Raw genomic sequence first — 72,089 nt, forward strand, 5'->3', positions numbered from 1 at the left:
CTGGTGAGCCAAAGAAAAATATCCACCTTGGTGGACATTAAAGATTTATTCTATTCTATTCTATTCTATTTATTGTGTAGAGGAGACAGTGACTCTTACCTTTGGATCGTTCCCCATGGATAATTGCACTGTGATTAGGGTTCAGGGTTTAGTGGTAAAACATAAAAGTAAGTTCCATTGTACATCAGATAAATTATTAATACATGTTCTCACCATTTCTGGTAAGAACATAAAACATTAATAGAATAGATAAAGCTCACCCTTTTCCTGCAGTTTAGTTTTAAACCTGACATAAAGACTATAAAGCCACACATTCGTGAGGAGACAAAGCATAGATGTGAAAGGACATGGAGAGCTTGGCGCTCTCTTCAACAACATGGATGACATTGGTGTGGTTGGGATTGGATGCAACTTTCCAGGGGGTGAGTAAAACCTCTTTCATGTCTGAGATATATTACTGTATGCTTTGACAACTACAAATAGATTGCAATGAACATTAACCTTGTACAAGAGATGCATAGTGCCAGGTTATAGGAAATATAGCTAATTTCCACCTGTAGTCTCTGGGTATCAAGCCTTGAACTCCATCAGGGGAATTGACACCCAAACTATTTTTCTTTGTGTACTCTATTACTTCTTCATTCAAAGATAGATATAAAACTTAAACTGAATTTAGATAAAGTAAGAAGTGAATACTAAACTACAAATTAAAAAAAAAAAAAAATTGATTATGGTCTTAAAGGTGTTATGCAATTTAGATTGTGACTGAGCTAAGTAACTGTGAAAAGTTATAGTGTGACACCTCAGAGTGTTAGAAAATTAATGTTAATTAATTGTTTTAGGTGAAGGACTTGACCATTTTTGGAAAGTTCTTGTAGAGGGAAAGAATTGTGCCATAGAGATTCCAGATGATAGGTTTGACTGTGCCTCCTGGTATGACTCCGATGACAACAAGCTTGGAAAAATAAGAACTTCAAAAGCTGCTCTTGTTGAGGGGTAAGTCTCATAAGTATGCATTTATGTCCATGTGACAAACAGTTAAACACAATTAAATCGAAAAAAAAAATGTGGCTGTTTTGTTTATTTTGTTTAGGTTAAATGACTTTGACCACAAGTTTTTGGGGATCACCGATGCTGAAGCTTCTCACATGGACCCTAAACAGAAACTCCTGCTGCAGTGTTCCTACAGAGCACTGGAAAATGCTGGGATTCCCATGGAGAAGGCCAGTGGCACCAGAACCGGAGTTTTTGTTGGTGAGACAATGGACTCTCACTCTCCCGCATTTACTGTACTGAACAATATGTGGTAAATATGTGGTAATATGTAAATATATGTTTTGTAGCCTATAATGTCACTCCAATAATGGTGACATAATAGTGCTGTAATTTCAACACCACTGCAAGTGCCAGTGGATGAACCCAGAGATTTATTCCACAATATTAAAGATATACAACTGGTAGGATAACTGTCCTCAATCTTTATGAAAATTTGTTATTTTAGAAGGAACTGAATTCACTGGCTTCACTAACTTACCTACATAGGTTTAAAAAAAAAAAAAACTAGCATCAGTGGGGAGGCACTTGGGACACTACACTATGTTACTTTTGTAGTAAAGTGAATGCGTAAGCATACATCAGAATATCCTCTAGAGGGAGCTAATGTTCTATGGTGATATGCCGGCTAGTAGAGAAACAACTAGCAGAGTGCAACATGCACAGCTCACGCTGATCCTTAAGGCTCATTTCAACCCCAAACCCAGTGAAATTGTGCAAAGTTTTAAATTTAATTCACGCATACGGAAGAGCCTACAGGACGTCTCTCGCGTTTGCAACAGCTCGACGTAATGTAGGCTACTATGCAGGACCTAAGCCAACAACGTGGGCACAGGTTTCCTGTTAAATCCCAAGATGAAAATGCTTATTAACCAACTACTATATTCTTACATCATCAAATATTAACGTAACCTAACATATCTTAGTATCAATCTTACGCTAGCTAGCTAGCATTAACGTCGTCAGTGGTTTTTGCACGGTGATTTGCATGGCAACTCGCCACAGCTGCTTGTCACCTTGTATGTATTCTAAAGTTTTGAATACACCCCTCCATAGCATAATTAAGTCCCTGATAGCTTCTGGAGGAAAGTAAATCCTTTATTAACCAAAACGACCTCAAAGCCTGCTTTCATATACTGTCAGCTGCCATTGTCCACAATGTATTTCTAATCAAGTCTGGTTTGTTTGTCCGAGTTTTCACACAGTAACAATGGGGGGCGGGGCTTAGCGACAGGTCAATTGAAATGGGATGGGCAAGGTTTATCTTATATTAGGTTCATTATGTGTGGCACATTTATTGGGCTTTAGCCTCTTAATTTATTTGATAAGGAGCTGATAAAAACTGAGCAGCAGAAAAGCTGTCAGTGTTTGAATTATACCGTGATTCAGGGGGTACCCAGTGTTCGAATTATACCTTGAGCTTTGGTACCGCTATTGGAAATGCAATGCATACATGGAAACATGGAAATGCATACAGAGCAATAGCAAGGAAATGGCAAACATACTACTTTAAGACCCAGAATTGTTTACAGATGAGCCACAGAAAGTCTCCCATTTAATAGCCAAGTTCACCTAGCCTAATACAAGGCCAGCCTTTGGTTCATTTGATTAGTTTTTCTTGGATAGCCTAAGCCTGCAAAACTTCAAGCAAATAAAAAAAAACGGTTGGAAAACTAATATCTTTGTTGTTTAGCTTAGGCAGGTCCAATTGATTATTATATGTCCACGTAGCGGTTCAAACAAATTGCAGGTAACGTTGCAATTATGGATGTATGGGCATTTGCGTAAAAAAAGGTTGAGAACCACTAATCTACATGCGAAATTCCCTGAGAATTAGTGCAAATTCCCTCTTGTTAAGAATGAAATTGCACAAAATTAAACCTCATTAAACCTCTCAACGTGTCAGTATATCTATGGAACTCCTCCTATGGCATGTGATTGTAGGCCTGATTTTTAAGCTAAGCAGCAGCAATGGACCTGGCCACTGAGTGGAAGGGAGACGTACGGTTAAACCATAGCGATCTTGCTACTCAATGTTTTTGTAAGGTTGGCTATCACTATGTTAGAAAGGCAGTGAAATATTAGACAAATGTATGGCCAGTTGGCCACCGCTTGTTAATCCATTTGTATCAGGCTTTTGCAGCCTACACTGTGCATTTGTTTTAATTCGTTTAACTATTACTTTACTACTATTACTGTTATTACTGTTATTATTATTATGACCGCCAGCTAAGCCCGTCATCATAGGGATATCAAAGTTTTTTTTTTTTTTTTTTTTTTTCCCCGTCATCTACTTCCTGAATTTTTTGGTCAACGATACCGGGACACCGAACCACCGGGGCACATGGAATTTGGTGGGTATGTAGCCCCACTAGACTTTTCACGGAAAAATTTTGTTTTACAGAAAAATTTGTTTCGAACCCCTGAGGATGAAGAATCTTTTATGGGGGCCTGAAGTGATTTGCGGGAAAAGTTTGCACAAAAATGTTCAGAACTGCACGATTTTTTCCCATCCTCACCTGTACCTTGTCATAAAACTTAAATGATCATAGGATGCCTCCTTGCTGCTTTGTCGTCTACATCAGCCTTTCTCAAACTTCTTTGACCTGAGGCCCAGTCAAGGCATACTTTGGGGTCATAGGGCCCACCTACATGAACCCACCCCCCCTCCCACCCCCATTAAATGATCATAATGATATCACAATTATTATTATTATTATTATACTATATTGCTATACATGCACTTCAAAACAGTCAATGTTTAAAGTGCTAAGATTGTTCACAAAAGTTTGTGAAAACATGCAGATTAGAGTACTGCTTTACTAATGTAAAATATAATTAGGCCTACAATAGTTCCATTGTTTTTGCATTGTTGCATGATGCTTGCATGAGAAATACTTCTCAAAACAACAGCAGTTATATGGGTGCCGTTGTTTTGGGATGTTTCCCTCATGCAAGCATCATACACTGATAGAATTATCACTGATCTGGAGATCTTTAACTAAGACTAATTAATAGCTTTTGGCTGACTTTAATACTTAATGCCAAACAGTGTTTTATATAGTCTGTGCTCTGTTTTTTATGGAAGTTGCATAAATCCACGTTGTTCTATTAAATGTCGTTTCATAATTAGCCTTCCAATAGGTTGAAGCTTAGCTTTGCTACCAATGTGCACACGCATACATTGAATAAACGCTCATACCACGACTTAATTCTATGCCTCTATGTTTGATGACACCAAATGAACAAGTATGTCCTACTAATTGCAGAAATGTTTGTTTTCTTTTTCTGTCCGCGGCTCCTTGACCAATTGTGCAGCAAATTATCAGACGATTGCCCGGGAATAATTTCACTCTGCAGACCATTGTCCACATTGCGGACCGCGGCCCATAGTTTGACAAATGGTGACCTGCATGCAAGGCCTTTTTACGGTGTGTTTTAGCCGGGTTTTCGCGTGGAAGGCTCTGTAGAAATCTGCCACCCTATTCAACGAAGTTAAACTGAAAGAGCGTGCCGTTCACAGACACCAGAATGAACGAGTTCACAGTAACGTTCATCAGGCAGTAGTACCCTACACAGTACGTTCAGTTCACGTTCGCTCAAAATACATATGAACGAGTGACTTTCGTTTAATGAACGCGTTCAGGCACAACACTGGGGAGGGGGGTAGCTGAAAGTTGACATCTGCCCTGACTGAATACTGATGAATAAAGAAGCCGAGGTCCACTTGCGGCGCCGCAGTGAGTTCGTGGGCTACCGTTGCATTTTGGGGAATGGAGTATTGATGCGCAAAACAGCAGCCGGCGACTGTTGTCTGCGGGCCGGTTCTAATACTAATCAAATATCATCCCGGGGGCCGTACATAATTGACTTTGACATGTCTGTACTATTGGTATTAGAACGGCCGATACATAATTACAAATTCAGTAGGATTAAAAGAAAGCCAAAATAAATATTCATCATCATCATCATGGCTGCATTTCCAGTATTTGCGATAAGTAGTCGTTTGCCCACTAGATGGCGCATTGTTGCAGTGAGACGTAATTTTGTAGGAAGTTAAAAGTGGGTTGGAAAAACAATGAACGCTTCCTACAAGGACTGTAGTTTACTGCAGAGAACGTCTAATAAGGATAGGATGATGTTCACATGAAATGTAATTCCCATTTCTTCTTGAAGCCGAAATAAATCTGAGGATGTTTATCGGACATGCTTGGTTTTTACTGCAGGTATGTTAATCTTATAATATCAATAAGGACCTAGGTAATGTTACCGTTAGCGTTGGTTGAGTGATGGAGGCCAATTTGATTGATTGCATTTGTAGAAAACTATAAATGCGGTTATACCAAGCAAATTGATAGCAGCACTGTAATTGTATCTTTCGACTGTCATTTGTTGCACGTGCTACAAAAATCATTCTGTGCAATGGAAGATTTACAAACGTTACACCGGTCTGATACAGTTTTGCCTATACATGACAGACTGAGACGCCTGTTTATTTTGTTTTAAGTGCGGGCAGGGCGTGAGAGGGGAATCGATGTGCTTTGATTCCAGCTTGGTAGTTGTAGTCTGTGAAATTAAAAAGCATGCGTGTGTGAAGTATCCAAACAATGACACCTTTATTTCATTATGGCTGCTTTAGCAACACACCTTAAGCTACTGTGTAGTGGGTCCCATTTAGAAGTGGCTACTTCATTCGCGCTTTCCTTGACTCATGGAGCTGCGTGAACTTTTCGCCACGATATGGCAGTTTAAGTCCGCTTGATACTGTAAGGCGTAAGCCATTGGTTTCCAAAGGAGATTTTATTTGTGTTGCCAGCATAGCCTATTGACAATTTATGTTGTAAATAGGCCTACATTATAAGCCTACCTGTAGCTTAGGGAAGCTAACAGCTTTCTATTAGGATCTAGTTTGTTAGTTACAGTTTTGTCATAACTCCCTGATGCATTTTTGCATTTAGAATAGCCAGAGCGTGGATATCTCAATCGGAAAATTAAACAATATCGGGTGCCTATGGACTAGGCTGTGTGAACTCAGCCTGATCTGCCCGCTATTTATTTTTTGATTTCTTAAAAGATTGAGCTTGGTCTGGTGAAAGCCAGACTAGCCATGGACCTCAGTTACACAATGCAAGGGAACATGAATCGGCCTATATTTGCACGAACAATAACGGACAACATTTCTTCAACTTTGGCCCGTTAAAATGTGTATGAACAGTCTAGCGACGCATTTCATCAAGGCCCATTTGGACATGTCAGTTATTTGCACCACTGGTTAGATGTAAAACAGCATTTAGTTTCAGACTACTGTTACTTAATTTGTGCATTAACAATAACGTTTCAGACTGTTTGTTTGTATGTTTTTTTCAGATGTTTTTGTTTAGAAATAAATAAATAAATAAATAAATAACATCATGCTGATACCTTTTGCTTTTCCCAAATACAATGTAGCCTACAGGTGTAAGTGACCTTTCATCAATCCAGTTGCAATGGATGAACTGTGATGAACTGCCCTACTTGTGATTGTTTAGAGATTTAAAGGTTTTATAACAATGCTACATCTTCTTTGGCTATTCTACAATCTATTCACCTTTTCAGCACCAGTAGGCTACTTTCTGTGCAGCCGCACACACACACACTCAGGCATGCCAAACAAGCATACACAAAAAGTTTCAAGAGTGGGGATGGAGTAAAATATGGAGACAAATTGAAGTGTGATTTATTTTCGCGGAACGGATGTACAGGACTGAGCGGCGGTCATATTTTGTACCGCTATGCGGTACATCTAGTTATTATTCGGATGAGCCAGTAATGTAAATCTGAGTCTGAAATCTTGGGTACAAACAGTCTATACTGCTGTAACTGCACTGCTCCTATTATTAATTGTTAACTTCCGGGAACTATTTGAGGCTTCCATTAGCCGCCATTGTTGGAAAAAAATGGAACATTAGCGTCAATGGAGTTGTCGCAACTCTCTATCTATAAGCTGTGGTGCATGCTATATCCACTGGATAATTGTGAAATGGAACCATATGACATGAAAACTAGATGTTTAAATTGTTTAAAGACAATTTAAATTGAAGAGGCAAGAAATTAGTTTTGAAATTACACTGTATACTGTTTTAACAAGTCAATATTATTTTATATGCATCCTCTATTCTCTATTTTCTTTTACCTTTATCATGTCAGCATAAAGTTTTGAAAAATATCAGGTTTTGTTGTCGTTCCATATAAGGGTGCTCTATATGCTCTGATAAGTCAATTGTTCAGCAAATGAATGCTTATTAATTTGTTTGATTTCATTAGGTTTGATGAATCGAGACAATGAACTGTCCAAAGTGAATGCCAGCCCAAACATCATAAACCACTGCACTGGCACTGGAATAGCCATGAGCATCGCTGCCAATCGGATTTCCTACACCTTCAACCTCACCGGGCCCTCCCTGTCCATCGACTGTGCCTGCTCCTCGTCTCTTGTTGCCCTTCACTTTGCATGCCAGGCCATAAAACAAGGTTTATTATCCTCATGCCTTTCCCTAGCGTATAGAGTATGACTCATGTGACCTTCCCTCTTTGCTCAATGAGACTTTACATCTCATTGACATGACACTTGAAGACACAGCAGATAAACTTGAGAAACAGATCATAGCTGATCTTCAAACTTTAGCATACTTTACTCACTTTAAGCTCAGATACAGAAAGGCCTTACTCTCCACCTCACTGACAGATTTAACTGATCAATTTAGATCTGCTCTCAATAAAAAGATCATCCCAACAAGGCCAGATCCCAAATTAGTGATTGGGTTTTGTGGCAATGGTGTAACGTACAGAGGCATGTGCAGACAACTCCTTAGGGAAGAGCCTGTTTTCCGTGAGAAAGTACAGGAGATTGAGACTCTTTTTCCAAAACTACAAAAGCCTAAGCATTATAGAGCATCTAACCACAGAAGCAGATGGTGAAGATGATGACTTCTCAAAGCCTGACGTCATTCAGCCCATCCTGTTTGCCATCCAGGTTGCCATTGCGACTCTCCTAAAACACTGGGGTATAACACCCGATGCTGTCCTTGGGCATTCTGTAGGAGAGGTGGCTGCTGCTCATTGCTCATTGAGGATGCTGTAAAGGTGATTCATTACCGCAGTGCTTTACAAAGCAAGGTCACTGGAGGGAAAATGCTGGTTGTCAGCAATATGGCGGTGTCAGAGGTCTTGAATCTCCTGCCTTTTTACTCAGGAAAGGTTTGTTTGGCAGCCCGCAACAGTCCTCAGTCTTGTACAGTATCAGGAGATGCAGAGGCCATTACCAACTTACACCAACAGTTAAGCTGCAGTGACAAATCCAAAAAGGTTTTTCTTCACATTTTGGATGTTCCTGCTGCCTACCATAGTCACATGATGGATCCAATTCTGCCTGAGATAGAGCATCACATAGGAACCATGCAAGAAAATGCCAAGGAGACAGAACTCTTCTCAACAGTGACAGGCAATGCCATGTCCCTTACTGATTTTGTCAGTGGCAAATACTGGGCCCAGAACATCCGTGAGCCTGTATTGTTTGAACAAGCTGTGAGGGCAGTGACCAAAGACCGCAAGCATGTGGTCTTTGTAGAGATAGGCCCAAGACAAGCTTTGCAGAGGAACATCATTGAGACTCTGGGTAATGATGTTACAGTTTTCGCCTCTGTGCAGCCAGAGAGAGAACACAAGACCATGCTCCTGACAATAGGAAAATTGTTTGAGACTGGGTTCAATGTGGACTGGAATCAGTTTTACATAGGCTTTAGGGCTCAACCAACACCATTTCCAATGTATTAGTTTGACAGTGTTAAAAAGGATGTAATTATTGAGTCAGCACACACTACCAAAGCTAGCAGCCATCCTGTGATATCAAAGTCCAGGACGGACTGTAATACCTTCACATGTGATCTGACATCTGACTCACTGTCTTATTTGTATGATCACAAAAATAACGGTGTTGCAATCATTCCAGGGGCCTTCTATGTTGAGCTAGGCCTTGCTGCATATATGGAGCATGCCAAACCAAAGGTCCCACACAACACTCTGCAGCTCAGTATCAATTTCCAAAGTCCTGAAAAAGAAAAAGTTCTGTTTTCAGCCAGAACACCCCTGACATGAAAGCACAGCTTGAACCAGCAGGCAATCTGACCAATTTCAAAATCTTCTCCCACTCAACCACCTACGCCTCCGGGACTGTGGAGCACAGACAAGGGAGGCTTGTTGAGGAGCAGAGAATATCACTGGACAGCATTCACCAGAGATGCCAGTCAGTTGTCAATGCGGATGAGTTTTACAAGAACCTCTGTCTTGGGGGGTTTGAGTATGGTCCAGTGTTCAGGAACAAAGGAGATGTGCACTACGGAGAGGACCTCAGGAAAGCCTATTCTGTTGTAACCGTACCTGAGGAGCTGCTTGCTCAGCTACATGATTACTTCATTCATCCTGTTGTGTTAGACTATCTAATGCAACTGGTGCCCATCACAGTTGTTCATGAATTCCTTGCCTGGCCTCGGTTTCCCTCAAGGATAGGGACGTTAACCGTCATGGAGCCTCTACAGAGTGAAATGATGGTCTATTTGCGGGCAGTGAACGTGGGAGTGGATGATTTTGAAATCTGTGGGTGTTTCACAGACAAAGAGGGTGTGGTTTTGGTTGAGCTGAAGCATGTGATGGTCAGATGCCTAGGAAGTCGCTCTCGAGTTGTGGAGTTCTTCTACCATAACAACTTCAACCAAATTAATCCAGTCAGTGAAGGCACTGAATTACCAAGAGCACTGGTCTTTGCTGATCAGTCAGGGGTGTCTGAAACCTTAAAAAGTTATTTGAGCCCAGCATCCAGGTTTGTCTCCTTCAAAAGTGCCAAGGCGTTGTTAAATCATGGGTTCCCACCATTACTCTCAGAGCTGAAAATTCCCAACATGAGAAAATCCTTCACAGAGATTCTATTCATGTGGGGTCATGGAGACATTACCAACCACATAGTTGATTACATCCTTGAGAACATGGCTTGTTGCTGTGAAATTCTAAGGCAGATTGTTGCCAACCTTAAAGCTATTCATTTCGCACACTCCATCAGAGTGGTGACTTATCAGTCTACTGGAGATAGAATAGATCACATAAGTCCAGGGTTTGTGCTGACTGGCATGACACGAGCATGTGCAGCAGAGATCTCAAACCTCTCCTTCCAGCTGATTGACATGGGCTCTGTCTTAGCAGAAGATATCAGGCCCCTTTCTCAGGTCCTGACTTCCTACCCCTGCAGCAAATACCCAGAACTGGTGGTGAAGGATGGGCAAGTTCTCCAGCCACAAATTACTCGCACCTCAACAACAGCCTTAGATAGTCCAGAGAGAAAAGTAAATTGTTCACAGGCAGACTGCTTTACTTTGCAGACGGCAGACCCTTATAAGATGACCAGATTGTCAGCCATTCCATTTGAGAGAGAGGCTGGTCAGATGGATGAGCACTATGTTGAGGTTAAACTGAATGAATTGTGTGTGCATTCTTCAGACTACTTCCCAGTCAGTACCTCTGACTTAGATTTTGGCCAGACAATATACTGGAATAAACACACATCTCAAAACCACAAGCTCCTGGCTCTTGACTTCAATGGCACTGTCACGGCTATGGGGAAAGGTGTGAGCAAACTGAGAGTGGGAGACCATGTTGCAGCCTGCTACCCAATCGAAGCAGCTTCAAGAGTCATTATTCCAGCAGGTGTTTGCTACAACACAAACAAACTTCCCATCTTCAAAGAAGCTCCATGTCTGTCACATTTTGCTCTTGCATGGCAGGTCTTGCATTATGCACTACCAAAGGCAAAACAACATAGCCATCTGGGCATTGTCACTACTGCCCCTAACTCTAATCTTGTGAGGGTCTTAATGCTCACAGCCAAAAAATCTGGATGGAATGTCACAGTAGGAGCTGATCCTAGTTCTGGTTTTAACAAAATCCATGCGATTGTTCTACTTCCTCCATTTCATGAATCTATGGTGGAAAAAGTGTGGAAAATTCCAACCTTCACAGAGGCCATTATCATTTGTGACAGCCACACAAACACTTTACTCACTCAAAGGGCTTACAGAGGTGAAAAGGTTTGAACACAGATTATCTGCATGTCCAGCATTATGCAGAAGTTGTCCCTGCAAACACACAAGCCACATATCTACCAATGGCTCAGATTAATGCAGCTGGACAAGAAGTCACTGGCTTTTATGAAGTGTACTTTTCAAAGGAGGAATTCTTGTAGCATAGAATTCCTTCCCACTGAGGAATCAGAATCTTACTTCAGTTGTAAGACGTTGAGGGTGGTGGCGTTGAAAAACACTAATGCCTGATATTCCTTTGCTGCCAAAGCCAAAAACACTGTTCCATAAGAATGCAGTGTACATTGTGGCTGGTGGACTCTCTGGGCTGGGGTTTAAAACAGTGAAGTTCATTGCCCAGAGAGGTGGACACATTGTTGTCTTGTCGAGGAGCATGCCCACCCCTACAAGTCCTGGAGGATTTCAGCAACATCCGAAAGCAATATGCTGCTGTCATTACTAGCCTCAAATGTGATGTGTCCAATTCTGCAAATGTCCAGCAAGTAGTTGCTCAGGTTGGTCAGAGTTTCCCTGCTTGTCCAATCAGAGGAGTCTTTCACAGTGCTGTTGTGCTTCATGATGGTCTCATTGAAAACCTCAACAAGTCCCTCTATGAGAAGGTCATGCAGCCAAAAGTAAATGGTGTTTTAAACCTGCACTATGCCACCAAGCACTGTAAGCTAGACTATTTTGTCTGCTACTCCTCCATCACTGCATTCCTGGGAAATGCTTCTCAGACAAACTATGCTGCTGCAAATACATTTATGGACACATTCTGTCAGTATCGCCGGAACCTTGGACTCCCTGGCCAGTCCATCAACTGGGGGGGTCTGAATCTTGGTCTTCTCCTCAACAAAAAGCATTTTCACAGGTTTCTCGAATCAAAGGGGATTATGATGCTGGACATCACTGAAATTCACAAGAGCCTAGAGCAATGCCTCCTGTTAAACAAACCCCAACAGGCAGTGTGTAAATTCAACTTCAGAAATCTTAGGTACAGTGTGCTCTCTCAGAACACTTCCCTAAACATGCGCATGTCAGCAATAACGGTAGCCTGGCGGGGCCATCCTATATCATTGAGATGTATAGTCTGGCATCGAACCATTCACCTCGCTTACTCCAAGGGGCGGGCAGAGAATTGTCTTTCAAACTGCCCTAGGCATGCAATAGGCCAGCCTTACGACCATATCCGGTATCCGGGTCGGCAAAACGGCAAATACATCCTTCTTCGAAAAGGAATGACTTAAGTGCATTGTGTTGCTCAACTTTCAAAGAAAAGCACAAGTCCAACTCCTCCAAAGTTGACGCCAACACCGATTCAAACAACCGCTCTTAGTTAAAACATAGCCAACTTCCTTGTTGTTCACAGTCGCAGGACTGTCGTTATCCTGTTAAGCCCACCTTTAAGACTCTCTAACAAAATAGAGCTGTGATTGGAGAACATCCACGGTGCTAAGCCAATAGAAATCCCTATGGTTCCATACTAGACGTACAGGCTGAGCAAATTAATTTGCCGCCGCTAGGGTGCGTCTAGATTTCTAGGCTACAATAACGGAGGACAGTCTCCGAGAGCCAAAATGTCTGATCATGAATCAGACCCTGTGTCTTCTATGTCTTCGCCAAGTGAATATGTCCGGTCTGTTCTCAGTGAAACCATCTGTGTTGAGTATGATGATCTAAATGAGGAAACATCCCTCTCCACTCTTGGTATTGACTCCATGTTAGCCATGACACTCCAGAATCTCATCTTCCAGGAGAGAGGTGTAAACATGCCTATTGTGAAATTATTGGATCCTACTACTGTTACTGTTACTGTTGCTACTCTGGCATATTATTTCGCTGCTACAAAACGCTATTTTTATACCTCTTCTACAGTTCCAAACAACATTGCACTTACGTGGTAGTGAGTAGAGGGTCCCCAAGCCAAGTCTTTATGTGGTCAGATAAAGAGTCCAGAATGAATTTCATCAAGCCAGTACCTTTCCGGAAATGTTGCCATCTTTGCTGCCACCTTTAGGGGAAAGTCGGTAGGAGTCAATTGCCAAGTGTGCTCTGGAAATTCACAATTTCGTCGCCGTTTAAAAAAAAAAAAAAACATAGTCCAGTATTTCTTTTGAAATTGAAATGAAGTTGTATGGACTGGACTATGTTTTTTTTAAACGGCGACAAAATTGTGAATTTCCAGAGCACACTTGGCAAATTGAGATGGCAACATTTCGAAAGGTACTGGGCTTGATGAAATTCATTCTGGACTCTCTATCCCACCACATAAAAGACCTTGGGATACTTCAGTTTGGCTTTTAGGGACCCTCTACTCACTACCACGTAAGTGCAATGTTGTTTGGAACTGTAGAAGAGGTATAAAAATAGCGCTTTTGTAAAGGCCAAATAATATGCCCTTCTCACTTCCACGCCAACAAGCTTTGACTAAAAAACGGTAACATCGAACTTTCTCAAAACACATCCGAATGACATGATTTGATGTCAACTCAACGTATGTACTCCCAATCATCCGTAAATCGATCTAAAGTGCATTTTACTCCGGATAATTCCTTTAATGACGGAAGAAACCAAAACTTTTCACAAAGATTAACATGATTATCTGATCTAAATCTCAGTGTTTATGTTCATGGTATTTTTCATGTTATATGTCAATCTTCACATTATCATAAATTCAAATGAAATTGCATAAATATTACATATGAAAATGCAATATACATATTACACAATGTAATTAACTGGAATGACATTGTATTATCATGTTATTAAAGGTACTCTAAGCAATGCCATGTGCTTTTAGGCTAAAACATTTTATGTCACTTTCTGCAAACATCACCTAACCAACCACTATTGTAGCTGTCTGTGTCCTTAATACACTGTAAAAACACCATCTCTGTGGACAGCCCAGGCTCCAAATACGGCAACAAAAACAACCTGGGCAAACCTAGCCCATAAAAACATAACAAACTGTTCCAGCAAATCACGGTCGAGATGCGCGTTTAGGAGAGTTTCAATTGCACGGGAGTAGCACGGGAGGGAGGGGGAGGAAGTAGCAAGCTAGCTCTCTTTTTTGTTTGAAAGTCAACAGAAGTGACGTTACCCAGCATCACTTAGAGCACCTTTAACAAAACAGCATTTTTTAATGAAGAGTAATTTTAACATTATATAAATGCAGTATACATTTAAGTAGTTATGTGAATGTTATCGTCTCTGTATCTCAAATCTTAGTAATTTTAAATTCTGTAAATCATAATTCATATTGTATCAATTTACATTTAATATACATTTTAACTATGAAATTATTGTACATTGTAAAATAAATAAAAAGTGGTTATATTTTTGTTGTGCTGTTGATGCTGTTAGCATGATGATAATGTTGAAGCTGCTGTGTTGGGAAATTCATACTGTAGCTACACAATAGATCCACATATTAAGAAGTTGACATTTGTGGTCATAAGGTCATTTTTTAATGGGTGGATAGATATACTGTACCTGACTGATTCTGCACATCAGTTTAGGATATCAGCTGGACTTAACAAAGTCAAGTTGAGGGAAAATTAGTGTGCTTTTTATTGTGTGAAACAAAACTGTATTTACACCTTATAAATGTGAGAAATTTTACCATATACATCATTGGTGCCTTGTGCCTGCCATATCTTTTCCGATTTATTTTTATACACATTAGGTCTAAATCACTGTACAATGATGGCTCACTGTGTTAGGATTCTTGTTTGTAGAGGGAAACAAACTGTCAATCACTGCAGCCTTTGCGACATATGACCTGGGGCCGGTTCCCAGATAACGCTCACTCTTAGCGCGCTAAAAAGACTCAAAAGATATATTTTACCAAAGTTGTTTATGTTCCTAAGTGTGTTCCCCGAAGTGTCCCTTAGGATAGTCCCTTTTTAATCTGAATTCAGCTAAACTCTGACAAAGCCATTTTATTCCAGGTGATATGGATATGATACAAAAAATATTCCCATTGGCTTCCCGTGGGGACTATTTCTGTGGTCTCATCACGTAAAAGTGCTATATTACGTGTTGCCACTACAGATTTCACTCTTAGGAGTTCGTGTTCATTTTACAGATTTCTGTGAGATCAGGTTGAAGAGATCATGGCTCGGATGTGAGGCGTCCCTGATGATCTTGGTTGCTCGGTTCAAGCTGCGTTCAGCATACAGAGAGTGGACTGATGGAAGGTCACAACCAGTGATGTTGGAGGCTTTGGTGACAATTTCCTCTTGGTGTGACTGACAGCTAACCTGACCCTAGCCAGATGAATGTCGTTCCGCTTAGCTCCGCCTAGCTTCACTCACATCCATCTGGGACCTCTTCCATTGAGAGTGATTTCTCCAACCAACTTTATGGTTTAGCCAATCAGGACGCAGGGCGGGAGTTTCATAGATGTGACATAGCGTAGAAGCGACTGTGAGTCTGTTATTAGCGCCACGGTTGGCTTCGATGTGAGTGGTTGAAGTAGCACGTCAATAGATGACGGACAAGTGGCTTATTCAATCATATGCAAGCATTTTTTGATTAGGCCCAGCCTTCTGAAGCAACACTTCAATGGATCGGTTCCAGATGGATGAGTGGAGCTAGGCGGAGCGAAATTCATCTGGCTATTGCCAGGTTAACTGACAGCTCCCATACCAAACAGTGATTTAAGATGAGATGATGCTTTCAATAATGGTTTTGTATAAGAGCACCAAAAGGATTTTGTTGACATGAAACTTTTTCAGTTGTTTTAGGAAATAAAGTCTCTGATTTGCCTTTTTGATAAGGTAGGTGGTGTATAATGTCCCATTTCAAATTGTGGCTGATATGCAAGCCAAGAAATTTAAAGGAGTCAGTCAAGGTTATAGGCTATAATAGGCGGGGATTTGTTAGGCCACCTTCTCATGTCCACAACCATTTCTTTGGTTTTGGAGGCGTTAAGATGAGGCCAATGATGATGGCGTCATCTGCATACTTCAATACTTTGACAGAGTGATGGTGAGATCTCATGTCAGTGTAGATAGAGAACAGAAGAAGAGATAACACACAGCCTTGTGGTGCTCCAGTGCTGAGGGTCAGAGGGCATGATGTTGTATTGTTAACCTTGACTGATTGAATTCTATTCCTCAGGAAGTCCAGTGTCCAGTGACAGAGCTGAGTTGATGTTCATGGCTTGTAACCTAAAAAAGAGGATGAGTGGATCAATGGTGTAAAAAGCTGAGCTAAAGTCAGTGAACATCATGCGTGTGTAGCCAGTTCACCTTGTTTCCCTGTCTTTTCCCTATGTCTCCCTGTTTTCCCTACATGTTCCACACTGGCCTGCTCCCGCTAACTAGGGGGGTGTGGTGATTAGTTACAGTTTGTTCGCACTGATTAATGGCCGGACAGTATAAAACCACCCAGGTACGAAGAAGCGTTGTAAGCTCTGCCTGTTTAACCCCCTAGCGTGTTGGATTCAGTCATCAGCTTCGCGGTCACCGGCTAGTCTTTTCCTGCTGCCCGTGTTTTAGACACCATCCCTTATTCATTCTACAGCTGAACGTGGGTGAGTGCTCTCCATACGGCGCTTTGTGCACTAATCGTAGTTACGAACATAGGTAGCGCGGCCCTTTCCATCTACGTGGGGTGCATAGCGTAGGTCGTGCTGCTGTCTTGTCTGTGGTTAGTTTATTTTGGTGTAGCCTAATTGTGTGCCGTTTTCAAGTAAGGTCCGTGTCTGTTTTGTTTTCTTTTTGTGGGCATTAACTTAGTGTCTACGTCTGCCTGTGTTCTTTGGGTTTATTTGGCGTTTATATGTTGTTTGCCGCATTAGTAAAGAGGAACGGGGCATAAGTGGCATATGCTTCATTCTTGTAACTGCTTATAGTGCCTGTCTGGTGCTGGCTGTCAGTTGTGTGTGTTTGTATTTCTTTTGTCCTGGTCTGCCTGCATAATCTACCGTAACATCTGTATAGGCCTACTGTATTTTTGCCCTCTTGTGGTGCTGTTTTATTTGTTTGTTTGGCAGATGTGGGGCCCTCTTTGAGGAAGGCTAGTCACCTGGTGGTGGGACCCTGTAGCTGCACGTTTGTGGTGTCATTGTTGCTTGCGGTGGGCTGCTGTGTCACTGGTAAGTCACTTTCTTGCAGTGTGTATGCATGTGTGATGGCTGGAACTTAGAACACACCTCCAGTTAGTCTGTCTCCCTCAGGTAAGCCCCCATCTGCTGTATCTTTTTAGCTCCAGTGGAGCCTTGGCCCCACTTTAGAAATCACCTGTTCATATTGTATTATAATAAAAGATAACAATAATAAATATTTTTGTACTTTCATAACCTCTGACTCGTTTCAGGTATTATTGCAGGACGCTCCTCCCTTCCCCCCTTTGGTAATTTAATAAACTTTTATGATTTGACTGGAATTCACGTTGTCTGCTTGGTGCTTTCGGACCTGTGTCAAACCTTCCCTAGCAATTCTCTTAAAGAAGTCCCTGGGTAGCATTGTCAGGCTACTGGGAGTGGCTCATAGCCTCTCTCTCTCTCCATCCTTACTCCTCTGGTCACACGTGCATAGGTGTTGCTTGACTCCAGGTGTTGCAGTATAGAGTGAACTCCTAGGTTGATGGCATCTTCCACAGATCTGTTAGACTGGTAAGCAAATCAGCAGTGATACGGTGGTTTGCAGATGAGAGAGTACCACACGTTCAAATCCACATAGCCACTGAAGTGAGGGCAATGGGTCTGAAGTTGTTAAAGGAGAATTCCGGTGTGATTTTGACCTAAAGTGTGTTGAAACATGATACCGAGTGTGAACGTATGTCTCATAGCTCATCTCGGCTTGTTCCCCGCACTCAGAAATCTGGCGGTAGTTAGCCAATGCTACCAACAGTTTTTCGTTGGGGGTGCCTCGGGCATCGGCCTAGCCATGAAAATAAATCACTGTTTTACACCATTTACGAGGCTTAAAGTAGCTTCATAATTTATTGGTAGACTTCCGAGGGCCTTGACATTTAAAACGAGACATTGAGAACTTTGAAAAAGCACTGGTAGTTTATTTACAAAACGATTTATACAGACAGTATCCTTAAGGAATTTTACAGTTTGACGGCATCTTGAATTTAGTCACGATAAGTCGAGCGACGAGTACGAACAAACAGGTATGATAAGGGATCAGATTAAAAAAATAATTCAGTGGAAATGCATGGATTCAGTTGCTTCCAGTAGCAGGAATTCTCCTTTAAGCCCAGTTGTTTCACTCTACAAGCTGGGAGACCCATTAAAAGTTTGTTAAAGTGTGAAATGACCAGGTAAAGAGTTGTGTGGCATATTGAGATAGACATGGCCTGCTTTTTCTCATACTGAATCGAGTAAAATGGGATCTAGGGACAGAGGCGATATAGTCAAAGAAGGTAAGTTGGTCATCAATGATGACACCCAGGTTTCTTGGAAACTGTGTGATATAAAAGAGATTTTGATGTTGATATTGTGATCTGCATGTAAGGACTGTGATCTACATGTAAGGATGTTGATATTGTGATCTACATGGAGGACTAGCAGTTTAATCCTTACTGTACAGTATGTACACACCGACTTGAGCGGCAAAAGATTCAGGAAGTCATTCATTTTCAATGGAAGCCGGCTTCTCTCAGCTGCAAAAAGTGGCAAATCCGTCGGCGTTGCGTTTTGGGTGTCTTGGGCAACATGAGCGTCAAGAGCAATGAAAGTTAAAAGTTGGTCAACTTGGTAATATGGTATGAGCTTTGAATTTCCCCTTGAGGATCAATAAAGCATCTATCTATCTATCATGACGCGGTTCAGTGGCCAACGACCAGCAACGTACAGTAGTAGAATGCTGCCCGTCAGAGTGGCCAAAGCGTCAAAAGCTCCCCCGTACTTCTTGACAAGCGTCCTTGACAGGGTGGCCAGAGCTTCTTTTGCAGCTCAAGTTGGCGGCGGTGTGTATGTACAGTTACAGGTTCAGCTGAGGGTCATGTTCCTTCATCTACATTTGTGGATACACACGTCAGGATATCTAATTGGTGTTCAAAATCAAGAGGTTTTTTTCCCTTCTTTATGCTTCCCCATCTTTCTGCTTTATGCCCAAACCAACTCTGAAGCTATGCTCCTGCATCTGTTGAGTTGAGCCTTTGGAGCTACCCCACCCCATGCGAGCAATTCTATGGTAGTATAGCAATTCTATTGGTAGTATAATGCTTCTGTTTGTCCTATAAAACAGTGTGCAGGCAGACCATGCCATGAAATAAATAACTAATGCAGCCTATTTAGGTGTGTTGAAAATGTTCCACATTCTCCAATGACAAATCTCAGTCCAAGCTGAACTCAAAAGTTGGAAGCCCTGTCTTAGTTTGTTGGCCTGTGAGATTTAATGTACATAAAGTACAGCCACCATAATATTATCAATCAATACTTGTGATTATGTATTATATAATGTATATTTTTCCGACTAAAAGATATTCTCTACAATGCCACATCCAATGATGTTTTCTAAAATTCTGTCATAATGTTTATTTATATGAATACATTGTAGTTCCAGATGTACAAAGTTTTAACACATTTTACCCAGGTAAAGGGACATACAACAATATTTTACATACAGTCTTCCAAAGTGAATTAAATGGCATTTAAAGCACTGACATTTACATTGAAAATACACACAAATTATCTAAAAGTTAGTTACATTATATCACAATATGATTGATGACCATACTATGTGCAAGTAAATCACATATTCATATTAACACTTCCAAAATAAAATTTTCTTGTAAATCATTTTTACAAAAGCTTTTTAGATGAACCTACAGCTTAAACTTAAAGTGGAAGTTTTTTATCTCTTGTTAGATACCTGTGCTAGCAACCTTAGCTTAAATAAAATAATGATGAAATACATATTAATACAAATTATAAAAACAAACAAAAAAGCATAAAAACAGGTAAATGTGTGTGTTGTGATGAAATTGTTTTTTTATTATCTAAAATTAAATGTTTTTTATTATCTGAAAATGTTGTTTAATTATTGTGGGGGTAAAAATAAAATAAAATATCAAGTCACGGTCCGGACTTGGGCCAGACCAGGCCGGTAGTGGCCCACGGACCGGGAGTTTTAGAACCCTGCTTTAAAGTCACTATCACCATTGCCTGGACATATAGACCTGTAGTCTATAATGGTGTGTCATCATTCCTTTCTTCTATATCATCTTGTGAATGTTCCATTAGTATTGCTGCCAAGATTGAAATATTACAGTTAGGATCCAGTAATTTGACAAGAGGGATGTTTACACCTCTCTCCTGGAAGATAAGATTCTGCAGGGTCATGCCCAACATGGAGTCAACACCCAGAGCTGAGAGGAATGTCTCATCATTCAGCTCATCATACTCAACACCCAAGGTCTCACTGAGTAGGGTCCTGATAAACTCATTTGGGGAAGAGAACGATTCTTTGTTATCAGCCGGCATATCAGACATTTCTGCATCAGTCAATTTACCTAAAACTAAAGTGCCCAACCGTTTAGAGAGAGAGGGATTTTGTGAAAACCCATGGTGATACATAGCTTTTAAGTTGAACTTGCAAATGACTTGCTGAGCTTTGTTCAACATAAGACACTGCTCTAGGCTCTGAAGGATTTCTGGACCATTCATCACCATCAATCCTTGGGCCTCTAGAAATTTTTGCAGATGGTCTTTGTTCAACAGAAGGCCAAGGTTCAAGGCCCCCCAGTTGATGGACTGCGCTGCAAGTCCGAGACGCCTTCTATAATGACAGAAGGTGTCAAGAAATGAGTTAGCAGCTGCATAGTTTGTTTGGGATGCATTGCCTAAAAATGAGGCAATTGATGAGAAGCACACAAAATAGTCAAGCTTACAGTGCTTTGTGGCATGATGGAGATTCAGTGCTCCATTCACTTTGGGCTTCAAGACCTTCTCAAAGAGGGATTTGTCAAGGTTCCCTAAAACAGCATCATGAAGCACAACTGCGCTGTGAAATATCCCCTTTATGGGGCAAGAGGTGAGACTTTCCTCAATGTTAAGGATGGCCCTTTTCACTTGTTCAGGGATGGCAATGTCACATTGCAAACTGACAATCACTGCCCCACACTGCTGCTTCACGGCATCAATCGCTAGTTGCATCTCAGAGCTGGGGCTCCTCCTGGAGAGAATGACAATGTACCCTCCACCTCTCTCAGCAATGAACCTCACTGTCTCAAATCCAAGTCCTGTGAGTCCTCCAGTCACAATGTACACACAGTTCTTGTTGAAGAGCCTGTGTTCTCTTGGTAGCAGTGAAATGTCAGAGACTGCATGCTTACCTTTGCTTTCATGTAGCATCACCATGGGCATAGTTCTGACACTGAAGTAGGACTTTGGCTCATCAAAGGGCAATATGTCAATGCTTCCAGTTGTGCTCCTCTGAAATGTAATTGTTGGGAGAGCTAAAAATGTTTTGTCAAGGTGCAGTGCCCTCAGCCATTTGTAAATCTGTGGTTGGTTTGCTCTAATTGAGCCTTTTGCCAGAATGCTGGAGACCTCAATGGTCTGAATGCAAGCAACATCATTGTCTTCTCTGAGAATGTTCTGAGAGCCAATAGTTGAAACCTTACTGTCACCAACAACAACAATATTTTTGACACCAGAGATGGTGCAAGCTTTGACTAATAGAGATTTGTCAAATGGAGGCAGTAAGACAAGTGCATCAAATTTGTTCAGATCTTGCAGAGGCCCACTCAGCTCAGTTGCAACAAAGGCATTCCATCCAGACTTATTTGCAATCAGAGTGAGAGCTTTCACCAAACCTGAGTCAGGGACAGAGGAGAGGATGCCCAACTTGCCATACCATTTCAGTTTGGGTAAAGTTGAGTGGATTATCCTCCAGACTACTACATAGTATGAAACACATGGGAGGTCACTCAAAAATGGAAGTTTCTTTGTTCTGTAGCAAACATCGTCTGGTAATACAATTTTTGAGGAGGCCATTACAGGGTAACATGCAGCAATGTGGTCTCCAACTTTTAGTTTCCTCACACCTTTCCCCACAGCTGTCACAATGCCACTGAAGTCAAGTGCCAGGAGCTTGTGATTCTGATTTGTGTGTTTGTTCCAGTATATTGATTGGCCAAAGTTGTGGTCAGAGACACTAACTGAATAGTAATCTGAAGAATGGACACAAATTTGACCAAGCTGAACCTCAACATTTTTGTCTGGTATTTGTCCAACTTCCACATCAGAGGGAACGGCAGATATACTGGTCATTCTGAAAGGGTCTGCTGTCTGTAAAGTGAAAGCCTTTGCTTGTGAACTGCAAACCTTCTTCTCTTGATTTACCGTGACAGGCATTGTTGTGTTTACAATTTCTGGTTGGAGAATCTGACCATCTTTCACTACCAACTCTGGGTATTCGCTGCAGGGGTAGGAGGTCAGGACCCGATTGAGGGCTTTAATGTCCTCAGTTGAGACAGAGCCGATGTCAATCAGCTGAAATGTAAATTCAGATATTTCAGCTGCACATGCTCTTGTCATGCCTGAAAGCACAAACCCTGGACTGATATGGTCCACTGTGGTCTCTGAAGATCGATAAGTCACTACTCTGACAGAGTTTGAGTAATTCATTTTCCTCAGTTCTAAAAGTATTTGGCGCAATTGTTCACAACAATTTGCCATGTTTGTCAAGACATCATCAACTGGCTGAGTGGAGAGGTCTTGATTGCTCCACATGAACAAAATATCTGTGACATTTTTCCTCACATCTGAGATGTTTACCTTAGCAAACAATGCAGCCGGTCCCTGTTTTAACACTGTATTTGCATACTTTAAGGAGATGTATTTTGAGCCATTACTTATATATGGTTTTATGGCCAAGGAAATGGCATTATGGTCAGAAAAGACCAATGCATTGCCTTGAGGCTTTGTTGATTGTACATCCTCTGAAATGATGCTGACATCATTGTGAAAGAAGTACTCCTCAAGAACATGAGAAAAACTCCCAACATACTTGACCACTAAATCCCTCACCTCAGCAAGAACTATTCCTTCTCTGTCTGTGAGACAGCCACACACAACAAAGTGATCATCTGCCAGATCAGTGGCTTTTATATATATTACCATTTCCTTCTGGAGGGGTTCCAGCACAATGAAACTACCAACAGCTGAAGGAAAACTTGGTCTGACTACATTCCCTTGGCAACCTGTGATGAGTGTCATTTGCATTAAGTAATCCAGGATAACTGGATGAATGGAAAATTCATGTACTTGACTAAGTAACTCCTCTGGAACAGTCACAAGAGAATATGCCTCCCTGAATTCCTCCCCCCAAAGAATGTTTCCCTTGTTCTTGAAGACACCACCATATTGAAACCCTCCCATGTCTAATTTCCTGTACAACTCATCAGATTTGATAACAGATGTGCATCTGTTAGATATGCAATCTAACAAAATGTTCCTTTCGTCCACCATTTTCTCTCGTTTACATTCTATGCTTCCTGATGCAAAGATTGTGCTGCTGGAATGAATCTTAAATAGTGTTTCATGCTCAGCTGGTTCAAGTGTCACCTTCAGCTCAGGTTGACGCTTAGTCAGCAGAAATGGACTCAAGAAGTTGATACTCAGTTGCAGTGTGTTGAGTGGAGCCTTTGGTTTTGCATTCGCCATGTAAGCAGCCAGGCCAAGCTCAATATATAAAGCCCCTGGGATGATGGATACTCCATTGTTTTTGTGTTCTGACAAATATGAGAGTTCTTGGGATGACAAATCACAAACAAACTCATGGGCTATCCGTGTCTGTTTAAGGACAGGGTGGCCGCTTGCTGTATTCTTTGGTGCATGTGAAAGGGTGGTGTGTTTCTTAACACAGTCAAACTGATACCTCGGAAGGGAAGTTGGAACGACCTGCATGCCAGAATAGAATTGATCCCAGTTAGCACTGAATCCTAACTCAAACAGTTTACTGAAAGTGGCAAGCAGTGTCTCATGATCTTTTTCAGGCTGTGCTGAAGACAGGACAGTAGAGTCATTCCCAAGTGTCTCCATGATGTTTCTGTACAAAGCTCGCCTGGGACCGATCTCTACAAACACTGCATTCTTATTGTTAGCTGCTGATATCAGTGCCTTCTCAAATTCAACATGTTCACGGATGTTCATGGACCAGTATGAGCCAGTACAGAAATCATGATCGCTAGCTATTTTGCCTGACACAGTTGAGTACAACTCTGCATCCATTTCATTTTTCTCCAAAATGCCCTATGCTGCTCTCTACCTCTGAGAGAATTGGATCCATCATGTGGCTGTGGTATGCAGCAGGGACATCCAAGACATGAAGAAACAAAGTCTTGCTGTTTGCTGATTTGCTTAACATTTGATGCAGGGCCAAAATGGATTCTGCATCACCTGATAGAGTGCAAGATGTAGGACTATTATGGGCTGCCAAACAAATCTTCCCTGAGAATGAAGGCAGGTATTGAAGGACATCTGTTACAGCCATGTTACTGACAACCAGCATCTTCCCACCAGTGACCTTGTTCTGCAGTACACTGCGGTAATGGATGACCTTCACAGCATCCTCAAGTGACAACAGACCAGAGCAATGAGCAGCAGCAACCTCTCCTACAGAATGCCCAAGAACAGCATCTGGTTTAACACCCCAGTGCTTTAGGAGAAAAGCAATGGCAACCTGAACAGCAAACAGGAGAGGCTGAACAGTATCAGGTTTTGAGAAAACGAGTTCCTCAACGTCATTCTCAAGTGCATCTATCAAGCTCTGACTTTTGTAGCTTCGTAAGGCAGTTTCAATTGCCATGATCTTTTCTCTGAAAACAGGCTCTTCTTTGAGCAGCTGTCTGCACATGCCTCTGTATGTCACACCGTTCCCACAGAAAACAAACACTAATCTGGGATCTGATTTGGAGGGAATTATCTTTTTGTCAAGACAAGATTTAAGTTGTATTCCCAAATCTGTCAAAGAAGAAGTTCTGAACACCTTCCTGTATTTGTGTTTTACATGACTTCTCTTACACGCTGATGTGTATGCAAGACTTTGTATGTCAGCTGTTGTCTCCTTGGTTAGCTGTTTAGCCATATCAGCAATCATGCTGGTAAGAGATTTTTCTGATGCTGCTGAGAACACAAACATGTTCTGAGATTTCTGAACCTCTCTATCTGAATTGATTGGTTGATTATACTCTTTGATGATAACATGGGCATTGGTCCCCCCAAAACCAAAGTTGTTTATACCTGCAGCCCTTCCAGTGCTTGGGGCTATCCATTTTTGTGGCTGGGTAGGTATGATTACATTGAGTGCTTTAGCATCAATGCTAGATCCATCCTCTGTGTAGAACACTGAGGGCACAATTGTTTCATGTTTCATCATTAGGAGAACCTTAATCAGTCCTGCCACCCCTGCTGCTGATTCAGTGTGCCCTATGTTTCCTTTAACTGAGCCCATATAAATCTGCCCTGATCCTGCTGGTCTGGCTTTGGCAATGACCTTTGAGATGCTCCCTGCTTCTATTGGGTCACCTACTGGTGTTCCAGTCCCATGAGCCTCAATGTATTGGACACTGGTCAGGTCACTCTCTGTAGAGTAGATTCTGCTGAGAAGCTCCTCCTGTTGAGCCATGGATGGCTTGGTGATTGGAGTAACAGTGCGGCCATCTTGGTTCACAGCTGTTTTGCTGATAATGCCCCATATGTGATCACAGTCTGTTAAAGCCTGTAAAATGTAGTCAGAATATTGATGTGAATGTTAATGAAAATAACATTAATTATTAATATATGAATATGAATGTAACATTTAATATTGTACCTTTTAGCATATTACTGCTTGACTTTAAGGCAAATAATACACATTTAGATCCATATGTATTATTAAAAATATATGAACCATTGTAGTAATATGAGATATTACTTTATCATCTACTTTTTAACCATGAGTTAAAATTACAATGTTTATAATAAAAATGTTAACATGTGATACCCTTTTCAGAGGTTTTAAAAGGACAATGCCACAGCCCTCCCCTCTGCCATATCCATCTGCTTTATTGGAGAAAGGTTTGCTGGTGCCATCAGGTGAGATCATCTTGGCTTTGCTGAGAGCAACAAAAATGTTTGGCTCAACAATGCAGCTGACGCCTCCACACAGAGCCATATCACAGTCACCTGTATGATAACACAAATCCATTCATATGATCACACGGTGAAACCTTGGAACCTATGGTTTTCATATCACCAATATGAGAGAAATATTATAAGAACATTAGATTTCATAACTACTGTAAGTAGTCAGAATATAAATAGGCTACCATGCTGTCTTTTGTAGACACGCTACATGAATATTATTGACTAGTTACGATTAGAAACTTTTGTGTTGTAACTGTGGTTTTCATATCACAGATATGAGTGCAATTATTTCTAACTCTTAATAAAAGACCATTAGATTTCATACTTTTAGGTAGACAGAATATAATTAGGCTACCATGTTGTCTTTTGTAGACACGCTACATGAATATTATTGATTAGTTATGATTAGAAACTGTGCTTTCACCTTGTCTGATGCCTTGGCAGGCAGAGTGAAGGGCTACTAAGGAGGAGGAGCAGGCACTGTCCAGAGCAAATGAAGGCCCAGTGAGATTGAAAGTGTAGGAGATCCTGTTGGCTGCCACACTCATAGCCGTACCCGTGGAGAAATAGTGGGTTATTGTGTTGCTGCTGCTACTTAAACGGATCTCATAGTCCCTGTTCATGAGACCTGAAATGACAAAGTGACTTTGTTCAATGATATACCACATATTTTTTTTATATTGCACTATGTACGACACTTTGGTCAGTGTGAACTGTATTTTAAATGTGCTTTATAAATAATTAGGGGTCCGAGCAGCGTAGCTGCATTGTTTCTGTACCATTCATTTTTGGCCAAAGTTCTGTAAAAGTCATACTGCAGCCTAAACCGTTACTCCAAAACTCTTTAAATTTTTAGGTATGGTTACCAGTACCCCCCCCCCCCCTCTACCCATAACCCAAAGGTGGCGCTATTGGAAAAAAAAGTTAATTATGCTAATTTCTCCTTACCAGATTGACCTAGACTCAAAATTCTTTCATAATATTAATCTCTAAACTTAGATGCATCTTTTTGGCCCTGGTCTTATGGTCTAACATTTTTTACTTTTGACACAATTTCATGGAAAAGCCAAACAATATAAAAAGTTTCACACTCTTCAAAAATAATCAAATCTTCACCAAAATTCTCACAGACAATGTTTAGACCAAGCCTCACAAAAGTTATCGCTCAGAATTTTTATATTTTGTTCCATTTCAGAGATATAGGCCAATAAAGTTGGACCACTTAGGCCATTTTTCCTAGATCACCTATATTCCTATAAACCGTAAGTCCTAGAAACTTCACATTTTCAAGTATTGTTACCAGTACCCCCCACTACCCATAACCCAAAATTTGGGGTACTGCTCCCAAAGGTGGCGCTCTTGTCAAAAATGCTTATTTCTCCTTACCAGATTGACCTAGACTCAAAATTCTTTCATCATATTAATCTCTACATTTAGATGCATCTTTAGATCTTAGATGCACCCTGGTCTTATGGTCTAAATATTTTTACTTTTGCCACAATTTCAGAGAAAAGCCAAACATCATAAAAAGTTTCACAGGCAATGTTTAGACAAAGCCTCACAAAAGTTATCAAAACAATGTGGATATGTTGTTCTATTTCAGAGATATAGACCAATAAAGTTCGACCACTCAGCCCATTTCTCCTATATCACCTATATTCCTATATGAGTAATTTTTTTCCCTTGGAGAACAACCATACAACCATCATTATGTGGATACCATTAACAGTGCACATTTTCTATTGTCAAATGTATGCTAAGAATTTTCTTGATGTTGTGTGTTTGCCAACACACATTTTCACCATGTGAATGTGACTGCCAAATATGTAGGATTGCCAGTTAGCCTGGCGGGCCATCCTATATCATTGAAATGTATAGTCTGGCATCGAACCATTCACCTCGCTTAATCCAAGGGGCGGGCCGAGAATTGTCTTTCAAACTGCCTAGGCATGCAATAGGCCAGCGCTACGACCATATCCGTATCCGGTTGGCAAAACGGCAAATACATCCTTCTTCGAAAGGAATGACTTAAGTGCATTGTGTTGCTCAACTTTCAAAGAAAAGCACAAGTCCAACTTCTCCAAAGTTGACGCCAACGCGCCGATTCAAACAACCGCTTCTTAGTTCGCCATAGCCACCTTCCTTGTTGTTCACCGTCGCAGGACTGTCGTTATCCTGTTAAACCCGCCTTAAGACTCTCTAACAAAATAGAGCGCTGTGATTGGATGAGGTCCATGGCGTCAGCCAATAGAAATCCCTATGGTTTGATACTAGACGTACAGGCTGAGCAAATTAATTTGCTGCCGCGGGTGCGTCTAGATTTCTAGGCTAATTGTCAGTGGCTCAGTGGGATAATGCCCAGTGCTGGTGTTTGTTAGGTTGAGGGTTCGAATCCCCGGTAGTGCTTTAGGCTCTAGCTCGAATACTTTTGGTTATTGAAGATTCACACCATTGAACAGCACCTGAATGACATCAGTCAATCAACATACACAGTCATTAGTTGCCAAGAATCAGAATGCCGAGACACTCTGACATTTAGGGTAACTTCTTTGTTTACTATTTTTCCTTCATCATTAAGTCTATCATATTTATATTTCATCCATTAGTGTTCTTCTCTACAAATGTCTAATTGCCCCAGAATTTCAAAAAGATTTCAGGTGTACTCTTTCAGGAAAGCCCTTCATTTTATTGTCAAATGTATGATTGGAGTTTTTCTTGTGTGTTTACCAACACACATTTTCCTATAATGACCCTCACTATGACTTTTGTGATGTTTATCAGTTTGTAGAGTAGCTCTGCCATCATGTGTAAAGTTAAGGTCTTTGTTTGTTGGTTTGGTGTGTTGGAGTCCCATGTGAGAGATGATTAGGTGATGTTGGTTGACTTGGGATGTCAAGTATTGTTTAGTTGTACCTTATATAGCCATATGATTTCAGTTTATTGTTCAAATGTCAATTGGTTTGTTTGTGAGTTGGGATCTGTACTGATTTACCCCATTTCACTGATTACTCCATTTTCTGTTTGTTTCCTCTTTGATGCAGCACACATACAAGCAAAGAACAAAAGAACAGATGAATTGTAACTCAAATAAACTTGTGTTGCACCGAAACCTGCCATCTCCGTGTCATCACTCCATACCATTGAGCCTTCTGACCGAGGCTCTGCCTGCTCGCCACACACTCACTCTACCTCGACCCACATCGCCCCCTACAGTTCCTTCAGTTGGGTTGTGGAGGTTAGCACACTATAACGTTACAGCTACTAGTCAGGACTTGTCGTCCAAGGCAAGTATAACTGTATAATTATAGGCTGTTCATCTTATTGACTCCAACACAGAACCCACCCCCACCCCCCTTCACCTACCACCACAATTACAATTCCATTCTGTGGGAAACACTGCCTTCCATTATCAGACCCTTCATCTTACCCATGACAAATGCATAGTCCTGTACAATAGAGTATTGTTAGAATACTATTGAGTTGTGGAGATTAGCGCACTAGAATACTACTGTTAGAATACTGTTGGGCTGTGGAGGTTAGCACACTAGAATAAGGTATTGTTAGAATACTATTAGGTTGTGGAGGTTAGCACACCATAATGTTACAGCACAGGGTAATTCTAATTTTATGCATCAAATTTATTCCAATCCAACTCAAAAGTTTTGAACAACACAAAGTGAAGGTTTTATCCAGATCAAAAGCAAGAATAGATTATGTGATCTAATCTAATTTCAGGATCCTTGTTTCCCTTTGAACAACCCATTTTCAAGATTTGATCCAATCCGATAGCCGAAATCCGTTAACTGAAATCCAATAACCGAAATCCGATCACGTTTCTTTTGAACAATTGGGCCCAAACAATCAAAGCATATGTAAAACTAAAAAGCTATGCTACCTCATGTTCGTTTTGCTCGGACCCCGTAAATCACCGCTTGCGGTTATATTTTGTACTTGCTATTCAAGATTTATCATATTCTCATTTATTCACAATTTCTTCATTTTCTTATTTGTTATTATTTGCTGTTTGTTTCATGTTTATACCACATGTTACTTTCATTAATTTCTTATTTGGCAACAACATTTGGATTCTATGCAGTATATGCAATATACTATGCAAACTATGGCATTAATATTGCAACAAATATTTTTTGTTGCACAATTCTTGCACAGGATATTTCCAGAAGTGTGCATTAACTACTGTACCTATATAGACCCCTGTTCTGGTGCCACTGGCCTTCTCCATGGGAATCCCAGCATCCTCCAGGGCTCTATAGGAACACTGCAGCAGCAACTTGTGTTGAGGATCCATCTGGTCAGCCTCAGCATCCGTGATGCCAAAGAACTTGTTATCAAACTCGTTAAACCTGTGTAAGGAGATTGAGAATTTACTAAATCAATTCAACATTAGCTGCTGAGGACAGTCATCTTCAGAATTGAATAATTTTTGTAAAAATATACCCATTCATGAGAGCAGCCCTCTTGGTCCTTGTCTTTCCAGGTTTGTTCTCATCTGGATCATACCACTGGGAACAGTCAAATCTCTCATCTGGAATCTCTACTGCGCAATTCCTACCTTCCACCAGAACCTTCCATAAGTTGTCAAGGCCTTCACCTGCACAATGGTGGCAGACAAATGAAAATGATATGCTGTGTAAAAAAGAAATCTGAGACACATAAAAAAATATAGATTCAACAAAACGATCTAAAAAAGTTAAGATAAATATTGTTCTCACCCCCTGGAAAATTGCATCCAATCCCAACCACAGCAATGTCATCCATGTTGCCAAAGGGAAAACCAGCAATCTCCTCTTTTCTCTACAGTGTCTCTTCAGCTATGTATGTTTTTTATAATCTGTAAGATAGTTAAACATTAAACATCTGCTCTAGTACGTAGTTATAATTGCTTGCACCCACTAAAACAATGTCATCATTGTGGCAATAAGGAAAACTATAAAACTTATGCCTTGTGGACTGCCGTGAATGATGTTTCAGCATGTCTAGGTCAATGTACTAGTAGCCAAAATCATAATTCAATCACTTCCTGAAGTTATAAATTGTTCAATCCCATCCATACTAATAAAAAAAATACTGTTGTATTAAAACCTGGAATATGTAAAAAAAAAAAAAAAAAAGACCGTTTTGGTCATTGTTTTATCATACATGTAAGCCATGTTACATTTTGAACTAAATTCAGCTAAACTCTGACAAAGCCATTTTATTCCAAGCAAGTGTTTCTACTGCAGCATGGACGGTATGGGCTGTATTTGTTTGGATGTTGGGCTAAAAAATGTACACCTTTATGAAACAGCATCACAGATGAGGTTTGGTTAAAAAAAACACAATGACAATGACAATCCACAATGATGTCAAAAATGACAAAAGCTGCAATTGACAAAATAAGACTATATATGAAAATATGTATGTACAATGAACAGGGGATCATTAAGCAAACATATTTATGCACTTTATTTGAGGAGTATGTTAACATTCTTCTATCAATTGAATCATCTGTTTTATGCTTTACATGACTCAATGCCCTGCAATATTGATGCTGCTAAATTAACACTGAGGCCAGGATCACACTTAAAACACAGCAGCAAGAGTAGCCAAACATAATGTAATGCTCAGACCATAATTAATCAGTGAATTCAAACAAAAGTCTATCTCATTGACTAAGTGATATGAAGTACACATGCAGGGGCATCGCTAGCTATTTAAAACATTCGGGGCTAGAGCCCAGAAGTTGGTCTTTTTTGTCCAGGGGTTTCTCCCCCGAGAGATTTTGAAAATCGGGCTGATGAACATGAAATTTTAACCTACTTTGAGAATGAAAAGGAAGGCCAATCGTAATGACTCACGTCACGGCATTCCGAATATTTTGATGTTTAAAGACCGTGTAAGGAGAACGTCTCTTCTGCCAAAGTGCACCATACAACACCCAAAATATGACATTAAAATAGCCTGTAGAATAAACATCGTCATGCACAAAAAAAAGCAATGCATTTGGGTTGTGTATCACGAACTTTTGCCCAAAGAAAAAGTTCCATTCTGTCAAATGCGACAGGAGAGGAAGGGCGGAGAGAAAAGGCAGTGTGTCATTTCTCAATCTGTACATCTACTTTCATAAATCCATGGTATTCTGCAACTTTCACATCCAGTCAGCGATGGCTCAAGAGAGGATTATTGTGCAAGTCTAGTCAGTGTTCTCTTAGTCAGGTTTCACTTCACTTATGAATAACCCCTTACAAAAAAATAACTATAGAAATCTTTTAGTGTTTTGTATTGTATATTATATTAATACATGCATAATCACATCATATACTTTCCCAGATATGGGTAGCCTATACTGTCTTGAAAACTATATAGCCTAGTATAACAGATGGCCCTTACATTGAGCTTACTGTAATAGTAAAATTAGGCCTACACTGAAAATGGCCTAGGCCTCAAAGGGTACCTAATGGTATTCTGCAACTTTCACATCCAGTCAGCGATGGCTCAAGAGAGGATTATTGTGCAAGTCTAGTCAGTGTTCTCTTAGTCAGGTTTCACTTCACTTATGAATAACCCCTTACAAAAAAATAACTATAGAAATCTTTTAGTGTTTTGTATTGTATATTATATTAATACATGCATGATCACATCATATACTTTCCCAGATATGGGTAGCCTATACTGCAGAGGTGGAAAAAGTATGAAAATATTGTACTCAAGTAAAAGTACCAATACTTTGATTAAATATTACTCAAGTACAAGTTAAAATACCGATCTGAAACTGTACTCAAGTAAAAGTAAAAAGTAGTTCATTTAAAATGTGCTTTAAGTAAAAGTTACTTAGTTACTTTTTTTTTTTTTTTTTTTGTTTGGGGGGGGGGCACCAGAACAACCAGTTTTACCAGAGACTTTCTAATGAGGAGATTTAGCACTTTGTAACGCCAATATGGCAGTTGTCTACACATATCACAACCCTTCCACGGCAAAACGTCGACATGTGAATACATTGAGCCAATCATGTCATCTGTTGTGATCTTGCCGCTGGAGCAAGATTGGTGTTGTGAAGCCTTACGCTGCGCATTTCTGCTGAAATAGATGCCGCGATAAGTGCCCAAAAAGCGTTGCAATATGGCCTGCCGAGTGGAGGGACTTGCCTAAAAGGACTTTGGTCCTAGCTCGAGTTGCTGCAGCCAGCAGCTAAGGCAGCAATGTTCATGCTCCCAGTGTGTAGCGCTGTAGCTGGAGCAACTCGAGCTAGGTAAAACCAAGTTTTGTTCATACCGACAGTACTCAGTGACGTTGAGAAATGGAGATCTATGTGAAAAAATGTGAAAGAGTTCTCCTTTAAGTTTGAGCAGTAGTTGATTTTCAAAGTTAGTTGCACTCATCTTTGATCGCTTTGCAGTGAACAGTAATCCAGCACAACTGAAATGCCTCTCACAGGCAGCTGAGGCAGGCAGGCCAATGTTGAGTTGCAGAGTTTTTTTAGATTTGGAAACGAGCAGAAGGTTCAGCACATTAAAGGGCGTCAGACTGGGGAAAGTGGGAAGTATAGGGCCCCAATGGAGGAGAGGGCCCTTGAAAAGTGGAATACGGGGGGCACAACATTTTCACCAGGCATTAGTAATAACTCAGGTAATCCACACATAAATAATCCAAATAACTCCATAAGTAGAGTCATGTGTAATGAAGTGGAATAACACAGGGAAAAAAGTATTGAACAAGCTAAGAAAAAAGCACTAAGGCAAGGAAAGGGAAGGAGCGAGGCTGGAATCTGTAAGTAGTTAGAGAGTAGTTATCCTTTCTATCTGTGCAAATTAATATAAGCTTGGTTAGTAGCCTACATATTGATGGGCTATAAAAGGTTTTTTCATTACCAAGGTGTCACACAAGAAACATTTCATGATGGATAAAAAAGCAAAAAAACTCCCCAAGACCTTTGCAACCTTATTGTTGCAAAACATATCAATGAAACTGGTTACAGATGCATTTCAAAACTTCAGAATCTTCTAGTAAGCAGCATGGGAGCCATTATCTGCAAGTGGAAGGAACATCACTGCATCATCAACCGACCATGCACAGGATCTCCTCATAATATTTCTGACCAGGGGAGTCAGAAGGATAGTCAATTCAAGGGCCAAGGACCACTCTGAAAAGCTCCAGAAAGACTTGAAGGCAGCCAATTAAATTAAATTAAATTAAACAGTTCTGGAAGTAACTAAAGATCAGGATTCACAAGAGGGACCCTGGAATCTGTTCAGAACAATGGGCCAAAATCACACCTGATACTGCGACTAATAAGTTTTTGTCATACAGGAAATGTCTTGAAGCTGTCATTACAAACAAAGGCTTTTCCACCAAGTATTGAAGAAATTTCAGTAGAGCACGTTCAATACTTTTTTTCCTGTGTCATTCCACTTTATTACACATAACTGTTATGTTTGGATTTTTTTTATATGTGTTAATATAATGTGTGGTGAAAAAATTTGAATAGACTCACTAACCCTAACCCTAGGAAGTTCAGGCTAATTACTGAAAAAAAATTAAGTGTTCAATACTTATTTCCACCATATATTTATTTTACCTGAATATTTTAACTTCCAAATTAAATGTCAAAATGACAGGACTGACTGGATTTTGTATACAAAACATAGTGAAAACTGTCTAAGGTCACTCTCACTCTCCCTTGCTAAAAGAGCTAAATGGTTTAGTCCGCCTGCCGCGATAGTCTATCTTTTGTTTATTTAGTTGAGCATAAGCTAGTAGTGGACCGCTAATTGTTGCTGCTAGTGCAATGTCTTTCTCCAAGAAAGCCAAGTCAGGTTACCAAAAACAAAGGCCGAAACAGGAAAAATAGACATCAAAATGAGGGGAAACAACTAATAAACTTCTTTCCAAATAAAGGTGAGCACAAACGTCAAAACACGAAATCCCATGGTGTTTTGCTTGAATAGGCTATCTCCATGATCATTAGTGCTAAAACGAACTGAGAGACAACCCATTGAAATAGCGGAAAATACTGTACACTTTCATAGGTTAGGCTACACATGTAATCTGAGGCATCTCGTGATCCAGCTCCATCTCCATCACTTTCAGAAACACTGCATGGCGCCAGCTTAATTCATGTCCTGTTGTAGGGCTGATTTTTTTTCTCTCCCTTTCTGTTTTAGTTAGTCTTAACTTTTTTTTTACTCAAGTAGCGGATGGGATTTTTTGATGTAGCGAAGTACAATACTTCACTCAAAATGTAATCAAGTAAAATTTAAAATACCAATTTTATAAACTACTTAAAAAATACAAAATACACAGAAAAACTACTCAATACAGTAACGTGAGTAAATGTATTTCCTTACTTTCCACCTCTGGATACACCATATGGAAAACCTTGGTTTCATGTACAATAATTGTCTTCTACATGAACTCAGAACTTGGTTCAACTTTAACAGTGTAAGGTGAAGCTCATCATTGTCAGTTTAATGTGTCCAAGGAGGATTTCAGGCATTCTGACCATAGACTGTATATATATATACAGTCTATGATTCTGACCAATCAAAGCAATTCAATTCTTTAGAGGGGCAGAATGTTTCTTTCCATTGTGCAGACATGTGTTACACATTACAAAACATGTTACACATTCTATAATGGAATCTTATGAGATAGGGCGCCTACTCAGGGGCGGAGCTTGAGGGGGTGCGGAGGGTGCGGCACGCCCCCGGGGCCTGGTGCGAGGGCGCCCCTCCCCCACCTCCGGGTAAGGTGGGACGGGCCTCTCCCACGGCACAAGGCTGGAGGAGCTAAGATCATGCAAACGGTTTCTTTTCAATCATTTTCATCAGAGTGGGACGTATTAGGCTTATAAGTTGCCCCAGTCAGGACGAGCTATGACTCACGGTTGCTAAAAAGTTTTGAAATTTACTTTGATGATTTAGTAGGTGTAAAATATTGAATAAAATGTTCTGCTGTATGACTGGCTTTATTTTAACTCTCATATTGAACTTTACAACGTGTAAATTTACAAAATTGGATCAACGATATTGTCTCCTACAGGCGTCAATGAGAGAACACTTACACTTAGCCTACATGATTTTGGTTTTGATTTTCTAATTGGAGTAAGTCTTTGTGACAACACGTCATGATACATTTGATAATGTTTGAGCCTTGTTTTGGGATGAAGCATCTTTTACGAAAATTTATATGGCCTAACCTAATGAATGCCTATAGAAAGTGAAAGTAGCTCCTGTATATGTCTGTGTCTGAGCTGTCTGTACACGTCCACAATTGATTACGTTCCTCAAATGGAGAACACATCAATCCCATGGTATTTTTTGCCCTAAAATGCATGAAACAAGTTCAAAATCCCCCGTAGTATACGTTACATCTCCATTTTTCATATTTGCCTAGGCTACTAGCCTACAATACATTGAACGAACTCAACTGACAACATATATCTACTGATTCGGTCATTGAGACTACAGAATACAGACTACAGAATACAGTACAACAAACTTTCTGTCATTCTGAAGTTTATTTTTTGTATTCGAGGTACAGTAGCCTAATTGCATAATGTCTTGACAATAGTTTTTCTTACCGGCTTGCTGTTTAAACTGACTGCGCCCGCTCTGAACTTTCCTGCCAGGTTTATGGCGTAAACCGCATCGGCTCTGGCATTGCCTAAACTCATCGTGTGGGAAATCAGATTATCTGTCAATATTGGGCTTTGAAAGTAAGGTATATTTGCTCAGTAATAGTAGGCTACATTTTGTAACATGTATAGAGAAACCGAGGGGAAGTTAAATTAGAATCCTTGGAAATTGAAAAACATACAAAAAAATATTCGGGGCTTTTGAAAAGAGATTCGAAACCACCCGAAACCACCCCCCATACAAACTTCTGCATTCTGCATTCAGTGAGATTTGCACCGCCCTAATTTTATTTTTTTGACTCTTCCCGTCACCGTTGCAACCTCGGAGCGTTCATTCTCCAAGTTAAAGATCATTAAAACCACCATAGAGAATGACATAAGCAAAGAAAATGGACATACACAGAGCATCGTGGACGAGTTCAAGGAGCGCAAGGCTCGTCATATGCCCTTCAAATAGTGCTGCTGCTGCGTATTATTGTTGTTTTATTATTAGGGGTCATGTAGCCTAATGTTTTTTGTTGTTGTTCTCTTGGTTTACACTTCATGCGTTCGATGGACTTCAAAATTACATAGTTGCTCTCCGTGGCGCTGGCGGCTTGTAAGACCAGCTTTTACAGGCGTGTGTAGCCTATGTTGTAAAATTATGTTATGATGAGTTTAATAAAGGGCCCGGTCATGTGCCCCGCCCCCGGCCCGGCTCTGACTTTTCCGCCACTGCCTCTGAGACTATCTATCCTCTGGTCCTCTGAGACTATATAATATTTTCTAGTGAGAGGAAGGACAGTGTGTCCTTGACCCAGTGGACGTGTTTGGGTGGGTAAGCCTTGCTCCACTTCAGCAAGATGGAACGGCGTGCTAGCAATGAGGCAAAGGCCAGGGTCTTATGTTTAGTTACCGGTAGCAGAAGTTTCTTTGGGGCAACCCCAAACAGTGCCACAAGAGGATCTGAGTCGATCTTGTGGTGTAGGATTTCAGAGAGGGTCTCAAAACTGAACACCAAAAAGTTTCTAGAGAGGGACAGGACCAGTACATATGAATTAGGGAGGCATCCGCACTCTTATACTTATCACATATTGGAGAAATATTTGGATATATTTTAGACAGATGGACACGGTGCACAACCTTAAACTGTATAAGGGAGTGACGTGCACACATAGAAGAGCCATGCACCTGCTTAAGAATGGAATCCCAGATATTATCTGGAAAGCACAGTCAAAGATGGGGAGGTCACACCTGATATTAATTTATATAACGCTGAAATAGCTCCCTTCTTAAATGGGTCATGACTGAGAAAGTCATCTAAAGGATTCACAGGCATAGATGGGAAGTTAGGTACCTGACAATGCACAAAATTCCTCACCTGGAGAAATCTGAAAAAAGTTGTATTTGGCAAGACATACTTTCCTGACAACTGCTCAAAAGAGGCAAATGTTGGGGGTCACTGTGGCGCAGCAGGCTGCAGCGTCCGTACCATACACAGGTCCGAGTGCCCACGGGGACCCAGGTTCGAGTCCGACCTGCGGTCATGTCCCGCTCCCACCCCATCTCTCTCTCCCATTCACTTCCTGTCTGTCTTCACTGTCCTATCATAATAAAGGCAAAAAGCCCAAAAAATATACTTTAAAAAAAAAAAAGAAAAAAAAAGGCAAATGTCTCCTATAAATAGTTCTTGAAAACAGCAGAGCCCTTAGTCATGCCATGCCATGAATGTGTTATCCTGCATTGATGGAGCAAAGAGGTGATTTAACACTATGGGGCTTAGAAGAGAGAATTTCTGAAGACAAAATGTCTTCCTGAACTGAGCCCACACGCCCTAAGAGAGTGGTCCACAACTGGGTTATTTGTAGGTGTACGTCCAATCCCAGGAAAAGCAGCACCCAAATATGCTGACAGAGAGGTCTGCTTGCAAGCACTGCTTTCCATGAGAACCCAGGATGGACAATCAAGGCTGAGATGGTAACGCCACCAAGATGCATTGTATGTTGGCCATCCAGTAGTAGTATTTAAAATTAGGAAGAGCCATGCCACCCTGGTCTTTTGGTCTTTGAAGAAAGGCTTTGCGAAGTCTAGGCTGTTTACCATTCCAAATGAATGATGAAATTATAGAATCCAAATATTTGAAAAATAATAAGGGAAGAAAGACAGGTACTGTATGCATTGGAACAGATACAAATACTTGGGAAGAATGGTCATTTTAATTGAGTTGATACATCCAATGAGAGTCATGTTCAGAGGGGACCATCTTGAGAGGTCCTGTTTAGTTTGTTGTAGTAGTTGAGCAAAATTAGCCTTGAAGAGGTGGTTGTAAAAGCGCATAACGTTGGCCCCTAGGTATGTAAAATTACTCTTAGCAATCCTAAAAGGTACCGTTAAGTGCAGTTGTAATGCTTTATGACTAATAGGGAAAAGTTTGCTCTTGTGCAAGTTCAATTTGTATCAAATGGTTTGTTCACTGTTGTAGACTTGTCTTACTGAGTTAGAGCATGAAAGTTCTAAAGTGACCTTGTAGAGAATATGAGGAAGAGTGTGCCTTTTGAACACATTTGAACATGTTATTTATAATGCAAAACATTGCATTTGAACAATCATTGAGCAACCAGTAGGACAGCATGTACTGTAAGACTTGCCGTTTACAAGGAGTTGCAGGAGTAGGAGATGGAGTGAAATTGAGAAGAGATTTATTTTCTTTGGATTGTACATATAGCACCGTGCTGTGGATATATCTCATATTATATATATAACTCCTCTCGCAGTTACTCTCCATTGGCTCCCTATAGTAGCCAGAATTAAATTTAAATCTCTCACTTTGGACTATAGGACACTGACTGGATCTGCTCCTAGTTATTTCAACTCAATAATCCCTCAACCCCCCTCTGCAATCTTCTGATGAGCGTCTGTTCGACCAGTCCTAAACGCTGGAATGAATAGCCCGGTGCTCTCCGTTCCTGTGATAGTTTTGGGTCGTTTAAGAGGGGTCTAAAGATATTTCTGTTCAACATGCACTTAGTTCTTTAAGTGCTTCTTGTATTACAGTTTTATTTCCATTAGGCTGTTGATTAATTTGACATTGTTTATTATTGATATTCTCCTTAATGTAGTCTTACCATGTTATTGTTTTTATATTATTGATTGATTGGACATTATTGTTTATTATTGCTTTTTCCCCTCATTTTCATTCCTTATTTTATTTTAGGCTATTGATTGAATTGACATTGTTGTTTATTATTGCTATTCTCCTTATTATAGTTTGACCAACATTCTAATCTGTTCCCTGTTAAATTTTAAATATTATATTTAAAAATGTTTAGTTTTTTATTTGTTTGTCGCTTTGGACAGAAGCGTCTGCCAAATCCCATAACCAAATATTATGAAACCCCATATTGTCAATGTCAATGTCAATGTCAAATTTATTTATAAAGCACATTTACAGACGGCTTAGCCACACCAAAGTGCTTCACAATACAGTGCAATAAATAAAAAAAGGAAGGCACAAAAACAAAACAAAAAGGGCTACAGTTAAAATAAATTAAGAAAAGCAGAAAAAGAACATTTAAAACTAAACACTGGGGCATAAAGGGAGACACTAGCCAAAGGCAAGTGAAAGATGAGATAAAATATTGTACATCTATTTTATACAAGTAAAACACCATATATATAAAAACGCATGCCTGGGACCTCTTATCAGAAGAGAAAATTTAACTTTTCCCCTTCCCTCAATAAATGAATAGGTGTGCTTCTGTATAACTCGCTGCAATTTCTTTTGGCACAAACAACTATGCAATTGTTCATTGTTGAAGTGTTGATAAGATGATATAGCTTGACTGACTCATTATCAAGGTGTAACTGTCTGGGGTAGCTGTAGCACTAGTGCAGATACAGTACAGTAGTCATAAGGGGAACATCTGTAAAAGTACATTCATTAATGTTTTACTTGTCATCGCAATGACGGGATATAAACTTGACAGCGCCCTTCTCAAAATTGTTTTTGTTTCAAAATGAGTTATGGGTTCATCCTTGCAGCTGCCAGTGCCAGTTATATTTGTTTATACTTTTATACAATTATACATGCATTCAAAGTCAAAAGTCAAAGTCATTCAAAGTCAATTTTATCTTAAAGAGGCAGAACTGAATGGTTTACATTTGATATCTAAAAAGCTTGTAAATGCCCTGTCCTGTACCACAGTTTGCCAATATGCAGGACTAAAAGAATCTTTGTGCATGCCTGCAGCCACTGGTCTTTTAAGTGACTTATTATTTCAACCCTGCAGATTTCTAGAAGCCCGGGATGTGTCATTGCAAAATATGTGGGTATCAAGAGAATGTGTGCTCATTATACTATAAGTGTGCGCTTATTTTACTCTCAATTATCGTCTCATTTGACTAGATTGTACACATAACTTAGTAAAGGCCTATTGTTTGCCCATTTTACTACATAGGCTAGTGGGCTCTTTATACTAAATTGCGGTCTCATTTGACAAGATTTTGTGTAGAATCGTGCACACATTTGACTAAAACTAAAACTAAAACAGAGGTGTCATTGCAAGATATTTTTTTCTGTAGTATATCCAGAAAGTGCACTCATTTTACTAAAATGTGCACGTTTTCCTAAATTGTGCACTCAAATTACAAAATTAAAATGAGATCATTTAGTAAATTGAGCACACTATTTAGGAAAACGTGCACATTTTAGTAAAATGAGTGCACACTTTCTGGATATATACAGAAAAAAATATCTTACAATGACACCTCTGTTTAGATTTAGTTTCTGGTAGCCTATTGTAATGTTTTTTTATGTTTTGATTTTATGTCATTGTCCATCTTTTCAGTTATGATTTGTGTGGCTGAAGTTGTGTGGATACTGCTGTCTGCTTGACCCTTGGGAAAAGATTATTTTCTTATTATAGGCCTACTTAATCACCTATCCTATCTGGAATTTGTGTACATTTTTGCTTATACGACTTTTTGTTCAAATACTTCTGTGTCGTTGCTGTGGGCATACAGGTGCTATATTTTTTTATTATATATTTTTTAATTTCCATTGCTTGTGCTGTCAAAATATCTCATCATCCGTTAATGTTTAACCAACTTCGCTCTGTCCCGACTTAATAAACGCAAGTCTGTCCCCAGAGATATTTCTTAGTGTACAAATATCATGTTTAACCAACTTCGCTCTGTCCCGATATTGCACCATAAGCCTAATAAACTACAGTTCAAGTTCAGCATTGCATGAGTCTGGTAGGCCTATCTTAGAACCAGAGAAGGATAGAGAATCATTCTTAGTGTACAAATATCGGCTTTAAAATGCAGAAATGCAACACAAATTGCGTAGAGAAACCGTTATCAAAAGGCTTTGAAAAACTTGGACGTATCGTCGGTAAATATCCGTGGGTGTTCTTTGTTTTACCCATGATAATATCAGCGGGTTTCGGTGTAGGGTTTTATTTTCTAAACGACAGAGAGGCAAACGACATCGAAGAGCAATTCACTCCAAAAAATGGTCCAGCTAAGGCAGAAAGAGCATTTATCAAAGAGTATTTTCCGCAAAGCGAGCAGTTTTAGGGGTTACACAGAAGGAACATTTGCTTCACTAATCGCTGTGCACCAAATAAACATTCTCAACTTAGATTCTTTCGAAGAATTAGTAAAGTTAGACCATAAAGTAAAACAGATCAGAGTAAATGACAGTAAGCTGACATTTTCAGACTTGTGTGCCAAGGAAAACGGAGAATGCGTGATAAACCCGATTCTGGATTTAATGAACGCCTCTATTAATGATAACACATTGATAGATTTCCCCTGGCACGACAGAGAATTCATAGGGACAGCAATTGGCGGCGTGAGTACATACTCGAACAATACCATTCAGTCTGCGCAGGCAATACGAATGTTCTATTATTTGAAGGAAGACCAGAAAAATGAAACAGACCTTTGGTTGAAGAAGTTCATTCAGACTTTGTCAGAAGATGCAAATCTCAACATGGTAAGTTGAAGCAGCAAAAGCAGAAAAATCTACCTGGACCGAGGCCGCTATGAAATTCATGCATGTTATGTGAAAGAAAGTCTACTTTGCTTCAGGGCACATATTTGGCCTGTACCAAATGTCATCCTTGTGGTGAGAATGAAGTGTATGTGGAAATGAAAAGTCATCATGTTTAGGTTTCAGGAGTAGGCTACTTAACACCATCTTAATCAAAATTAATTTGTGCATATGACATGAAATGTCCTTGCCATATGAAGGTCTTGTCCATTTTCATTGAAATGAGTTTTCCTGTATAATCTAAGACAGGCCTATAGGCCATTGTTTTATAAATTAAATGTTTGTGGTATATTTCATTTGTGCTGAGCCCAGCCTGTATTCTCCTCTATTATAATATAGACTATATTATAGATGTTTTGAGATCAAAGAAGAGATTGAATTGCTTTGTGTGTACGTTCTTGCTGTTACAGATCTCTGTTTCCTATTTCACTTCAATATCACGAGCAGAGGAATTTGAAACAAATCCACAGACAGTGATACCATTGTTCTCCGTTACTTACTTTCTGGCTATTACCTTCTCCATAGTTTCGTGTATGAGGTACTGTTTTGAAATCATCAATCATGTATTGTTGTTTCGACTGTAAATTATTATTTGATTACGTAAATATGGAATGTAGCCTATCTGTGTGTGAATCTGTTCACTTGACATAATATCACTTCAGCTCATTGAAAGCAATACTGTGTCAACTGTTGAAGTAATTTAATTATGTTCAACCTTTAAAATGAACAGTCTTTGAAATTCTACAGGACACAAAAAAGTGCACGCTAACTATATGATCTTGTTATAACAGCGACAGACTCAAACAATCATTCATTTTCAACTGTAGGTTTCAACTGTTTCCCATTCTGTTTCAACAGAAAGAGTTTGCTAATGCTTGTGATTGCTTTCGATATGCATGTTTAACTGCATGGTGTCATATCTGTGCTCAATCAGGCTGGACTGTGTGAGGAATAAGGTCTGGGTGGCTGGCCACCTTCGGGGTGCTGTCGGCAGGCATGGCGGTGCTCACCAGTTTTGGACTGCTGCTGTTCTGTGGGATGCCATTTGTGATGACGGTGGCGTCTTCTCCCTTTCTCATTCTTGGTATGCGACATCCAAGACATCCAGTTTGTGTTCTTTTCTTTCAAAGTTTTTCTCAACACACTGAATCTAAAAACTCCTGGGATCATGAGATGTAGTCCATAGCTTTTACATCATTTGCCCTCTCTTCGCACAGGTATTGGTGTGGATGACATGTTCATCATGATTTCATGCTGGCAGAAAACAAAAGTCAAAGCTAAGGTGGAAGATCGCATGGCTGACACATACAAGGAGGCTGCTGTTTCCATCATCCATCACCATTCTCACTAATGCCTTGGCCTTTTACATCGGCTTCATGACCCCTTTTGGGTCAGTCCAGTCCTTCTGCATGTACACCGGCACAGCCATCCTCTTCTGCTACATCTACAACATCACATTCTTCGGTGCTTTTTTGGCCCTGACAGGACGACGAGAGGGAAGCAGGAAGGTTGAAACTCCAAATTCAGACAACAAGAGCAATGCCTGCTCAGTTGGAGGAGCTTATGATCCTGAGACAGGTGCAGAGGAGGAGATGCCCATTAATATCCTCTTTAGAAAGTACTATGGTCCATTTCTGACAAAGCCTTGGACTAAAGTGTTTGTTATTTTGATCTACTTGGGATATTTGGCCGGTAGCATATATGGTTGTTTTCAAATGCAGGAGGGAATTGATCTAAAAAATGTAGCACCTGATGATTCATATATTGCTAGCTACTATGATAATGAAGACAGATATTTTTCAGAGGATGGCCCTTTTGAAAGATGAAAACTTTCAGTATTGGGAGGAAAGTGCTCAAGCAAACCTCAACACATGCCTAAATGAATTTGAATCATCCAATATGGTTGCCACAAACATGACTATATCTTGGCTTGGATCCTATATTAGTTATGGAAATGGTTTGGGATTAAATCTTACAGATGAAAAGGGTTTTATGGAAAATTTACCTCTATTTCTTCTACTGTCAGGTTTGACACAGGATGTTAATATTTCCAATGGCAAAATACTGGCTTCCCGAATATTCATCCCCACTGTAAACATCATCACTGCAATTGATGAAAAGAACACGTTGAACTTTTTTAGGGAAACAGCTTCCACTTGTGGGCAAAACATGGATCTGATGGTTTACCATCCTGATGGTTTACCATCCTGCCTTTATTTTCTATGATCAATATGCAGTCATTGTTAGCAATACCATCCAAAATATTGTAGTTGCTACTGTCGCTATGCTTGTCATTGCCCTTATGCTGATTCCACACCCTCTCTGTTCTCTGTGGGTGACCTTTGCCATTGCCTCTGTAATAGCAGGTGTAGCCGGTTTCATGGCTTTGTGGGACGTTAATCTGGACTCCATCTCCATGATCAACCTCATAATTTGCATCGGCTTTTCTGTCGACTTTTCTGCACACATTTCTTATGCTTTTGTCTCAAGTGAAAAGAGAACAGCCAATGAACAAGCTATTGATGCCATATACAAACTTGGGTATCCAATTATACAAGGAGCTGTCTCTACTCTTGTTGGCGTTGTGGCCCTCTCAGCAGCAAAGAGCTACATTTTCAGGACCTTTTTCAAGATTATGTTTCTGGTCATCTCATTTGGTGCACTCCACGGCATCATGTTCATCCCCATATTCCTGACATTGTTTGGGTGCTGTAGTGATTCAAGCAGCGTGCAAGATGAAAAGAACCAAACTGAAAATGGACAAAATTGTAGCAGTAAGATGCAAATGTCTGGGAAAAGCCAACAAAGCCATCCAAACTGTTCAACAGGTTCTGACTGTTCATAAAATTGTGGGGAAGTATCAAGAAACTAAAGCACAAATATTGCAATGTATTACAGTGCTGTCAACTTATCATGGGAAATGTATATATATATATATATATATATAGAGAGCTTTTTTTTAAATGCGATGTTGATTTGATTATATTTTAATATGAATGTTTTACAATACACACTAGATTTCAATATCAGAATAGTAATAATGCTAATCATGCTTTATATCAGCCATACAGTTTTTGTCTTATATTTATGTTCTATGTCTTGGTAGCTAATATTTAAATAGCTACACTACAGATCCCTACTTTATATTTAATTACTTATTTTCCATAATGTGTGGGTGAAATGGTAACATTCTCTATAGAACATTCTTTGTCATTATTTCTGTGTAATCATGATAATAAACTGATAATTTAATTAGATGTGGAAAAATGTGCTATTAGATATTTCTGAAATAAAGGCTATATAATATACAGTACTGTGCAAAAGTCTTAGGCACCTTACGTTATGTTTTGTCTTATGTTTTGCTTCAGTAATGCCAGTAATATAGACCATATTGTTTATTTCTCACTCTCACTCTTAATTAGAATGACCAGAGAACACAGGAAATATGTACACAGTCAAATACACATAAAATGTAGTTTTTTTCTGATACCAGTCCATTTTCAGTCTCAAGCTGCCATTGGATTTGTTGTTTCAGCAGTGTTATAATGACCAGTCACCCAAGGGAGAAGCTCTGACAGAGCTGTCTTTCCCCACCCAGGCCACTGACGGGCGTGCTTGGCCTGCCAGAAGCTGCTGGTAGATCCAGCTACGATGGGGCTCTTGAGATCAGCTGCTGACTTGACCGTGGCTCATCCTAAAACTGACGCTGCCGTGTCAAGAGCATTTTGGCAGGGCACAAAGTGGAGGAGCCACCCGGAAACATGTACTCCGGTGACCATCTTCATCGTACTTCCAAGTGGGAATACAGTGTCAGCTTGCCTCATCAAGGCTCTTTGAATAGAAATCTTTGGCCACGCTTTTTTCACGCTGTAGCTTTTCAATGAGATCTTTGATCTGTCAAAGTGTCTTTATCTCCTTCACACTTCTGATACCGATGTGTCAGAGCCAGAACATACCAACAGTTTTCAGCTTCCAACAATTCCGGGGCACATGAAATTTGGTGGGTATGTAGCCCCACTAGACTTTTACGGAAAAATTTTGTTTTTTATTCCCAGGGGCCATAATATTGCATTTTTCATTTTTTACCGGGGAGGGTGCAAATCACAAATGAGTGATTATGGGCCAGGTTGATGTGGTCTCAAGGGTCCACATCAACCTGGCCCATAATCACTCATTTGTGATTTGCACCTCCGTAAAAAAAAAATGCAATATTATTCTGCTTTAATCGCCCCTATCTTCAGTTGTTCAGAACTGCACAAAATTTTATGTGTATGATTGACCTGGCATTCTCTGGGGTTATGCCAAGTTTCGTAGAATTTCATCCATGGGGGGGTCTAAAAAAAATTAGGTTAGGTGTACATTTAGTGACTCTACACTCATTGGCCTGTAGATGGCGGTGCACACACATGCACACACAAACAGGCACCCACATACTATCAGTATTAGAACGGCAGATACATAATTACAAATTCAGTAGGATTAAAAGAAAGCCAAATATTCATCATCATCATTATCATCATCATCATGGCTGCATTTCCAGTATTGGCGATTAGTAGTCGTTTGTCCACTAGATGGCGCATCGTTGCAGTGAGACGTAATTTTGTTGGAAGTTAAAAGTGCGTTGTAAAAACAATGGACGCTTCCTACAAGGACTGTAGTTTACCGCAGAGAACGTCTAATAAGGATAGGAAGATGTTCACATGATCAATGTAATTCCCATTTCTACTTGAATAAGAAATCTGAGGATGTTTATCGGACATGCTTGGTTTTTACTGCAGGTACGTTAATCTTATAATATCAATAAGGACCTACATAATGTTACCGTTAGCGTTGGTTGAGTGATGGAGGCCAATTTGATTGATTGCATTTGTAGAAAACTATAAATGCGGTTATACCAAGCAAATTGATAGCAGCACTGTAATTGTATCTTCCGACTGTCATTTGTTGCACGTGCTACAAAAATCATTCTGTGCAATGGAAGATTTACCAACGTTACACCGGTCTGATACAGTTTTGCCTATACATGCGTGAGACTGAGACACCTGTTTATTTTGTTTTAAGTGCATGTAGGGTGTGAGAGGGGAATCGATGTGCTTTGATTCCAGCTTGGTAGTTGTAGTCTGTGAAATTAAAAAGCACGTGTGTGTGAATCCAAACAATGACACCTTCATTTCATTATGGCTGCTTTAGCAACACACCTTAAGCTACTGTGTAGGGGGTCCCATTTAGAAGTGGCTATTTCATTCGCGCTTTCCTTGACTCATGGAGCTGCGTGAATTTTATTACAATTTTTCGCCACGATATGGCAGTTTAAGTCCGCTTGATACTGTAAGCCATTGGTTTCCAAAGGAGATTTTATTTGTGTCGCCAGCATAGCCTATTGACAATTTATGTTGTAAATAGGCCTACCTTATAAGCCTACCTGTAGCTTAGGGAAGCTAACAGCTTTCTATTAGGATCTAGTTTGTTAGTTACAGTTTTGTCATAACCCAGCTAACAATTTATGGTTCCCAGAACGTTCTGGGAACCATAGTTTTTGGTTTCGGGAACGTTCGTTTTTGGTTCCCAAACGTTCCCCGATTTTTTGAGTAAGTTTTGGTTCTCATGGAAAGTTTGCTGAATGTTCCGGGAACGTTAGTTCTTGGTTATATAAAACGTTATATAAAACGTTCGCTGAACGTTCCCCAACCTTTAGAGAACCTTCCCCTAACGTTCCCTAACCGTTGCAACCTTCATAGACCTTCCCCTAACGTTCCCTAAACATTGCAACCTTTAGGGAACATTCCCATAACGTTCCCTAAACGTTGCAACATTTAGGAAACGTTCCCTTCCCTAAACGTTGCAACCTTTAGGGAACCTTTGCAATTGCAAAGGGAACATTGCAATTTGCATACCAATTTTATTATTACTTTAAACTACTTTAAACTGCATGAGCAGGAATGCATTATTATATATTTGCAGGAATTGATGAACAGACAAAATTGATGGGATTTATACTTTAATATAAAATAATCAAAATACAAAAGGTCTAAAAATATATATAAACATCAGACTCCATGTTACCCAAGTATACTAACACAAGGAATTTGACTTTGGTAGGTGCTCTATACATTCAACAAATAGACAGACAATACAATAGAGAGTACAATAGAGACAACAATATACATTGTGACAGATACCAACACAATATACAAAACAACTATAGAAATAAGACATAATATCAATATAAGTACACATAGAGTGTGATGTAGAGTGCAAAGTAATAGTGCAAATGTAGTGTGCAAGACACATATTGGAATGATAAATTATGTTTTATAAACAAAGTTCGGGTGGAGCCTTCGGGATGATTGACAGCAATTAACGAACCCACTGCCGCCGCAGGGTAGGCCTATTTAAGCCGACCTCCTTTTCCATAATGCCACAGCTCCGACGTTCGCGGAATCATCCCCCCTCCTCCCCCTACTCCTCCATTTCACCAATTGCCCTGTTACTCATCCTCCCTTACACAGGGGGTGCAAGCGTCATCTTTCTTTTTATGGATATCCGCTCCAGGCACTCCAGGACCACGGACAGCTACCTTGCCAAACACGCACTTCTCCCATACATTCTAGTCTAGCTGAAGCAATCATATAGAAGGGCGAACTAGTGAAAGTATGTAATGTGCAGGTGAATGGTCAAAGTGGGGATGACCCCAATTATCTCTGCAGTTCAGAGAGTGGCGGCAGTGGGAAGAGAGTTGTTCTTGTGTCTGGTTGTTTTGTGTGCAGGGATCTGTAAGCCTCCCTGATGCATTTTGCATTTAGAATAGCCAGAGCATGGATCTCTCAATCGGAAAATTAAACAATATCGGTGCCTATGGACTAGGCTGGCTGAACCCAGCCTGATCTGCCGCTATTTATTTTGATTTCTTAAAGATTGAGCTTGGTCTGGTGAAAGCCAGACTAGCCATGGACCTCAGTTACACAATGCAAGGGAACATGAATCAGCCTATATTTTGCAATGAACAATAACGGACAACAGCTCTTCAACTTTGGCCCGTTAAAATGTGTATGAACAGTCTAGCGGCGCATTTCATCAAGGCCCATTTGGACATGTCAGTTATTTTGCACCACTGGTTAGATGTAAAACAGCATTTCGTTTCAGACTACTGTTACTTAATTTGTGCATTAACAATAACGTTTCAGACTACTGTTACTTAATTTGTGCATTGACAATAAAGTATTACATGAACTAATGTAAGACTAAAATCTTATGTAGAAGAAGAAACATTCACAAAAAAATCCATCCATCCAAAATGACCTTTGTTTTTGATAGCTGTTGAAAACGGACATGGAACTGACAGAGATGTTTTTGTTTATAAAAAAAAAAATAAATAACATTATGCTGATACCTTTTGCTTTTCCCAAAATACAATGTAGCCTACAGGTGTAAGTGATCTTTCATCAATCCAGTTGCAATGGATGAACTGTGATGAACTGCCCTACTTGTGATTGTTTAGAGATTTTAAAGGTTTTATAACAATGCTACATCTTCTTTGGCTATTCTACAATCTATTCTTTTTCAGCACCAGTAGGCTACTTTCTGTGCACACACACTCAGGCATGCCAAACAAGCATACACAAAAAGTTTCAAGTGTGAAGAGTGGGGATGGAGTAAAATATGGAGACAAATTGAAGTGTGATTTATTTTCGCGGAACGGATGTACAGGACTGAGCGGCGGTCATATTTTGTACCGCTATGCGGTACATCTAGTTCTATATAATATTATAGCCATGTAAGGTAAAATTGTTAAAGGTGTGTTGCTTCATTTGCAAAAACATGCTTTGTTTAGTTTGAGGCTTTCATGACACGACTATCTACAATTAAGATTGTGGGGATGTATTGCTCACTGTAAGAACAGCTTTGGAATATTTGGCATGTGATGTGTGAAATGTGGTGAGCTTGCAACTGGAGGTGTGTATGCACTCACTGTAGGCAAAGCTTTCAGAACATGTGTCTCGTGAGGGATGAAATATGGCGAGCTTGCCACTGTGGGTGTGAGTTAATGTCTGTTCTTTGTTTGTCTCTCAACTATAAACTGACCATAAGACCACAAACCATGCACAGAGCATTTTGCAGTGAAAATGTTCCACCTCTTAAAATCGTGTGTAAACCAGGTAGCATTATCACTGCACACATAGGACAAAGTAGTTCAAGCACCAGTTTTGCTCACTTAATTAAAATATTTTAAAACATGTAAAAAGTTATTTATTAATTATTATTATTAAGCTATTTCTCTTTTTTGTTGAGTGGGTGAAGAATTGCGGGCCTGTCAAATCTTCCTCCATTCTTCAGAAGACTGTCTGTCTAGAGTTACTCATTCAGACATGTAGCTCGGGTCAGGAAAGGATCTGTGTGATCCTCATTCTCACCTCTTTTGCATGACTGGCTTGGGTGCAGTGAATTCAAAATGAATGGACTTGTACAGGGCTTATGGTAACAAAATGTTCATTATTAATAATTCTCAATATTTCCTCAGTGATTTAATTTGAAATAAAACACATCCAGGACTATTTGTTCAGCAAAATGAATACAATTTCGGCCAAGTTTCAAGACAGACACACAGATACACACACTTGCACGCACACATGCATAAACAGATAAGTATAAGTAAGTATATACTCTTTTGATTCCGTGAGGGAAATTTGGTCTCTGCACTTGTCCCAATTCATGAATTAGTGAAACACACACAGCACAAAGTGAACACACAGTGAGGTGAAGCACACACTAACCCGGAGCAGTGAGCTGCCTGCTACAGCGGCACTTGGGGAGCAGTGAGGGGTTAGGTGCCTTGATCAAGGGCACTTCTGCTCAACCACTTTTCCCTGCCTACATTTTTCCTACTGGTCGGGTATCGATGATGATGTTGATCGTTGATGTGCCGTGAGAAAGGTTGGAAATAGGCGAGCCAACAGGCCAGCACTAACCTCCGAGTGTGGTAAACAAAATCGGGTATTTCAGGCATTAAAAGGCCCGGTAAGAACCAAACCAGATTTTGTTCAAATCTACACACCTATGGCTACTGAAAAATGTAAGGTTCATTTATCAAATGTTATTTTTAAGTATTAAAAAACATTGTTGTTTTAGAATTTTCGAACGAAAGGGCCGGTAATTGGTGCTTTTTTTTGTTCCTTATCTAGCCACTAGGCTAGATTGTGATATGTAGTTCCATATAGAACCACAGGTAATCCGGATTTTGTAATCCTGAAAAGGTTGTATCTGGGTCCGTTTGTTCCAATCCCAAATTGCTTTGAAAAACCGGCATGAAAGTAAGATGGATTACCTGATCCTTGATTCTAAAACATGGGATTTCCAAATCCGGATCGTTCTGATCCAGATTCAACTTTTTGAACAACTGGGCCCAGATGCTCACATTAAGGACTGGGCTTCTGTCTACCTAGTTAGCGAGGACGACCACCATTATAACGTGGTAACGTGGCAGGAATTCCATTCTGGAGCACCTCACTGATTGGCCAACCAGCTATTTTGCTGCAGCTTGATATGCATATGCATTTCTTATATATTCAACTGTAGGATTGGTTATGTATACATAATCAGAGAATGTTTAGCATAAGTGTGGAAAAACAATGTTTTATAAACTCTCAACTCAAGAATGCTGGGGGGAAAAAACACAACTAGGATGTCGAATGATTTGATTTATTTTCTGATTAAACTAGATTAAAAATCTCAAAATAGCTCATTGAATTTTTATTAATCCTTGTGTGTCCTGAAGGATCAATATGCTGCCATCTACGGGAGAGACATGAGAAGCTCAAGTCACAATCTGCCAGTGAAAACATCAGGGGCTAATTTCTTTGACAGGCAAAGTGCAAATTCTGTCAGCAAGCAAAGTTCCCATGCTTGAAATACAGCTACTGTGTGGCATATGGGATCATTGAGCTGACAATATTTGCACATCAATGTCTTGTCCGTTATGTTCAACTAGCAAATATATTTTTAATATAGTTATAAATGTTAAAACTAAGACTTTGTCCATCATTTGAATTAGGGCCTCTTAAGATAAAATATTTCATTTCACACTTTGTTTCAGTTAAACAAATCTCAGAAAGGTTTATTGGATTTGTAAAATTACCCTGCTTCACTTTGTTGCCACTTCACTGTAGATGACATCTGCAACTTGGTATCTAAGGGACTAGAAACAGGTACACATGTGCAGACACAGACAGAGGGGTATAAGCATAATATAATTAATGTTTGCAATGTAACAAATCACTTATCATTTAAGTATAATAAAAATACATGAAAAAATACTTTTCTCAGGCCTCTATTGTGTGTGACTACAGTGCTGTAGGTGACATCGCCATGGGTGTCATCAGCCTGTTGAGAGAATAGACATCTCATGTAATCTTAAAAATGTGTTGTAATGGTTATCTATGCCCAGTCCCAAATGTGGACATCAGTAATAATGACAGATTTAGTTGCTATCATACCAGAGATACCAGAGATATGTGTGTGTGTGTGTGTGTGTGTGTGTGTGTGTGTGTGTGTGTGTGTGTGTGTGTGTGTGTGTGTGTGTGTGTGTGTAAGAGAGAGACAGAGAGAGAGAAAGAAATATGGAGACATACTGCATTCTTTGAAGGAGTCATAGCTATCATGCTATAAGTGACTTCAGTGTCCTCCTGAGAATTTTGCTGTAAAAAATAGAAAAAAGACAATGCTGGTTGGTGCTCAGTCATATATCCATCATGTAACTTTTCATTGTATGAATGAAGGATATGGTGTCCAAAAAAAAAAGGTTTTAAATGTATTGTTAAACCTTGAATGTATGACTAAAGGACTGGGTAAATAAGACAAAGGGAGGAATGGAGAGATGGTGGAACTATTGGTACTATGCAATTACTATTTTTTAAATTAATTTAATTAGATAGGACAGTGATGAGTGACAGGAAGCGAGTGGGAGCATAAATGGTCAACATTTTGAATTTGCTGTTATCATACAAAAGAACAGCAGAGGTCAGTCATGGGCAGTTTCCAGGACTCTTCGCTCTCTCAAGTTTATTTCCCCAACTTGATTTAGTTTATTTTTGTATGCATAAGCATATGCACATGTGTAAATATTGTATTTGCATATTTATTCACATTAGCATCCTGGTTCAGTCTTCTTACAAGATCTAAAAAAAACTTCTGTTTGTCACAGATGACAGTGCTACACAAATGCTGCTATCATCAATGGCTGAAAGAAAACTTTAGCCACACATTGAGAAACTAAGTCCTTGACATTTTATTGCCTTGACACCCTGACTATCTGCTATCCTTCTGCTGTTCTCTCCCGAGTTTGCCTGTCCTTCTCTCGGCCTAAATGATAGCCCATCATGACCCCCTCTAACTTCAGCTTCAGCAGTATGAGATGAATGAACACTGGCCTTCCTTGGTGGATTGTCTTATCATGTCTAATTATGTCAAAATGTTTCCTCATCGTCACTCACCAGAGTTGCTGTAGTCTTTCTCTGAGAAAAAGCTTCATCCGGGCCTGCATCACGTCCTGTATATAAATGGTGTGTCATTTGTTTCATTACACATACACTTATATTTCTAAAACACCACTGCTCATTACAAAGTGTGTTTGAGTTGAAATGATACACTATTCATAAACATACTACGTTTTTTCAGCCTGATGAGAGTCAGTGTTCCACAGATGACCACCAGCAGCAACAGCCCCAGCAGACCCAACAGCAGAGTCAGACTGAAACCACTGTGAGACACAGTATGAGAAAACCAACATAATCAATACGGAAATAAAGGTCAGAAATCCTTACAGGAAATCCTAGATGGTGATTAAAAATATCTCTGAAACCAGGAACTTGTGTGTTTCAGTTCCTAGATTAATTGCAGCTGGTATCATGTGCTCATTTTGTAACTTGAAAGTCTGAAAATTATTTATAGAGAACTTTCATATAAAACTTTTTAAACCTGTGTTTATGAAAAAACATAATCAAGCACAATAGGAATTTATGTTTTTACATGGGCCATTTTTGTATGCTTTTTCTCTTTGCATAGGTTGAGGCTAGGCAGGATGATGTAAAAAGAGTTCAAATTAAAGAAAGGTATAACATTTTAGAAGATATTAAAAAGGTATAGACATACAATCTTACTTTGGAGTATTGGTCTTGTTTGTGGTTGATGTGGAAGACAAATCATCAACTGAAGGTTAGATGGGGAGACAAGAAATTGTTACTGAGGGAATAAGAAGAAATTAATCAATTCTATCTTTACTATTTCTATTACCTATATGTTTTCAGCTTTAGTTGGGTTATTTAATTGAAGCATTCTGATGTGAACAAAGAAGATATCCCACCTTTAGTAAGATTAAACTTGTCTATACCTGTGATGGTTGTCCTGATGATGGTTGTTTTGATTGCAGGCTGCTGTGTTATTGTCCTCTGAGTATATGTGTTCTGTTTGACAGTGATGTGCACAGGCATCTGTAGGTCTCCCACAGAGCAATAGTACCAGCCAGTGTGCTTCAGTTGTAGACCTCTCATAATCACCTTAAACACTCCTTTATTGGCATCAGTACTCGTGTCCACACGCATTCCATCTGAATATCTATAACTCTGATAGACACAGCGGCCATCAATCCGGCACCATTTCCTCACTCCATAGTTACTGTAGTAGCAATTTATTGTGACGCCTCCATCTACATATCCAGTCTCAACTTGACTATGAACATAGAGTGTTGGAAAATCTAAACAAGATAAATGTAGGAATTTGGAACAAATCACTAAATGTGTTAATATTTTGGTAATAATAGTGGTAATATTAATAGTGTTCAACACAGAGAGGGAGCTACAATAAATATGTGAGTATTGTTACCTTCGACTAATATGTAGACATTCTGGTATTCATTCCCATATGAATTATTTTCAATATCACATTGGTACAAGCCTTCATCAGTCGCACCCATGTTCTTCATTGTGACTGTGAAAACTGTTTGGTCTGGGTCATCTGAGATTGAAACTCTCTCTAACCGAGACATATATTTACTATTCACAATAAAATGCCAACGATCCCAATAACCATAAAATATCTTATTATTAGATCTATATGCTTCTCTATAGTGACATGGGATGATGATGGTCTCTCCTTTTCTCACGGTCACCTTTTTCACTGTGGAGATGCTGTTAATGCCTGAAGGAAAATTGAAGTCATGATAAAAATTGTACGTATATGTGCACACACAGACATGAGACATGCGCAATCTTCCTAAAGGTACATTTTACATGCATAAACTCATGAGTTCCTCCAAAACATCTTGAACCTCCATCTTTGTGTTTCACTTGGATGCCACAACATCCATTTGTCCTCCAAACATGCATGCAGACAGACATTAAGCTGGTTCAATATTTTATGCATAACACCCTGTCTCGCTCTGCTACTACAGACTCATAGTAGGTCAATTATTTGGACATGTGAATCAAATATTCAGCAGACAGAAAGAAATGTACCTCCTCACATACAGTACCTGACTGTGTACACTGCATACAAAGGTAAAACAAATGTCATTTTTCTCACTTTCTTTGATACTTCTATTGGATATATACGGTTTAATTTTTAACTAAAGGTCCTTACTATTCCAAACTGAACATTTCACAACAAACAAGTCAAGATCAATGTAATGCCATATTATCATATACATATAATGACCATTCTACCTGCAAAGTTTGCAAGAAGGATGAGGATAATGAAGTCCATGCTGTTAGGGTGAACGTCAAACTGTACTGTGACTGCGTGCCACATGAAAGTTTTTTGCAAGCATTCTGCTGGTTTATACTTCTCCTTTCAGTCTTGCCCTAACAATATCCTCTTTTTGTAGTCTTTTTCTGTGTGCACGTTTTTATGAATCTGCTCATCTAGTAATGATACTGCATTTTTGTAACTTAAGTTATGTATTCCTCTAAAGTATAGTTCTCTCTCTCCCTCCCTTTCTCTCTCTTTCTGCCATTTATTATATATACCAGTATGTCTGATGCAGCCCAGAGCTTCCATCTGTTTGGCTGTATTTTTCTCTTCCTCTTTTGGACTCTCTCTGTTGGTTACCATATGGTGTTGCCTTGACGAGAATAATCTATCAATAAGAACTCAATAAGAAGAGAAAAGAAACCTGAACGAGAACATAAACCTGACCGGAGGGAAAACAATTGACAGGACTAACGTTAAATCGAATGGATCGAATGTTTTTTTTATAGTGGATAAAAGATCTGAATTGATGGCGAGCCTCCCAGAATCCCGAATCTGGACTTCCCTTCACTTTTCATTTCCCTACTGTGGTAGGACTGTAAGACTGACCCAGACTGACCTTTTGACTATTCCCTGACTTGACCCTTCCTGATAACTTCTGAATGAACTGAATTAATTGATTGTGACACATTGATTGTTTAACCCATTGATATTGATAACACACTTTGTTGAATTGATACACGTACATACTATAATACACTGAATATTTATTGTATATATTTTTATTTTCTTGTAACATTGAAAAATCATATTGAATATCTTAGAACTTAGGTAAGATAAGGGTGCACCCGAATATAGAACCGTATATAGAACATCTGATATTGTTATTTATTGCACTGCACTTTGTACATTCTATTTATTTAAATCTATTCATTGTACCTATTGTTATTTATACCATTTTATTAATTCACTCCTTTTACTTATTAAATGTCATCCTTATTCTAACCTAAACTTTAGCTTGTTGTATCCATCTACCTCCAGTAGTCTTATCTAGAAACTTCTGATTCTGGTCCAAGTAACTAGACATAACCTATAGTAAATTGAGCCGAGTGCTACACATACAAACATGTTGCAGCATATTTCTAACAGAAAACATACATAGTACATCTGTAATATATTTTAAGTTTTTGAAAATACTGTATTCTGAGCATGCTGAAAATATGTTGTACTAACCTCGCTTTTTTGAAATACTGTAACAATTATTAGCCTGGGTGCCAGCCGAACTTAGTCCCGCCCACAACATTTGAGGTCGGGATGTTCGGTCTGGCATTGCTCCGTTGTGCAGCAACTATGCTTGCCCCACAGCTGGCGGACCAATCAAATCGAGCTTTACGATGATGGACAGGTGGGCAACAGTGCCTCGTCTATCACGTCATCTGAGCACCCTATTATGTTTGCAACAAAAACACTGTGGCTAGAAGGAGACAGATGGCTTCTAAAGACCCTAGTGTCCATATGTGGTGGAATTTCTCCAAATGAGTTTTGAGCAGACCAATTTTAGTCCTGAAAGGCTTCATAATCTGACACCCTCCTCCAACAAGCAATATCTGCTGATTTATTTAATAAAAGTCATAAGACATCATTTATCAAAAGATTCGGCAATGGACTCACTAGAAAGAAAAATATAGAGAGGTTGTTATAAGTCTGTAAAGAGTGCCTGTTCGTCTGCTACTGCTTGGCTGTGTCAACACTGCCCCCTGGCGGTAGAAAATTGCAATATTGCAATTTAAAATGTAATGCAAATGTAAATGTAAAATGTAAATCAGGTTTCTACTAGGCCAAGTATACTTGCGTATACAAGGTATTTGGTTTCTGCATTTATCCCATCTGTGAATTAGTGAACACACAGAGCACACAGTGGACACACAGTGAGGTGAAACACACACTAACCCGGAGCAGTGAGCTGCCTTGCTACAGCGGCGCTCGGGGAGCAGTGAGGGGTTAGGTGTCTTGCCATTCCTACTGGTCGGGGATCGAACCAAGCCCAAAGCCCTAACCAGTAAGCCACAACTGCCCCTGGAATCAAGACCTAACTCCACCGCATTCTGAATCTTATCCTAACTTCAGCCTCGTACGAAAATCACGGTTCCCAGTGCATTTCTATGGAGTCGTGAGCTGAAGTTGACGGAGTGTGTCTGCCTCTGCAAAGCTACTGGACTGCCATCGGCTCATCTGTGTTTGATGGGAGGGGCTTGCGATTGGTCAATTGGATTGCACTCTAATGGTGCATTCATGGCACTTGGGAATGACAAGGACCGCCCCCGTGGCTATACTTTGTTTTTCCCACAGCAAGTGTTTATGTGATTTGCCGTTGGAATGTGTGACAAACCCGGATGCCACAACAAAGGTTTAAACATACGCTCACTGTTCTGCCTTCCATAAGAATGCATCCTATTTTGTATTTATGGTATTACCTTCCTTTGTGTATGCTGCCACCTTCTGGTCTTTTGAGGTAACTGTTTAGTAGTTAAGTACTACTTCCTGTTAACTTCCTGATTCACGTTTCAGTCGACCACGAGTTTACACGGATGAACACGGTGCCAGCTATTTTCCATTTTACGTCTGAGCTTTGGACATTATTTGTCTATAAGTAGATGATTTGTGTTAGAGTAATATTCCTCGTCATATCTCTTTAGTTTTCATACTTCTGTAACTTAGATATTGTGCATACTTTAGTTAGCTAAGTTATGCTAGATCTCGTTGGTCACGAGTCATGTTGTAAACGCTATTCGCTAGCGATCTGTATCTGTATCTGTGTGCTGCTCATTTGTATTGTAATGTAAAACGTATATGTATTCTGTATTCTTTTACAGTTTTACACAAAAAAGAGAAAAATTAAACGAATTGAATTATTGTTGGAAACTTCAGTCCTTGGATTTATTTGGAGCTTTTGACAAAGTGTTATCTAGCTGTCTAGTTCTGCCTGCTGGTGACGCAGTACAAGGGCAGCATACTCACTAATCCTAAATAAACAACTTTATTTGCTTAAAATATAGTGTAAGACGCTTGTGAAAGAAAGATGTGCAGCTTTCAAGTGACAAAAATGGCAAATTCCCAAGTTTACATTAAAACTGTTGGACATGAAAGGCCACATGGACTACAAACAAACTACAAAGTGACGACAAAAGTGATGACGAGCCCCTAGCTGGGCAACTCTGTTAGCAAAATGTTTTTCTGATGCCCATGAACGCTAGGTAAGTCCTGCTTCCGTCATTGTCAGTCCATGGACAAGGACATGGTCTATGATTGTTGCTCGAATTTCATCGGATATTTTCACTTTTTGTCTTCCTCCTCCTCTTCCTCTTTCTTGCCCTCCTCCTCGTCCCCCTCCTAGCATACGCACTCGTCCTCAGATAGTTTCTTCTATCCATTCTCAGACTTTCTCATTCCCACCTTCAACAACCTGTTTGCTCCGACCTGGCGTATATTGGTTGTCACATCATTTGAAACAAGTGAAATCAATTTTGAGTGGTTGTGTTTAATCAATGACGTGTGCTTTACTTGTTGCCACTTGTGTTTACCAATATAGATGACATGTGCATTAGACTGCAGAATGTGTTTTGAGAATGAGTATGTGTTTAGAGTTTTGCTGGAAAGTGTAAGTGAGATCTGCAAATTGTGTTTTACCATGTGAAGTGGTTTAACCCTTTACCCGCCAAAGTCGCAAAATTGCGACGTCACTGATTAAAACAGACGTTCTCTTTCAAGCATTCATTCGGTATCACACTATGGGACACTATGGGACGGTCTCGCCGACGTAGGCTAGCACGCCTAGCTAGTCTCACCGACGACTACCCCATGCTAGGAGCGGATGACCCCCCTCCCCTTGAGTCAGCAACCCTTTCCCAGGAGCCGGCCGGCGCTGGAGAACTGGGCGCTAGCTGGGGCGACCAGCTCGACGCTCTATCACCTATATACGACACCGAAGACAGCCCAATGGGGATGCTAGGTGTGACTGGCGAAGCTGAACTCATCTCAGAGGCAAACGGCGGGACGGGCTATGGCCCTCATGGTCTCCCAAGAGAGAGCTCGCTGGCTCAACCTCTCCAGCCTCTCCCACAAGGAAAAGACCCAGCTGCTAGATGTGCCCGTGGACCCCAAAGGCCTCTTTGGACCAGCCGTGGCCACTATGCAAAAAAGCGGTGTGAGGAAAAGAACGGGGCGGTGAAGCGCTGCAGCTGTGCCTCCCCAGAAAGGCACAAGCCCCCGCTCCCAAAGCACCCAGACAGACGTTCTCCGAGGCAGCGGCACGCCCGCCGCAGTACCGGATACCGAGACATCAGCTCCCGACCCAGACTGCCACTCAGAGCCTTGGTAAGACCCCCGAGCTCAAAGGTGCCTGGGTTAAAAAGCCCTTTAACCCTAACGCGACACAGGGAGGTCAGCAAAATCCCCCACCTGCGCAGGGAGCGAGGAAGAAGAAGCGCGCCTAGTACGCGCCTTGCAGGCGAGGAGGGGCGAGTCCAGCCAGACGCTCCCCCCTCCTCGACTCACACCGGCCCCATTCCTGGGCCTGTTCAAAGAGGCACGTTCACTGCCCACCAAGAGGCGTGCAGAGGCCACAGAGGCGCTCGCAGTTCACAGCCCACTGAAGCGGAGAAGAGACCTGGAGTGCCAGTTCGAGCCCCAACAGAGTCTCACAAGCACACACCAGTGCCCCCCTTCAAAAATAAATGTCTCGGTGCACAGCCAGGCCGAGGGCCGAGGGCCGAGGGTATATCCGTCAAAAGAATGCAAAAAATTGTCAAATGAACAAAAAAGCTCACAAAAAGTCACAAGCCATGTTCAGTGGCAATGGCGTGCAATCACTCCCTAATAACGCCACCAGGCGGAGCCAAAGCTCCACCGGTGGCGATGGGCAACTTAAGCACGCTAGCGTTGCAGCCCGCGCCAGCTTGGTCGCGCCAGTTAGCGCCACTAGATGGCGTCATTTCGCCACTGACCGAGCGCATCCAGTACTGGCGGAAGCACGTGAAGTCAGACTGGATAATAAAGATTATAGCGAAAGGCTACCGCCTACAGTTCGCTACACCCCACCCCGTTCAATGGGATTGTACAATCCCGCTACAGGGAATCTGCCCGTGTTCTACAGGGGGAAATAATTTCCCTGTTAAACAAACAAGCGATCAGAGTAGTCCCCATCGAGCAAAGCCATCACGGTTTTACTCAAGGTATTTTCTGGTCCCCCAAAGAAAGGGGGCTTGCACTGAACAGATACCTGCCCGATGCTATTGGGCCTTGGTTCACCTCAGTGGATCGTGCAGTCTTTGTCAAGGTCACCGATCGTCAAGGTCACGCTATCGCGCCACCCGGGAAAAGGGTTTACGTCTGGCTACTTTTATCGACGACTGGCTGGTGGCAAAGCACTCATACCAGGAAAGCTTAGGCACACTCTCCTAACAGAGCACCTGTTGTTACTAGGCTTCAGAATAAACTGGGAGAAAAGCGTGCTGCGCCCGTGTCAGATCACCACCTTCGCCAGGGTTGTCTCTAAACTCCGTCTCATTCAGAGCGTGCCTGTCAAGCGAACGAGTCAAAGCGTTCAGCATGCCTCCGCAGCTTTCGCAGGAGAGTTACTGTGAAATTCAGGGTCTGCCTCAGACTCCTGGGCCTCATGGCGTCAGCCTTGGTGGTCGTACCCCTCGGCCGTTTATACATGAGGGCTGTTCAGCGATGGGTGGCGTCGCTGGGATTGAATCCCTCGGCGTCACTGCCATGCCCACTGTCGCAATCTCAGCAGCCTGCTGCGCTGCGCTGCGCTAAGGCCCTGGAAGCGCCCACTCTTCTTCACAGAGGGAACTACGATGGGTGCTGTCCTACACAGAAAAGTGGTGACGACGGATGCCTCGCTGAGCGGCTGGGGGGCTACTCACGAGGGCAGGTCGATAAATGGGGTGTGGGACTCACACATGCAATCTTTGCACATAAACCGTCTATAACTGATGGCGGTTTGGCTGCTACTCAGACATTTTCTGCCCATCCTGAGAGGGCATCATGTCTTTGGTCAGAACAGACAACACCACTGTGGCGGCTTATGTCAACAAGCAGGGGGGGACTGAGGTCGTCATATGCACGTTGGCACACAGACTGATCTTATGGAGCAGCACAAGGCTCCCTGTCGTTGAAAGCCACACACGTCCCGGTGTATTGAATTTGGGTGCAGATTTATTATCCAGGGGCAACCCCGCTTCACGGAGACTGGAAACTCCACAGCGTGTGGTGGCTCAAATCTGGTTCTTGAGCGGGTTACGGCGAAAGTGGACTTATTAAGCCTCGGGAGATCGGCGCCAATGTCCGATTTTTTCCTGTGCTCGATCAGAAAGCCCTGTTAGGGATAGATCGCGTTGGCACACCAGTGGCCACATGTCCTTCTCTATGCCTTCCCTCCGTTGGAACTGATCACTCCAATGCTCGCCAGGGTGCGGGAACAGAGCCTCTCACTCATTCTCGTAGTCTCGTGACGCCTCCACCCGGTTTCTAAACCACTGGCCCCTTCATGGGATCTGCCGATGGTTTTGGATGTTCTGTCTCGCCCTCCCTTCGAGCCATTACAACAGTTGGATCTTAAAGTGCTCTCACTCAAGACGGCTTTGTTGGTGGCTTTGGCTACGGCTAAACGCGTAAGCGATATTCATGCCCTATCTGTGAATACAGCCTGTATGCAATTTTTCCCGGGTGACTCAAGGGTTGTATTAAAACCCAACCCAGCGTTCATTCCGAAGGTTTTCAACCCGTCACTGTTGTGTCGGCCGATTGAATTATTTGCGTTTAACCCACCGCCTTTTGCCTCCCCGGAGCAGGAGCAGCTGAATGCGCTCTGTCACTTCAGGGCGTTGCGTGCGTACGTGGACAAAACAGCGGAGTTAAGGAAAACGGAACAGCTGTTTGTGTCTTGTGCAAAGTCACGTCTGGGTAGACCGCTCACTAAGCAGCGTCTATCACAATGGATTGTGGCGGCTATTGCCCTGGCCTATAATGACTAAGGGTTACAACCCCCAGTCGGTTTACAAGCCCATTCCACTCGAGGAATGTCGACATCATGGGCTTTATTTCAGGGCTTCCCCATAGAGGATGTATGCTTGGCAGCGTGTTGGGCAAACCCGACAATGTTTGTCAGGTTTTACAGACTTGATGTCACTGCCCCGATTTTGGCGCATTCAGTGTTAGCCACTGGGACGCCGGGGGCGCACTGATATTGTTGGGGATCGCAAGCTTGTCTGGCAATCCGGGAGTCACGATATCCCATAGTGAGATACCGAATGAATGCTTGAAAGAGAACTTAAGGTTACTCACGTAACCCCGTTCTCTGATAGCATGAGTGAGGTATCTCACCAGACCACCCTCCCTCCGCGGTGGCGAGAAGAGGTTGGTTAGCTAGACTGAAAGCAATGACGTTGCAAATTAGAATATAAGGGAGGAGGAAGTACCTCCTCCACGTCGCCTCATCAGTCGTCCAGCCAATGGTGGCTGGTGTAATGAAACTAGATGTACCGCATAGCGGTACAAAATATGACCGCCAGTCCTGTACATCCGTTCAAAAATAAATCACACTTCAATTTGTCTCCATATTTTACTCCATCCCCCACTCTTGAAACTTTTGTGTATGCTTATTTGGCATGCCTGAGGTGTTGTGTGTCTTTGCTGCACAGAAAGTACCTACTGGTGCTGAAAAGGTGAATAGATTGTAGAATAGCCAAAGAAGATGTAGAATTGTTATAAAACCTTTTAAAATCTCTAAACAATCACAAGTAAGCAGTTCATCACAGTTCATCCATTGCAACTGGATTGATGAAAGGTCACTTACACCTGTAGGCTACATTGTATTTGGGAAAAAGCAAAAGGTATCAGCATAATGTTATTTATTTATTTTTATGTATTTATAAACAAAACCATCTCTGTCAGTTCCATGCCAAGCCAACAGCTATCAAAACAAAGGTCATTTTGGATGGATGGATTTTTTGTGAATGTTTCTTCTTCTACATAAGATTTTAGTCATCTTTAGTTCATGTAATACTTTTATTGTCAATGCACAAATTAAGTAACAGTAGTCTGAAACGCTATTGTTAATGCACAAATTAAGTAACAGTAGCCTAGTCTGAAACGAAAATGCTGTTTTACATCTAACCAGTGGTGCAAATAACTGACATGTCCAAATGGGCCTTGATGAAATGCGCCGGGCTAGACTGTTCATACACATTTTAACGGGCCAAAGTTGAAGAGCTTTTGTCCGTTATTGTTAGTGCAAATATAGGCTGATTCATGTTCCCTTGCATTGTTTAACTGAGGTCCATGGCTAGTCTGGCTTTCATCAGACCAAGCTCAATCTTTTAAGAAATCAAAAAAATAAATAGCGGGCAGATCAGGCTGGGTTCACCCAGCCTAGTCCATAGGCACCGGATATTGTTTAATTTTCGATTGAGATATACACGCTCTGGCTATTCTAAATGCAAAAATGCATCAGGGGAGTTATGACAAAAGCGGTAACCAACAAACTAGATCCTAAGAAAGTTGTTAGCTTCCCTAAGCTACAGGTAGGATTATAGGTAGGCCTAATGACAACATAAATTGTCAATAGGCTATGCTGGCTTGACAATAAATAAAATCTCCTTTGAAACCAATGGCTTTACGCCTTTACAGTATCAAAGCCGGACTTAAACTGTCATGTCGTCGCGAAAAGTTGTAATAACATTCACGCAGCTCCATGAGTCAAGGAAGCGCGAATGAAGTAGCCACTTAAATGGGACCCACTACACAGTAGCTTAAGTTTTTTGCTAAAGCAGCCATAATGAAATGAAGGTGTCATTGTTTGGATACTTCACACACAATGCTTTTTAATTTCACAGACTACAACTACAAGCTGTAATCAAAGCACATCGATTCCCCTCTCACACCCTGCAACGCATCTTAAAACAAAATAAACAGGCGCCTCAGTCTCACGATGTATAGGCAAAACTGCATCAGACCGGGTGTAACGTTGGTAAATCTTCCATTGCACAGAATGATTTTGTAGCACGTGCAATAAATGACGAGTCGAAAGATACAAACAGTGCTGCTATACATTTGCTTTGGTATAACGCATTTATAGTTTTTCTACAAATGCAATAAATCAAATGCCTCTCCATCACTCAACCAACGCTTAACGGCAACATTACCTTGGGTCCTTATTGATATTACAAGATTAACGCATTACCTGCAGTAAAACCAAGCATGTCCGATAAACATCCTCAGATTTATTTCGCTTCAAGAAGAAATGGAATTACACTTCATGTGAACATCGTCCTATCCTTATTAGATGTTCGGCTGCGGTAAATTACAGTCCTTGTATGAAGCGTCCATTGTTTTTTTCCAACCCACTTTTAACTTCCAACAAAATTACGCCTCACTGCAACGTCGCCATCTAGTGGACAAACGATAAACGCACCAATACTGAAAAATGCAGCCATGATGATGATGATGAATATTTATTTTTGGCTTTCTTTTAATCCTACTGATTTTCATTTTTTTAAAAAATCACAAATGAGTGATTATGAGCAGGTTGATGTGGGCCCTTGAGACCAACATACCATAAAAGATTCACAGAGAACGGTTCGCCCTACCCTCTCCTTCGGGGGTCCAGTCCAGCGGGGGGGCTGCAGATGAAAAACGAAAAAATGACGGTTCCATGCTATCCATGTGGGGTACATGCCCACCAAGTTTGTGTACCCGGTCTTTCAGTGTCGAAGAATCCTTGTTGGTGTAATTCGCCACTAAATGTACACATAAATTATTTTATTGTAAGGCCCCCATGAACAGTACACAAACGGCATGCATTCAGAGGGTGTCATAATGATCCTACACTTTTAATTTCGTGCAGTTTTGACCTTGTCAGCCAGAGATATTGAGATGAAAACACCTAATTTTGCTTTTAATTTTAACTGGGGTGGCGCTATATACATGAAATAAAGTAGTAATGGGATGGGTTGACATGCCCCTTAAGACCAACATACAAAAAAAAAGGTGGACCCCTGACCCTACGGTTCTCGAAGATATTCTGAAAAACTGTTCTCGGCCACCTACAGGCCAGTTGGTGTATAGTAATATAAATTAATTTATTGTGTGGCCCCCCCATGAACAAATTCCACGAAACTTGGCGTGCATTCAGAGGTGTCAAAATGATCCCTACACTTCCAATTTCGTGCAGTTTTGGACTATGTTAGGTCACAGATACCTACAATTACAACACCTCATTTTACTTTTTTTGTGTTTAACTAGGTGGCGCTATACATGAAATTAGTGGTTATGGAAATGGGTTGACATGGCCCCTTGAGAATCAACATACAAAAAAAGTGGTCTCTAAACCCTTACAGTTCTCGAGATATTCACAGAAAACTGTCTGCCCTACCCTCCTTCGGGGTGCAGTCCAGCGTGGGGGCTACAGATCAAAACGAAAAACGATGGTTCCATGCTATCCGCATGGGGTTACATGCCCACCAAGTTTTGTCTACCCCGGTCTTTCAGTGTCCCGGGAATCATTGACGGAAATTTGGACATGCTAAAAAGAAAAAAAAAAAAAAAAAAAAAAAAAAAAAAAAAAAAAAAAAAATCTGACTAAACCTTATATGACCGCCGCTTAGCGCGGCGGTCATAATAATGGCTTCTGGGGAACTCGCGAGGGGGCGTGTCCCATAGTGAGACACCTCACTCATGCTATCAGACCTAGTGTTCATGGGCTTCGGAAAAACCTTTCTCCGAGTAAAAACATCATCATTCCGCGTCATTCACGTCACTTAATGTGTGAGTCAGAGGTCGGAAACTGGGACTAGATTTTGCTAACAGAGTTGCCCAGTTAGGGGCTCATCATCACTTTTGTCGTCACGTTGTAGTTCGTTTGTAGTCCATGTGGCCTTTCATGTCCAACAGTTTTAATGTGAACTTGGGAATTTGCCGTTTTTATCACTTGAAAAGCTGCATATCTTTCTTTCACGAGCATCTTACACTACATTTTAAGCAAATACAGTTGTTTGTTTAGGATTAGTGAGTGTATGTTTTAACCTTTGTTGTGGCATCCGTGTTTGTCACACATTCGATGGCAAAGCACTTGAACACTTGCTGTCGGAAAAACAAAGTAGCCATGGGGGCGGTCCTTGAGGTGCTCTGAATGCACCCAGAGAACCGGGGTTACGTGAGTAACCATAAGATATGTACGGTGACAAATCTCATTTGTACTCTCCACCACTAGTTGGCAGACACCCAGAGCTTCGATTCAAGCTCAACCTTTTTCTTTTCAAAATGTTCAGGAAGCACAGGAGAAACACACGGAAACACACGAAGAAGGCGTGCATTTCTCCATAACGCGGAAGCGATGCGGGCCATAGTTTTGCACAAATTGAAGCAGAAATACACCAAATGTTGAAAAAAAATTCACGTGTGATGAAGTCTGGTCTTTTATTCATCTATTCTGATTCTAAAGGAAAAAATATGCATTTTGGAGGATATGATCGATCGTCTATTGGCAGTGATAGTCACGGAGCGTCTGTGAAACGAGGTGTGTCTTGGCGTCTTTGCGACAGTGTTCACTAAGCATACCATGCCCAACATAGCTGTAGGTGCCAGTGGTAATAGTGATGATAGAGTTCGTAATGGACGTGGTATTACACGCGATTACACACGAGAAACACATAAGAAGACGTGCATTTCCTCCATAACACGGAAGCAATGCAGGCCATAGTTTTGCACAAATTGAAGCAGAAATAGGCTACACCAAATGTTGAAGATAAGTTAACATGTGATGCAGTCTTGGGTCTGTTATTTACCTAGTAGTCTGATTCTGAAGGAGAATATCTGCCTTTTGGAGAATATGAGCGATCATCTAGTCACGCTGCGTCTGTCAATGGAGGTGCGTCTTTCCGACAGTGTTCACTAAGCATACCATGCTTATGTCGACCCTCTGCCCAACGTAGCTGAAGGTGCCAGTGGTAAAGGATGATAGTGTCCGTAATGGACGTAGTAAAGAAAGCAGGGGTAATAAAAATAGGGCTCTGAAGAACTACAAAGTCACCCGCTATAGGAACTGATTTGACCAGGCTACTTTATTGTATAGTAGAATAAGGTTTGTGGTTATAGTAGGCTAATAGTTTACTATTGTTGGTTTACATGTGACTGCTTTCCTGTTCAGGTGTTATGTGGGTGAAATGACAAAAAAGTAAGCAAAACTGCTCAAATATATGTTCAACATCCAGTATTTACTGAAAGGTGGTTGTCATCCAGTGATGTCATAATATGCAAATTAGATGTGTAAATCTACCCCCTTCATAAACTTTTGTTCATACTCAATGATTTTCACATTTACAGTAGGACTTTATCTCTGACCACTTTCAAGCCATGGCCTTTTAAAATTTTGATGTAAAAATCGAATGATGTTTTTTTATTGACAACAGACTAATGAGTTCAGGCAACTGAGAACTTTGTTCAGCCAATGGGTTTTAAAGCAATTGAGAAAAACTGTAATAAGCTGATAAGCCATTTACCAGTTACTGCATTTAATTCTGGCCCCATGCTCATGGTAGGGTTGATTGACAGGAAACTGTTGCATTGCATTAAAACCAGACATGAACTTATACTGAACTGGGAAGTGAGACTGCTGTTGAGCATTGCGCTCTGATGCAGACCCCAGCCGGCTGTCTCCTGAACGTGTGCTGGCTGCATCGGCGAAGTTTGCATGAGTCGATATCCATGCTGTGAACCTCTTGTGGACGTGTGGCCTGTGTGTTTCCCTCTTGGTGGTAGATTGTCATCCCAGTTAGGTTGACTTGGTCCCCCTGCCCATCCCAATAGGGACCAGGCTGGTTCCAGTCAGCCTCCGTATGGGGTCTCCTGACAGGCCCAGGGCCTCTATTCCCTTTCCCCCTCTCCTTCCTTTTGGGTTTTGAGGGTGCAGGTGTCAGGGGCGAGGGTTTCCATTTTGGGCTAGAGGCTTCGGCCTTCTAACACATTTTAGTTCTAAAAGTAGTTCAAGTTCAGATAACTTTATTAGCCCCCGAGGGGCAATTCGGTTTACAGCCAACCCATCCATGAAGGGGTTAAAAGTTAAAAAGTGCATTAGCATACACTGTATAAAATGTATGCAATGTTAAGAATAATAAATAGACAAATAAATAAGTAAGTACTGCAGCAGTCATACGTCACCTGTCTACAGCCACACACACACACACACACGCTTCACCTGCCAGTGACGGAACAGAGCAGCAGAGTGCAAGAACCAGTATTGTTATGTGCATTCTTTCAACAGAGTTTTTGTACCTTATTAGAACCTTATAAGAAATGGTTTCAGTGGTTCATCGACTCATAACAGGGTGAACGGCACTTCTGCATTCGTTCTGCGGCCCTCTATCGGCTATAACCACACTATGTAAGTTTGCCAGATCGGGTAGCGGATCTGTAGTTCGATGGAAGGAGACATAAGAAACTACAAATCTGACTTGCATCTAATGTTGCAATAGGCCTACATCGTACTTTCATAAAATCATGCAACATATTCTACCTTGTCTGTGGACATTGTTATTTGTGTAGCCTGCAGCAGGAGCTGTTTGTTGATTTGAGGAGGGGGGCTTTTACTTTGACAGAGTGATTGACGGGACGAATAAAGTCTTGTGTCCGTGGCAAAGTATCGTTTGATCTCGTTTGTCGTTCATAGACCTCTCCAGAATAAGTCCCGCCTCCGTAACTTCCGTATCCATCCAACTTCCGGGCGTCGATTGTCTATACTTTCAACCGGACCCGCGTCACACAGAGCAGGTTGTTTGCGCCATGCCCCTTTTGAGGGGAAAACATTCCCTCAGAACAAGCCAGAGTGAACCGGTAGACATGTACCAACCACACAGCTAAGAACCCCTCCCTGAGTTTCTTTTGCCTACCATGTCCTCAAAAAAATCCTGACAGAAGAAAATTATGGCTACAAGCCATAAGAAGAGAAGACCGTATGACACTTCTGGTCACTGAGTGGGGTTGTTGCACCACTTCGTACTCGGGAGACTGAAGGGACATGTTTTTATATTAATTGAATTAAGCTTTTTTAGGTATCTTTCACGGTCAACGACCGCAAAGTGGTTATGTATTGAGTGGTCATATTGATTTTTTTTTTGTTATTATTTACTCCTGCGATTTCTGTACGAATTACATTTATTGACCCTAATTTGCGTTGGAGTTAATGATAGGGGTTGTTTGTTTTCCCCTGAAAGGGGCGGGAACGTTTGTCACGAGTCAAGTTCCCAGATGTGCCGGTCTAACGTATAGACCTCTCCAGAATAAGTCCCGCCTCCTAACTTCCATATCCATCCAACCTTCGGTCGTCAAATGTCTATGGGAAATAACATGGCGTTTTGAAAGATCGTACCTGTCAAACTCTGTAGGTTACAAAGTAGAAAAAGCTGGTGGGCAGATTGGCCTACACACTTCTGGCATGCTAGCTGAAAAGTGCTGATGTTAGCTGAAAGTGATAAATGTTATAAATAGTTTTACTAATGTTAATATACAATGGTATCTCTAAGCTTTAATCCATCGGACACTTACAATGTCTACTTAAACTTCGTATGCATGTAAACATTTTATTCAACGACATTTGACTTACGTGTTTGAAGGCCGTGAGAAAAAAATCGCTTCTGTGGTTGCGGAAAGTATTGAACCAGCGAGTAGGCTACTTGACGTACGTCACTCCCATAGACAGGGTCACTCCGAGCACAGATGACAGGGAAGGCAGGAAGGCAGACTGCTCAGTCTTTTCAGCCTCCTGTCCTCTGGGAAGAGAAGCCTCAGTGCTTTGTATGTAGTATTTTTTTTATTTATTTGTTGGCACTCTGACAATACACATCTTTTGCATTATTGCACTTTTTTCTGCTCTATCACTACACATAATTTACAATTTCTTTGCTGACTGTGACATTCTTGTGTTTTTATCTTGTGATTTTGTCGTGTGATTTGTTGTTATTTATTGTTTAGTGTTAAATGTTATTGTTTAGTGTTAAAATGTCCTTATCTGTTGCACTATTTCTTCTTCACCATGGAATAGAAAAACACAATTTCAATTGCTCTGCATGTCTAGTATATGTGAAGAAATTGACAATAATGCTGACTTTGACAATAGAATCAGAGGCGTCTGCCAGCTGATCCAATGTGGTAGAGAAGTATATGATCACTGTTTTGCAAATGTACAGAAGGTCAATCATAAAAACAATGTGCTTGCTACTATTATTACTAGAGCTAGGCCTACTACTAGTTCCAACAAATAGGAAGATAATGCATTTTAAATTAAATTCAACCACATAATAACGGAGTTAAATAACAATAAATTGCATGTCAGACTATTTCAGATAAAAGTAAATACTACAACGGCATCAC

General features: G+C 40.7%; 2 protein-coding genes and 2 pseudogenes across 5 annotated transcripts; 2 read left to right on the forward strand and 2 right to left on the reverse strand.

The window, feature by feature from the left end:
- Positions 1–355: 355 nt before the first annotated feature.
- LOC125309149 lies at positions 356–15,286 on the forward strand (annotated as a pseudogene).
- A 4,810-nt stretch (positions 15,287–20,096) lies between these two features.
- LOC125309170 (highly reducing polyketide synthase frbB-like) lies at positions 20,097–32,100 on the reverse strand. The gene is given in 8 exon segments (XM_048265894.1): positions 20,097–24,375; positions 24,377–25,843; positions 26,108–26,289; positions 26,675–26,878; positions 30,454–30,614; positions 30,709–30,862; positions 30,984–31,102; positions 32,071–32,100. Coding segments are annotated over 7 exon segments (6,285 nt in total). The 5' UTR covers positions 31,030–31,102; positions 32,071–32,100; the 3' UTR covers positions 20,097–20,304.
- A 10,084-nt stretch (positions 32,101–42,184) lies between these two features.
- LOC125309174 lies at positions 42,185–45,072 on the forward strand (annotated as a pseudogene).
- A 7,535-nt stretch (positions 45,073–52,607) lies between these two features.
- On the reverse strand, positions 52,608–56,692 carry LOC125309178. 4 transcript variants are annotated; one of them, XM_048265907.1, is made up of 10 exons: positions 56,633–56,692; positions 55,794–56,108; positions 55,276–55,665; positions 55,073–55,121; positions 54,578–54,672; positions 54,407–54,462; positions 53,546–53,611; positions 53,232–53,297; positions 53,053–53,112; positions 52,608–52,709 (listed from the first exon to the last, which is right to left on the reverse strand). In XM_048265907.1, exons 1-9 carry the CDS (start codon positions 56,670–56,672, stop codon positions 53,059–53,061), a joined length of 1,131 nt encoding a protein of 376 aa, XP_048121864.1. In that variant the 5' UTR covers positions 56,673–56,692; the 3' UTR covers positions 52,608–52,709; positions 53,053–53,058. The 4 variants fall into 4 exon arrangements, with proteins under 4 accessions (XP_048121864.1, XP_048121863.1, XP_048121865.1 ...); XM_048265906.1 differs by lacking the exon at positions 56,633–56,692 and having other exon boundaries at positions 55,794–56,616; XM_048265908.1 differs by lacking the exon at positions 56,633–56,692 and having other exon boundaries at positions 55,303–55,665; positions 55,794–56,615.
- Positions 56,693–72,089: the final 15,397 nt, after the last annotated feature.

This window comes from Alosa alosa, chromosome 16 (assembly GCF_017589495.1).
Source record: "Alosa alosa isolate M-15738 ecotype Scorff River chromosome 16, AALO_Geno_1.1, whole genome shotgun sequence".
In the NCBI taxonomy this organism is placed as follows: domain Eukaryota; kingdom Metazoa; phylum Chordata; class Actinopteri; order Clupeiformes; family Clupeidae; genus Alosa; species Alosa alosa.

Coding starts and splice junctions, on each gene's coding strand:
- LOC125309178 (XM_048265906.1), bottom strand. CDS start 56,172: ATGTCTCATGTCTGTGTGTGCACATATACGTACAATTTTTATCATGAC. Junction 55,122..55,275: donor CAAGTTTAATCTTACTAAAG/GTGGGATATCTT, acceptor TCTAACCTTCAG/TTGATGATTTGTCTTCCACA. Junction 53,113..53,231: donor ACAATAGAGGCCTGAGAAAA/GTATTTTTTCAT, acceptor ACCTGTTTCTAG/TCCCTTAGATACCAAGTTGC.